The sequence below is a fragment of the Convolutriloba macropyga genome, chromosome 1, assembly GCF_964194025.1.
Source record: "Convolutriloba macropyga chromosome 1, txConMacr16.3, whole genome shotgun sequence".
Lineage (NCBI taxonomy): Eukaryota > Metazoa > Xenacoelomorpha > Acoela > Convolutidae > Convolutriloba > Convolutriloba macropyga.
The window spans coordinates 41,133,282-41,205,370 of record NC_134468.1 but is presented as its reverse complement, the minus strand read 5'-3'; the positions used below and the strand labels follow the sequence as shown (position 1 = coordinate 41,205,370).

At 34.1% G+C, this 72,089-nt stretch overlaps 2 protein-coding genes across 2 annotated transcripts; one reads left to right on the top strand and one right to left on the bottom strand.

Annotated features, from left to right (window-relative positions):
• Positions 1–14,030: 14,030 nt before the first annotated feature.
• Positions 14,031–50,957, top strand: LOC142339083 (uncharacterized). Its single transcript, XM_075388790.1, has 13 exons — positions 14,031–15,165; positions 25,675–25,840; positions 35,363–35,540; positions 35,974–36,098; positions 42,615–42,656; positions 43,065–43,285; positions 43,731–43,836; positions 45,021–45,164; positions 45,681–45,725; positions 48,197–48,448; positions 48,675–48,762; positions 50,246–50,481; positions 50,752–50,957. The coding sequence occupies exons 1-13, from the start codon at positions 15,046–15,048 to the stop codon at positions 50,775–50,777; spliced, it is 1,749 nt and encodes a 582-aa protein (XP_075244905.1). The 5' UTR covers positions 14,031–15,045; the 3' UTR covers positions 50,778–50,957.
• LOC142339086 (B9 domain-containing protein 1-like) lies at positions 50,947–71,225 on the bottom strand. The gene is made up of 8 exons (XM_075388804.1): positions 71,152–71,225; positions 67,889–67,957; positions 61,843–61,954; positions 61,124–61,220; positions 60,804–60,866; positions 60,384–60,451; positions 54,073–54,209; positions 50,947–51,238 (listed from the first exon to the last, which is right to left on the bottom strand). The coding sequence occupies exons 1-8, from the start codon at positions 71,206–71,208 to the stop codon at positions 51,197–51,199; spliced, it is 645 nt and encodes a 214-aa protein (XP_075244919.1). The 5' UTR covers positions 71,209–71,225; the 3' UTR covers positions 50,947–51,196.
• Positions 71,226–72,089: the final 864 nt, after the last annotated feature.

Here is a 72,089-nt window from a genome sequence, read left to right as displayed (position 1 = left end):
ATGGCTAAAAATGTTGCCGCAGTGAAAAGTAATCGAGCCCGATTGTTTATAAGAATTCTTCTTAAAATTTATAATTTTTTGACTTTGATTGATGATTACTCTGGTTTATTCGAAAAGACAATAGAATGCATTACGCATTTCCTATAGTAATTCTGGTCTAATCTGCTCAATTAAGAACTATTGTTTGAGCGGTTGTAGGACGTAGTTAATCTTACATAATCAGTTTCCTGGTGCTTTTTTTTTGTTGCTGGTGCGCATAATATGTGTACAACCATTACTTGCAATGTTTTAATTTTTTTACTACAGTATATGCTACTACTTTTTTATACTATAGAACTGTTATCTTGTAAGAACTTTTAAGTTTTGAACGAGAAACTCCTATAAACATTCACAAGATGGAAGGATATCGTGAAGAAGCATTTTGAAACGACTGTTTAATTTGAAGAAACCTTGTCATTGGTATACCTTGTATGTCTAATTGTTAACTTGTAAGTTAAATGGTTAACTGGAAAAGCATGCAAGGTTTTGGAAGAGAAACTTGCAAGCAGATGCATCGCCTTCTAGGGATTACAAGTTAAACAATTGAATTAGAATCGGGAAGAACTTAGAGAAAGCTTTAGGAAACGCAATGAACTTGTCTATAATTTAATTTCATATCAGACCTAATTTCAATCCATTTCTGGTTCTTTTTTCCATTTGTAGTTCTGACTCTATTTTTTCACTATTTTTTGAGAGAACAGGGGAACATTGCATATTGCTCTAGAAATAAAATCTCTCGCCATATATAAGACTCCTGGGTTTCCCCTTCTAAAAATGATCAAGTATAAAACTTTCTGCAAACTTAAGGAAAACAATCAATTCGATCGAAGGAAAAAAAATTTGCGGAATGTAGTCAAAATGCAACAAATTGGTCAAAATTCAGTGCATTCAAGATGTTCAGCGAAAAATTGCCCACTAAGCTCTTGTTCTTGTTTCATGCAGTAGTTTTTATTGACTATAATAAAAATTTACGTTCTGAAATGTTTCGTGCCATATCAACCGGGTTGGATACGGATGGTAAAATTGTAACAACTTGCAAGTTTCCTAAAGCCATGCATTGCCTTACAATCTTTTCTGCCAAAAATATTCAAGTTCGCAAAAGTTTAACTCAACTTGCTGTAACAAGTTAACCATCCGACTTAGAAGTTCTGACAACTTGACCGTCCAACTTGAAATTTTTTATGAGCTTACCATTTGCATTATAAAGAAGTTGAACACGATATCCAATCATTATGTAGGTTTTTATCCATTGAAAGTCTTCAAGTCTCCGATAAGCATTGCAGGTTTAAATAGTTTAAAAGTTCTGCCAAAATTTATCTATAATATTAGAGAATTAATGCCATTTTCTAAAGTGCAAGCGGAATCTAATAAGTGATAAGCAAAATTGATCTTTAAATCTGCTGTTTGCAATAAAAATTTCAACAAATGAAACCAAAAATTGTCAGCCGCTGAAAAAAGGCGAATACCAATTAAATCAAACAGGAAAAAAAATTGATTTCATTTGATTTCTTTTCTAACTTGGTGTTACGCTGATAAGAAACATTGAACATGGTTAACTTAGCTGAAGTAATCATAAAACCTAAATCAGAGTATCAATTTTTGTTTTTAAAAAAGTGAATGAATTGATTGCTCCAGACATTCAACTTTTTCTTGTATATATTTGGCAATAAATAAAGGACATGCTCTAAAAAGAGTCAATGGGCACAAAACTCAACCAAATTAAAATTTCGATGATCTTACATCTTTACTATCCGATTTGGCAAAATCATATACTCTCAAAGGTTAAGCATTCAACTTGCAGGTTCCTTTAATTTTACCTTTCAACTTGTAAATCCCTAACGATTAACCATTGTTTCTACGAATGATTTTTTGAGATAACCATCTATTCTCGACCCGGGAAAGCAAAGAGAGAAATATAAATCAAATATAAAATTTGTGAAAAAGAATAATTTGCAAACTTCATCAGAATCAAATGAAGGATTTGTCTCAGTTGATTAGTACGAGGCTACTGGTCGATAAGTACATGATTGCACATGTTCACGAGGCATTAAAAAAGAATGCAAAATTGGGCTTGGGTGCTTGGGGTTGAACACAAAATGAATCCGCCATCCATGTTGTGAAGCACAAAATGGTTTATTGAGCTTGTAATTTCAAAATGTTTTTTCTGTAAAACAATCCTCTATATTAATTTCGGATTCTTAGTCTGTTTTCTCACTGAAATGTTACCTTTTGAGCAAGCTGGTTGCTAGAAGTTATATTCATGATATTCACAATTTTTTCCTAATCATGTTTTGGTGCATTCTTTGATCTCACAATCTTTTAAGATGTAGTCCTTAAAAACAAATACAAACGGTTTTAAGAACTATTAAACATCAAAATTTTCTGTTTTTTTGCTCTGTTAAGTTAAAAAAAATCAAGTTTGTCCTTCACATATATTTTTTATTTACACGAAGGAAAAATGAGCCAATGATGTTTCAATTTTGCATGTGTTTTGTTTCCAGATTGATAACAAGGTAACTGTTAACTCTTAAATGTAACTGATTTTGTTATCTTCTCATATATACAGCTATTGGAATGGATACCATCTGAAAAAAATAATTGCTTAATTCATTGTTTTCAAGGGAAGTCACTCAATTGTAATTTTAACTAAAAAACGATCAAAAAGTTTTGTATTTAGCTTATAAAATCCCAGTAGTATCCAACTGTTTAGACAGTTTACAAACAAAATTGTTTTTCTAGAGGAATTTTTGCTGCCTAAAAAATGGCACAGAATTTGTTGGTGTTTTGAAAATTGCTCTTGGTTTTTTAGGGAAAACTACATGCTCCTATTTTTTCCATAGAATCTTTCGGCTCCTCAGATTTGGGCAATTAAAGTAGAATTTTCTCTTTTAATTTTTTTTTCACGTTACTAACATTTTGATTTGAAAAATGAAAAAGATAGATTGACAAAAGTTACTTGAAAAAGTACTTGAAAAATTGATGAAATTGTTTGGTTTTATTGTTTGATTTTAGCATTATTTTTTTGATTTTTGAACAAATTTGTAACATATATCGCAAAAACAGAACCCAATTTTCTTTTTTTTTCGTAGCAAATGCTTTGAAATATGTGACACAAAATGTGATATAATTTTTACAAAAGTCTCAAAAACCTGTTTTCTGCCTGAAACGGGAATATTATTTCAGGACAAAAACATTTTTTGGAAGTTATTTATTCTTTGATGATTCTGCCTTTCATCTCTCACTTTGCTCAACGATGATCGGACCTTTTCTTTCTTTATGATCGGAACTTTTAATTTGACAACAAAACAGTTTTTCGGTGCACAAAAATGAGAGAAACAAGATTTGTTTGATGCACCGGGAGAGAAACTTCCGATTTTGAAATCTTTCGATTGTTCTGACCGTGATTTAAAATAGTAGAGAAAATCGAGCAGCAAGAAGTAAATTAAACAATTCATAGGAAGTGAAAGTATAATGCTCTAAAGTTGTTCTGCCTAAATCTGAAGGCATCATTCTTCTATCCACTGAATTTAGCTCCTCTGTTTAAGTACAGAAAATTGGTTGTTTGAGTTGAGATTTGAAGTTCAAACACATCGAACTACAAGTTGAGAGCAGCAACGTATGTTTCCGGTACCAGTAATTGTTTTTCAATTAGTGTAACCGCAAAAATTTTCGCACAATTCTCATCTCTTCTTATTCAGAATTTAGAATCCGATCTTGTCAAATTTTTATTGAATAAGATACTATAATATCTTGTTCAATAATAAGATCTTATAAGATAGGAACTGCTGAGATCCCACGAGAATTCACCACACAAACACGCGGCCTTGAAAAAAAAATTAACTGGCGGCTAAACAATTAAATAATATGGCAACTTATTGTAAGAATATGACCCTGTACAAAAACTATGCACGCGGTCAATCATTATGTTGAAACCCGTAATGACTTGCAATCGAACATTGATTCCAAAGAAAAAAATTGAGTGCTATAATTGAAATCTTAAACTTCGAGATTGAAAAATTTATTGTTCCGACCCAGTTTAGTGGGAGACGAGCTACATGCTCAACTGTTTTTTTTTGGTTCAGCCAAACTTCGCCGATCAATAAATTCATCGAACAGGGTTGTGAGGGGTATTATTAGAAAACTTATCTTTGGAGACATTTTCATTTTTCAATATCAATTTGGAAAGACTTTTTTGAATTTCGCTTTTTCCGAGGAGATAGGGTGGTTTTTTTGTGAACATTAGCCTCACATCCATTGTTTTGCTCACATTCTTTGTAGTTTAAGCAAAACCTTTGATCAGATTTGCTAAAAAGTATGGTAAAATAAAAAAATTTTAAATTGTTTAAACCAATCTTTTTTCCAAAACTTTGGCTGACTTTTCAAAAATTAATTCCGAATTTTCATTTTTCCTGGAAAATGGCATCGTATAGGTTTTTTTAGCCCTCTTTGTACAATTTGACCAGTAGTGCAAACACAAAATCTGCTCAAACGACCTTCGTTTACTCAGACGAGGGCTATTTTTACCTCCGGTTTCTAAGAAAGCGTTCCGGAACTAACAGTTTGCTCCCTTTGGCTGACTTAAGCAGAAAACTATGAAAAATTTCTAATCTGAAGACGATATATTGCGCAAATATATGAAATGACATTTCATCAACAGCCGCGCAGCCATAGCATGGAAAAATTTAGTCTCATCGTTATTAATTGAAATGAAAAAGGATTCCAATTGTATTTTCGCTCTGTCGTTTTTAAAAAAATTTCTCTTCTTTTTTAGTCAACTCAATTGCAGACAAGTGTTTTTAATTACAATTTCGATAAATGAGAGGTCCCATTGGTGCTTAAGAGAAGCTCAGTAATTAAATAGTTTGTCTTCTGAGCAAACTTCCTGGTTTATATTGCGCGACAAAATAAATTCGTAATTTTATAATGAATTCTTGTGCTTTGGCAGCATTTGTTGTTACCTTTGTATTCTTTTTAAACATTCTAATTGATAATAAATCTCATTCTTTTTCTAAAGAGATTTTAAAGAGATTATTGAAAGCTTTTAGTTCCTACCTCAGGGTTATGCGCTAATATAACTCTTGAATTATATAAAGTTTATTGTTTTTTTTGACATATTGACCTTCTGTAATGTTACCTCTTCTAGTAATATTTGGAACATCTATTTATTTTAGAGCAGAAAAAGCAAACTGTGCAAATATACAAATCAAAATATCGAACGGATTGTAATTGGGCGAGGTTTTTTTAAAAGTATTTTTTGCCTTCCCTGTTCTCTATGGTAATTACAGAACCTGGTAATTTCAATTCCGAAAGGAAATTTTGTCAGGTCAATATTACGTGTAACTGATGGCCAATAATCCTACATAATAATTCTAGCGAAAAACTTATGGTTCCTTTTAGCTTCAGCACTGTGTTTGAGTAAAAATATTCGTGAAGTAGTTCTGTCTGTATCAGATGTTACATTGTTTTCTTCCTGATAAGACTCATGAAGGACAGTATTTATTGGTTTCCTAAGTAAAAAAAATTAATCCAGTTTTAATTTTTTTTGAAAACTTAGGGTCGTTTTGACTTAGTTTCTTTAATTTGTATTTAAAAATACTGGTTTTATAGCTTTGCTGCTTTTTATCTTGCTTTTTTCACCTTCTAACCCAAGCAAAAGAAGAGCTCGCATCCGGATTCAGGTGAACAATGAAATGTTCTTCAATGCTGTTTTTGTTTAAGTAATGGTTATTTGGTTTTGACGCTAAGAGTTCTGATAATATTTGTTTTTCTTATATTTTCATATTTTTGGGGTTCATTTTTGCTAACGTGTCCTACTAGCACATTAATGACAAGCCACATTAATGGAACTGAACATTGGGACAGCTGATTATATTCTATAAGTTTAATGTAAATAGAATATGATCTTAAAGTCTTAGACACCGTTTCCTCGCAAAATTTAATTTTTATTTTTGCTTGTATCTTTTCGTTTTGTCACAGTAATCACATGTCCTAATAGCTTCACTTGGAGGTATCTAAAAACCATCTAACTTTGAATTTAATTGGTTTTTTAAAACGCTTTTTTTGTCAACCTGTTAGTTATTCACAATAAAGACAGGTCCCATATATTATCTGGTAAATTGCCATTCAATTTGTTTAGTTTAGTTTTCATCTAATACTTTTTAAGAAAAAACTCTATTTTTAACCTTTGAACAAACAACTTGTTTAACTTAAATCAGATCAGAATTAAAAAATTGAAATGAATTTTTTTGTAAAACAATGTTTTATTGTATCAGATCTTTTCCGGCAGAAATTTTTTTAACGTATGTTGTCATTTTGTTACTGTTTTTGCCTGAAATAGCAGTTTTCATTGGTTTGCATCTATTTATGGCCTTTCTTCAAACTACAATTTCATCTGCAGCTCAAAAACTAAAGATAAAATTGCATACAGGCTTCAGAATTTTGCTGTTTCCTGAAAAATTAGTCTAACGAAAAAAAGTTAAAGAAAAATAAAAAAACGGCCAATCTTTAGAAACGACGATGATTTTGTACGAGCAAATAACAGGACACAATGTCGCTTTTCTACATGAAAAACTGAAGAAAAAACCCTTTGGCATTTTTGGTGTTGATGCAGGACTTTGTCTTCGGAAAATGGTGAGAAGTTGCGATTTTCTGGTAGATGAAAGACGTCAATCCTTAACGATGCTAAAAGTGATTTAAAATGGTTTGTGGTAACTTATTTTGGGACTTATAGTAAACCAGGTGTGCTATGATAGGTCGTGGAACAAGTTCAGGGCATTCAAAGAAAGAATAAAACAGCATCTCAGTACTTTGACAATTACAGCAGTTTTGAAAAAGTTTGTTTTCATGATTTTCGTTAAAAATGTTCATGAAATTTATAATAGTTGATTATAGATGACGCTTAGATAACCAAAATTTTCTCTACTCTGAACAGCTGAACAAATTTCATGAATGCTTTGTGTGCTGTATAAGAAGTTTAGTTTTAAATAAGCATCGTTTCAAGACTGTTTTGTTTCATGACCTAAGAGTTTTCGCCTGTAGTCAGCATTTACAATAACTGTTTCGCTTGCAACCGGTGATATGATTTTCCGACGAACAATTTCCGAACGGAGAAATAGTATAGTTAGTTGACTTCTACGTTATAACCAAATGAAATTTTCAAAACGTATTTTCAACAAAATCAACACTGCTAATATTGACAATTTTTGTCCTGCTGTGATTTCTTTCCACAAGAAACCAAACTGAATTAGGAAAAGAATCCTATTTCTCAGCTTTGATTCGCAGTAATGCTTCAAAATGTAAAATTATAACTTCAAAAAGGAGGCTCGGTAATGTGCGTACGCACATAATGTTCCGACCCCGCTCATCCACATTCTTGACTTAATGATTATGTGGCTACCAAATGATGAAGAGATAGAAAACTTTCGAAAACATACACATCGTTTAAAAAACAACCAATGAAATACAATAATGCCACGCTAGAGGACCGATGAATGTTGTTGATAATAGAACTACTAGAACGAACAATAAAAAATCAAACAACAAACATTATTTACCACCAAAATTTGATGTCTATAATAAAAAAATCATAACAAAAGCAAAGTCGCATTAGATAAAAACCTAAACAAAACTATTTAAACTATGCTTCAATGGAAAAGATATGTGACCTGTCCCCAATGCGACTGCTTAACAGGTCGACAAAAACGAGCAAATAGTTGCGAATTTCAAAAAAACTTGTCCATTTTTGAAAACAATTAACTTCACAGTTATTAATGTCATTAGATATCAACTGAAATCACTAAAATGTTCATTTATATCTACATAGGAAGCATTTCAGGCATAACATTATCCAATAATCGATTGCGCAAAAGTGCAAAGCCAATGGAATCAATGATTATTGTTATAACTTAAAAAGAAACCAAAAATCCTTTAAAATGTACAAATAAAAAAAATGTAGCATTTTAGGAAATTTCGTAGTAACAGTAGTAACAAAACCGAGAAACAAATTTTTGAAGCTAAAACTGTTATAAAGATTAAATTATAGCTCATTGTAAACGGGTTGTGACTTGTGTTTACAGAGACTGAGCTACAAATTGACCGAAAAACTATTTATTAAAGACGAAGCTCAAAAACCCAAATTTGTTTTTGAAAATAAAAATTTTGTAAATTCATAACAATTTTCGGATTTCAGCAAAAAACGATGGATTAGGTTAAAACACCTCAGCAAGCCAATTAGTTGTGTTAACAATCAGACTAAGTGTCGGCCCAAAAAAATAAAAAATACAAAGAAGCCAAAACTTCGACTAACTTTACGACATGACACTGTTCAAGGCACTCTAATTATAAGATGTTACGTGCAGGAACTGTAAATTGTCATTTCCCCTCATCTTAGCATCAGCGAGAATTCCTTAAAGCAGAACTTCTTAGACATGAAAACAAAAAGAAAAACCAAGAATTGAACACTATGGAAATCTCGAAAACTATTATGAAACTCAGTGGTCGAAGCAATCAGTCACAACGTATAAACAAGCGGAAAAACTGTGAGAATCAAAAAATAATGGAGACTTCTAGTGAGTGAGTTTGAGTTACGTGGTGACGAAAAAAAAGCAAAAGGAGACAGATGAAAAAAATTTTTTAAATTTAATTTGAACAACTGTAAACTGAAATCTTTAACTCGGATGAGTTATACGTCTTGTGAAAGCAATTATGATCTATCGCTATCGGGTATATGGCGTACAACAACAAAATTAAAGACAAACATAAGCAAAGAAAAAACAGAAAGTTTTGCGAGATAACTGTCTCAGTCAAAAAGCATATACTATTCAACAAAAAAATATTTCCAGATACTTTTTTCAACGTGGGGCAATACCATGCTTTTCCTTAATTTGTCAATAATGCGGTAGTTCGACAAGGAAACAAAATGAAGTCATAAAATATGCAATTAGGATCGAAAAATCGAAAACGCGTACTGCCAAAATAAAGAAACCTTTGATTGAATATATAAAACCGTTAACAACATTAATTTATAAATCACAGTAGTTTTTTTGTGTATACTGAGACTGCGCCCGAAGTTGAGAGAAGAAAGCTAAATTAGTGGCAAAGTACAAAAGTTCACCGTTATTGTTTGAAAATAAATATATGCAAAGTCTTAACAGACATTAGATAACAACTGAAAAAAGTTTTAGGATGATTTTAACCTTCTAAAAATCCAGCTGGATCTTTGATTGGTGAGACTAAGGCATTGAGCTACAAAAGGAATAAAAAATGAAAGCAAAACTCAAGAAGTCCATAAGTTTTCTACGAAAACAGCCGGACTAAAAGCAAGAGCATAACTCTGAAACCATTGAAAAATCCCATTGCGTCTCGTTTAATTAAAATAGTGTCTTTCATCAATTGAGCCCTGATTTGAAGTTTTTGTCAGTAATTTACATAAAAAACATTTACATAGCGGATGTATTTTGATTAAAATGTCGCGCCCCGTCAAAATCAAAAAACTTTTTATCGTAAGGATTCATGGTGAGATCACGATCAGCCCAGATTTTGCTGCGCGTCGAACAGAACACTCAATAATTGAAATGGTTGCAAAAGAGATCAATTCTACGAAAATTGTTTAGTTTGTCGAAATGAAATAATGCACTTTGTATAACTATCGAGTTCAGACTTGCAAAAAATTGGCAAAATTATAACTTCAGAAGACTCTTGAAGCCAGCGGGAGTACAACTAGCTCTTTTTGAGCTCAAGAAGATTATGACCGCAGTTTTAAGGTGTCTATTTCCAGCAAACTTAAAGCAACTTGGCTAAAAAAACTTTTTTTAGATGAAAAAATTCTGATTTTTGAAAAATTTAGCGTAAATTCTAGCCAAAAAACTCGGATCGAAAAATTCAGCAACCCTCCTCTATCTTTAGAGATAAAGTCAATAACACTACAGTTAACAATTTTACAATATTTTAGCAAAATTGACTAAAATTTGGTCAAAAATGACGAAAATTTCGTCAAACATTTGGATAAAAAACAGCTGAATTACGCGTAATATTCACAAAATATTAAATTTCAAAAACTCGCTATAAAAAGCCAAAACTGAAAATTTTTTAAATTCTATATTCTACGCTGGACGGGCTTTCTAATGATACCACTCACAACTCACAGTTTCTACACCCTCAAGAGAGCATGGAACAATGAGACCACTGAGGTTCAGTACCAGGGTGTGGAGAGTAAGTATGTTCAAAAGTAGCAAAATTCGTTTGTGCTCAAATTTTTTGGATCCTTGTTTTGTTATATTCCGAGTGAAATTGATAAAAGCTTACAAAAGAGTTTTGTACGAGTTTACACTTTGTTTATCCTCAATATTGACATATGTCTCGAAAAAAATATTTATCTCAAATATGTGCCAGTTCATTTATCATATGCTTAAAAGTTTTTGCATTAATGAACGGGAAAAAATTACATCTTTTCTACGTGGTTATTTGTTATGGGGTGACTATATTTTCCTTTAATTCGAGGCAATAAAATGCGCCAATTTTTATTTGATTCATCTCGTTCAAAAATTTAAAACTCTGCTGCCTTTACTTGATCATTTAAAGAACCCAACTAAATCTGATGTAAGACTTATGTCAAATGTGTTTTTTTAATTTTTAAAAAATTCAGTCGTTTTTTTCGCGTCTCTTTTGTAGTTTTTTAAAAAGTGATTGTTCTGGGTGATTTTTTACAGTCAGTAAAATAATTGTTTTGTTGATTTTTTCAGAAGTAACAAAGAGTAAATTTGAAATTTTTGGCAATGTTAGTATCTTCAAAGCTTTTGCATCATTGTTGTTTTTAAAAAAAGACATATTTGTTCCTGGTGTTTCGCTTTGAACAAAGCATTCGTTTTGTACCTTACTCATGCGACTTTTTTTGTTTTTTGTGATGGGGAAAATTACATGAATTTTATATTGAAAGCAAAATGTAAAATTTTGGTTTAGATTTTTTATCCATTATTGTACGTTGTTTTTCTTTGTGTTTCCAAGTAATGACAACCTCTTAAACTAATATAGGCAAACATTTGCATATCTCTGCTTCAACTTGCAGTAATGGTATGATCTCTAAAACGAAATTTCAACTTATCTGTTGTGAAGTTTAAATTCAACAGTTTGAAAAATTTTTCAAAGACTGCTGACTATTTTTTGGTTTAGTTTGTGATTGTTTTTATTTTTCGGTTGTATATCAAGCTTAAGAGACTTTACCAGTTTATTTAAAGCTTTGGTCTAACCAGTTAATTTGGTTTTGCTGCATTTCCAGAACAATGAGTTTTTGAGTGAAAAACTAAAGTTTTTTGCGCGTGCTCGTTTTTCTCTAATTTGGAAAGAAATAAACTAAACATAGTGAACAAAATCAAACTTTTTGAGCCAATTTATATGATATCGGTTGACTCTCCGAGTTTTCTTGAATTATTTTGAAGAGACAGGACCTGCATATTTTGAGTTTTCACTGCTTTTTGCAAATGATTTTATCATTAAAATTATGTTTGCCAGAAAATCAAGATAAATTTGGAAACCTTTTAAAGATTTTTTTTTTAAAAATCCTCATAATTCAAACGCCTAATACGGTTGAAAAGTCACTTGTTATTCTTTTTCGGAAATTGCTTAAACTTTTGTTGGAATGCATAATAGTTCAAAAACGATTTTTGATTTCTCGATATAAAATGTACTAACAGAAATCAGCAAGAATTCTCATATGAAAATTGTGTTTTTTGAAGCAAATTTGATTCTGTCATGAATCTCACATCATTTTCACCGAATCCTACTGAGGCGGAAAAAACATAAAATTATAAAATTTAAGTATATTTGATGGCCTTAAAAGCAGAATCTCCGTATTTCTGTGAGAAAACAAAAACTAATCTACTTTTTTTTCTATTCTTTTGTTTAACTCTCTATGCTAAGACTATACTTTTGCAGAAAGAATTTGTCGACTCATGTTTTCTTGGCATTTATTTCATGAACGTTGTTAACATCGAGTTCTATCCATTTTGAGTAGATAAACGTATTCATTTAGCATGAAAAACTTGAAAAGAGGCATGTGACCATAATTTGGAGACAAATTGGAGAAAAAAGATCATTTTAACCAACTTTTTCTTGACACTGGGAAATTTTTTGGGTCTGTGAGGCCCATTTTTCTGGGTTCGTTAGCAAATTACAGGAGCCCAGATTGCCTGCGCTGCATGAGATGAACTGGCACTTTGTGATTGACTGAGCTGATTACATTACTATATTATTTCCTATGATCATGATAAGTGACTTAATTGTCGATTCATCTGACCACAGTGGGGTCCACCAAGGTGGTCCTGGTCACGCTTGGTTGAATTCAGTATTATTGTTGTTATTGTTTAGTGAAATGCTGCCTCCAATCCTAAGATTGTTACAATTACAATTGTTTTGTAAATTCGTTTTGATAATTTCATAGAACATCAATTAATATCTCAACTGGTTCCTATTATACCATTGAGGAGTAAAATGTATAGCACCAAAGATCTGTATGCATTTTCGTACATGTTTGTTAGCACAGGTTTATACACTTAGTTTTGGCTATGCGTGTAATGTTATTAAAAAGGAGGTAAGGGGCCTTGTGTAAACTACAGGCGCAGACACCCCGTAATAAAGTTGGGCTAATCCACTATGGTCAAAGATAGACTCAACGTGTCATTTCATGGGGGATTATAGGGATTTAATCGGCGTCTCACTCGATCCCCACTTCCTGGTCTCTCCTGGCCGAATCTGATCTCAAAACCGACACCTGATGACGTCAGCTTTGAAGCGCACTTAGATGTTCTTTCTTCCAAATTGTCGAGAGACCGAAAATTTTGAAATGATGTATATCCGTCGCATGGATAAGTTTGTATGCAATATATTATGATTCTTAGGAAAATTGGAGCCTTCAAAGTTAATTGTACATAAGATAACTCATGGAACCTTTAAGTTTTCTTATTTTAGGGATCAGAAAATAGTATTTGTAAATATACACCTGTTTTTACCGGCAGAATTCAGTGTTTTAGAGTTAAAATTACCTGTTCATGAAACAATGCGATCGAAGTATTTTAACTAGTATGCAGTAGATGTTCATGCTTGTTTGGTGATTGTGTGATTAGTTTGACAAGTTTTTAGGTTAAGTAATCGTTTCTTCTGAGTGACCGCGTTGTTAGATGCTATCGATGTACACTTCCTTATAAAGACCCTTTCGCTTATAGAGTCTCCATTGCTCTTTCTCAGTTGTTCTTCTGTGTTCTCTCTCTTCTTCTTGTGTTGTTGTCGTGTCGCGTGTTGGGATACCGCCTCGCGTTATCTAATTTCGATCACAGCTTCCTTTTTCAGCAGAGTGCCCCTACTACAAGAGACGTCTGGTCTCATGTTAATAAAATTAACACACCAAATCAGGTAACGAGTAGTCCCGCTCCCTCTACCCCCTCCCCCTCTCTCTCCCTTTCTAACTAACCCTTTACTCATTCTACCTTATTGCCTACTGCTGTGCACTCATTAACTCCGTCTCATTTTCACCCAATTAGCCCCTGTCGCGAGTGACAGAAACGTCGGTTCCATCAGACCATATACTAAAAACTCGTGTTTTACAAGTTTTTGTTTAATTACGAGCTCTGCTATTATTGCACGAAACAATTGAACAATTGAGTCACCGATGACCTCAAACTACGATTAATTGCTTAATTTTGTAGGAATAAAAGGAATGGTTAATTATCTTGCGTGATCACACAGATTTTTATGGACAGCGGTTAACAAATTGTTAAATGAAAAAAAAAATTGAAGTTCTAATCGGGAATTATTGCCTTTCATTAAAATCTCAGATACTGAGAGTGACGTTGCCGTGATAAAAACCAAACTTTGTATCGTTTCCATGTGCTAAATTAGGCCCTCAATTGTATCATATGACGTCAAACTCATTTTTCTAATAAATTCATAACGTCTGAGTTTCCACGGAATTATGGCGAAGCAGTATACGAAGCCTGTAATGCCCCAGTGCGTTTTCGAACGCAAGTTTATTTGATAAAAATTCCTTAAAATGACGCATTTTGTAGCTGATTATGCAAACGTGAATGAATTCTGTGTGTCGGTCTGGTGGTAATTAGGCTAAACAGAGACTTGAGGCATTATTTATAGTCACGACATAGCCAAGCCTCTCAAAATATCCGGCCATGGTTAGGTGTCAAAAATTGTTATTACGCTTCAACAAGTTACAAGTTCGAGTCTTAAAGGCAAAATATAAATTATCAACAACTTTACCCTTTCTATCATAATCTCAAACAAAACATTTTATCTTAACTTTAATATTTCCTCCCTGGCCCACCAAATTCTTTATTTTACCCTGTTTTAATCATTCCCCCATTCTCCGCCTTTTTAGCCCGGGCTTTATTCCCATATTTCACTCCATATTTTGCAAAACGCCCAACAAAAAACTGAAAAAAATTTTCCCTTATTTTTCAGGGAGAGGTAAACCCGTGATAAAAAAGACCCTTGATTCGATTAAATAAAGCCATCTTTACCCATTATTTACCCTCCCCTTAAGGGCAAAAACCTGCTGGTCCGTTTTCCATAATACTCAATCTTTTCATACTTGTATTTTTGGCTGCTGCGGGTTCATTTCCATGTAAATCTAAGCTGTGTTTTGCTTCACATACTAATTCAAATTCCGAACGGGACGCAAAAAAAAGACCTACAGCATCAATGTAGAAGCTATAATAGATATCTTGCAGCGATTGCTTTGAGTGTAATTTAGCTTCAAGGTTATCGCTCCGACCCTTATTATCCTACCTGTAGCGTATGCATTTGATCGATCACTTCTTAATATTGTCTCCGCAACTATATCGCATTCAACTTACCCCCCTAAGGATTTCAGCCCCTGATTTGACTTAATACAAGTGATTATATATTTCGACCGCATAGCCTGAAAATTGACTTTGGCAAGACAGCTTTCAGAAGAAGAGACTAAGTTGCCATACAGATTGTAAATACTGATTCATTGTTGTAAAAATGAGCGTTCTTTCTATTTTGTTTTACACTTCGCAAAATTCCGGTACATTATGCTACCTGTGTAAGGTTTTGTTAATTATTTTTATTACTTTCCATTTAAGTTCAGCAGCCGCCACAAAGGTAAGTTTGACTTATGAAATCAATTGCAGTCACTTGATTGTAAGCTTAGAGGCCATGCAAACAGTTGATAGATGTTAAATGTCTCAAAACTGGTAGTATTTAAAACATAAACTAAATAATCTGACTTGTTCGAAAAAAGTGGCTCGTTGAAGTGCCATACTTTGGCTGTATACCATAGTGAGACTCGATTCATGTAAAATAATCCTAGTTAAAGTGGTAAAGAAAAAAATCGCCATGTCAGTAAGCCCCAAGAGAAATTAATTTTAATTTTTAGTTCCTACACTGCACACATATGGTGTTATGAAAACATTTTTCTACTTCTATTCAGAAGCAAAAAACAAGATTTCGGATATAAAAAGTTCTTGTGCAAAAATTAACAACACCAAACAGAAAAAAAGGAAAAATCTGATAAAAAGGGACAAAGGACCGGGCACTGTGCATAACTATGAAAGTTCCAACATTATTCTTTGGAAGAGATAGAAGCCACCAGCTTCCAACTCTTGAGACATAAAGCCATGTGATTTCAGCTATACAAACGACATCAGTCCGCAATCTAAGCTCAAGACAAGAGTAGTTAAGCATGACGCCTTAAACAGAGTTAAATTTTCTCAAATGTTTTTTCAGACAATTTAGAACTGAGACGAGAACTACAACAATTTTGGGAGCTTTTCCGAGATGACTTATGAAGCTGGAGTCTAAGGCAGAATTAATAATTATAGCTGCCAAAGTCTTACCCAGTTTTGAGTTTTTCATCGCAGAGAAAAACCAACACCGTCCAAGAAATAGCGAGTTTTGTTTAGATTCAGTTACCAGAACTTAACCGGAGAGAGTAGCTAAATCTAGTCAAAATCCTAGTATTTTTTCGAAATAACGGGACTTCGTTTCCCCGAAAAATGCAATAAATCTCCAGCAATTCAAAAAAATGAAAGAAATAAGCAAAATTTGATCAAAGTGTGATTAGAAGGGAAATGTCAGCGCATGTTCGGATTTTTCACTGAAGGCAATTTTTTGACAATGATGCTTTTTTCAATAAAACGCCGTTATATACATGAACAGAACATCAGCTTTCACTAAGCAGTGTTAAAATCATACAGCATAAGAGCAAGAAAAACAGGCTCTTTTTCATTGTGCTAAGTTTACCACCATGTTTTTCGGAACATAATACTGAAAAACGAGTATTAGAAAAAGCCATTTACTTCTATTTGTATCGTATTTTGGAATTTTTTTCTACATTTTCTGTCGATGCAATGTTTTTCAATTGTTAATTTTTATGAAAGTTAATTCATCAAAACTAGACACCCAGAAACTGAAATTCTGTTTTTTCATGCCTTTTCCTTTCATTTTGCGCAGTTTTGATTTACTTGAAATTTTCTGTTATTCCTTGAACATTTTTTCTTGAGCATAATTTGGTCATTTTTCATTTTTGAGTTCCTATTTCTCCTAACTTATTTGCTCCTTTTAATCGTTACATCCTTCCATCTTTACATGATTTTGTTTAATAAATTTTATTAAGTTTCGGCGGCCTCCATAAGTTTAAGTTAATTGTAATTGACAGTAATTTGATGAAGCCTCGACATTTAAAGTAGTTGAAAGCTTTTGTGCCTCAAAACCGGAAGTAATTAAAAGAAAGATATAATAAAATGAAAAAGGTGACTTGAAAAAGATATATTGCTTGAAAAAGTGACTTTTAGTTGTAAGAAAGACCATACTGCTTGTTGCATACTGCTAGCTCCAGTTCCTACATTGCGACACAAAACAGCTAAAAATTTGTATCATGAAAAAAATTGTTTTCTTTTTCATTTCAGAATCAGATTAAGTTTATAATCTGAAAAAAAATTTCGTTGCAAAAACTTAATTATCAAAAAAAACTTGTGTTCTCCTCATACTGTGCGTAGCACAAAAACTACCCTGAGGCCCCTTGAGACAATACTTAGAGGCCCCTCTGGGCAAAAAGACTATTTTTATAAACAAAGAGCAGGGATTTAAATTTAGGTGATTAATTATTTTGGTTTTTTGGGAAAGCATTTGGTATAGGACAGAGACAAGATCAACCCCTCGTATCCATATCAATATTCTTGGAGATAAAGTAGTTTAGAAACATAAAGTTATCTGGACTAACTCAGTTTGATGAGACGTTTTGCATGTATCGAATTTATTACTCTGAGATGTGGAAAGAGTATTAGCTTGGTTTGTAGCGAAAAAATCGACCGGCCTTGTCTAAATATTTCGCCATTTTCAAAGAAATGTCAGAATAAGTACGGTTACTTATATGTATAACTTGCAGTTGAGATAACCGCGGTCAACAAATGACCAGAAAGAAACGCATTAAGACCCGGTCAAACAAAATTCCATGACAGGATTAGAACGTAACCGGAGAGAGTAGCAAAGTCTAGTGAAAATCCTAGTAGTTTTTTGAAATAACGGGATTTCGTTTCCCCGAAAAATGCAATAAATATCCAGCAATTTAAAAAAAAATGAAAGGAATAAGTAAAATTTGATCAAAGTGTGATTAGAAGGGGAATTTCACCGCATGTTCGGATTTTTCACTGAAGGCAATTTCTTCCAATGATGTTTTTTTTCAATAAAACGCCGTTAAGTACATGCATAGAACATCAGCTTGCGCTAAGCAGGGTTAAAATCATACAACATAAGAGCAAGAAAAGCAGGCTATTTTTCATTGTGCTAAGTTTACCACCATATTTTTCGGATCATTATACTGAAAAATGAATATTAGAAAAACAGCCATTTACTTCTATTTGTATCGTATTTTGGAGTTTTTTTCTATATTTTCTGTCGAAGCAATATTCCTCAAATGTTAATTTTTATGAAAGTTAATTCATCAAAACAATACACTCAAAAACTGAAATTCTGTTCTTTTATGCTTTTTCCTTTCATTTTCCGCAGTTTTAATTTATTTGAAATTTCTTGAACATTTCTGTTTTATTTCTGTTATTACTTGAACATTTTTTGTTGTGCATAATCTGGTCATTTTTCATTTTGGAGTTCCTTTTTCACCAAAATTATTTGCTCCTTTCAAAAGATTTCACTCAGAGCTCTCAATGCATAAGTTGTACTAGTAAAGTCATGCATAAGTTGTACTTATTTTTATAAACATCGAAGAGCCAGTATTATATGTTAAATTTTTTACATTCAACTTTCAGATATCTTTCCAACATTTTGTTCTTACGTTTTGCTGTCCAGCAGAAGAATAGATAATCTGCGACAGGATCCCAGCAAAAACATTCTCAATCAACTCGATTGATTTATTTTAAATGAAGTGACAAAAAAGGTTCACTCGATGAGACAATTCTCTTAACTTTTGATTAGAATCAAAACAATTTTCAACATAACCGTTGCTTAAAAAATTGAGTTTTCAAGATAGATAAAGCTCATATAAGTATGTAAAATTTGATTGAAGCTTTTGAAACAAGAAATAATACAAAATTATAGGCGGTTCTTTTTTCAGCTGAAATTCGAACTATCGAAATTGATTTCGTTGAGTTTATTTATTTCTTCGCGTTTAAAAAATGTGCCACAAAATTTGTCGATACAAAAAAAATATAAAACCTAACTAGTTCAGTGACCGTTTTTGGTTTCTTTCCCTTTTTTGCATGTATTCGATGAATGAATTGATAAAAGAATCTTAAAAGATAGAGATTTGTCTTACAGGACCGTACAAGTTATACAGTGAATACAGATTATGGTGTTGGGAATGGGATCTTTTTAGCTACCAGTTGTTTCTGATTGGTTTTGAACATTTGGCCTTCAATATAATTTTTTTCAGCAATTATTGAAAGTACAACCAACATCAAATAATTGAGTTGCTCCTCCTCTATTAATAGTGTTGGCTAATTTTTCCTCTAAATATATCAGTTGGCCAGGTTAAAGTGGAAATATTATGAAAATCAATAGCTAAAATTAGTTATCTCCGTGTAATTGAAATTTTGTTGTTCTTGCAATATTTTTTGCCGCAAACCTTGAGTAAATCCATCAAGTTTCCATTCAATAGGAAACAAAATTGATTTAAAGTGCTCAAAACTTTGAAATTTCTAACGTTGATTTTTCAATTTTCTAACTTCTTGAGACATGCTATTTGGGTTCAAAATCCATTTGCTTAGCTGAACAGCTGGGCAGTGGAACAGCTTTACTGATTTTCTACAATTTATTTTGCATTTTCGAAAAAAAAATTGCAGTTCCTAATTGCAGGTTTTCTAGAAAGGGAAATTGTGGAACGAGGCGCTTATGCCAGACCATTATTTCTTATTTGATATATTCAAGCATCCAAATATCTTAGAAAAATGTAGGATACATATTTATGATAACGTTGTTTACGAACTGATTTCGAAGAAATGTGCAAACAATTGGAAGTCAACAAAAAATTAGTTTGTAACTTATGTCGTGATTCTAGTCTATTTTTTTCAAAAGTTGTACTGGAAAAAAGTTTTTGTACATACTTGATCATTTGACAGTTTTCATTTAGAAGTTGAAAACAAAGTGTTCAATGATTTAACAAATACATGAAAGTCATTAGAATCTACTCTGACGAATTGTATTAACATCTTGCTGAAGCGCTTGAGATGTCAAGAATACTGTGTTATCAAATACGTGGGAAACCCTCAGCAAAATATCTAATTTTGCTGATAAAAATAAGTTATGAAGGTTTTTTTGCTTATCGTTTTGGTGGATCTCAGATCTTTTTTGAGCCACACGACAAAACTTTATCCAAAAAGAGATATCGCATAAAACCAATCAATCTCATTGACTCAGTTTTTTCCTAGCAGTCAGCTCAAACGTAGGCATTAAGCTCGTTATTCTTCCAAGCAGCTAGTTTAATCCGTCTGTAAAACTTGGGCTCATTTCTTCGTTGTCAAGCTCTTGCATTTGAATTACCCAACAAAAACTTTTCCTTTTTGTCTGATTCGTTGTTATTTCTCAAACCTTTCATAAAATGGGTTGTTATGAACTTTTTCGTACACAGTATTGGCTAATAGATATCATTTTGGGAAAAAGTAGCATCCTTTAAAAAGATCTAAAACATCTGAAAACTGAGTCGTTCGCTGAAAAAGTTTCATTTCTTTAGTTAAATATTGACGATTTTGTGAAATGTTAGCGTCAAATTCCGTTTATGAAATATTATTAAGGTGTTCAAAAAATTTTCCCTTTTTTCAGGTTTTAAAAAGAACGCATAAGTAGTGAAAGACATGAATCTAAAATTTGTCGTGAGAAAACTCAGATTTCGAACAAATAGTTATCCAAAAAGCCAAAATAGCATCTTTTACTATTTGTTACATTATACTTAGCATGACCGATTCAATAAGTATAACATGGAATAACATTTAAACAAATTCAAATTCTAAATAAGTTGAATTTCAAAGAAAACATATTCATCTAAATGTATATGCACTTTGCTTGTGCTAATTAGTGGCTGTAAAAAATTTTGGTAAATAATTAAGAAAATGATTATCAAAACGTTAAAAGTCAGATATTAACTACTATAAGTTTACCATACGCACATTTTTTTTGAAAACTTTATTTTTTATGTTTTTCAAACAGAATTTGTGCAATTGATTAAATTCCCGGCACAATTAATCTTTAGAGTAAAGTACTTTTACCCTGAAATCCAATCGCCTCGAAAAAAGTACAAAAGTCTTTTCTTCATCGGAAAAAATTAATTGCTTCCGCTTTCGAAGATACTTTTCTGCGTACTGGCGTTTCGTCTCTCAGAAAAGAATGGTTTTTGGCATTGGTTTTGGTAAGCTTGATAATAAATTGGGTTACGACTATGTTTGAATACATCAACTGAAATGAATAAACATTTTGCTAAATTTTTGATTGTTGTAGAAGACAAACACGATCTCCTCTTGATATTATATGTCAATCAAAGTTTGCTCTTTGTCCCGTTTCAAGTTAATCCCTTTCGTCTTTTCAATTTGTTTTCGCCCATACCTATAGAAATAGAAATGCCTAATTGAGCATTGGGCTCATTTTCTCAAGCCAACAGAATAGAGTCACCTGATCACATCAGCTTGCGCAATTTCTTTGAAAATTTCAGCTTTCAAAATATCAAAGTTTAGAAAACTTGTTAATATTTGAATCATATTTGAAGCGATGTACACCCCAACCCCAGACCAGAACAAAATTATGAAATTTTTTAAACGGAAAACAGCAAACATACAAATTCTCTCTCCTTTGTCCACATAAATTGTCAAAGCATTAATAAAAAATGAGAACAATTGAAAAAGCTCTTGAGAAAAGTTTCGGACAACACAATTATTGGCCTAACTGAAACATGGCTTACAAGTGGTAAGGACCACAAACTCTGGGAATTTGACAGTGCGAAGTATACTGCCTTCCGCTATGATAGAGAGCACAATAAGAACATTATGAAAGGAGAAGGGCTATTGCTTTGTATACCAAATCATTTAAATCCACAGAAAGTAAACAGTTTTCCCGAAACTGACAAACACACAGAATCAATTTGGGTTGAATTACAGTACAACACTACACACGGACTTCAAAAGCTTCTCATAAACCTCAGTTACAACCCCAATAGAAAACCACAATGAATTTTTGGATTCTTTTGGTGCTCCAAATTGATGCCGCTGTGAGCAAAAAAAGAGAGTGATTCTGATGGTTGATTAAAATATAAACTATCTGAACAATAAAGAGCGAAATAATATAGATAGAGTTTTGATCCCGTATGATCTGAAAGTGGTAAACACTGAACCAACACGAGGAAAAAACCTCATCGAATTTATCATAACGGAGGGTAATTACCAAATACAAAGTGCTCACACATTCATTTCGGAAATTGAAACAGACTACCAAGCTGTAGGTATAATAACACAAGTGCGCATCACAAAAAAACGGAAACCAATAATTAAAACGTTTTTTGACAAATTGAATTACTCAATTAAAGATTTTGAATCGGAGCTAAAAGCTTGTGATTGGAATTCTGTTTACGAAATGGAAAGTGCAGAAGAAATGTATTCACAATTCCATTCAATCTTGTCTTATATCATTCAAAAACATGCACCTTTAGTGAAAAAAATTGTACGAAATGATAAAATCAAAATATCCTTTCCAAATAAAAAATCTATCAGAGATCCCTTCACGAACAGTGAATCGACAAAAAAAAACGGCGTGTCATTAATGATACTGGAAACACAACAGTCTCTAACAACAACATTTTCAGCCTAAATTTTTGTTTGGCGAAATTCTGTCTGACAACAAATAAATAGTAAATTTATTAAACTATCGTTTCTCAAAGTTAGGTGGCTACTTCGGCAAAGCCAGACCTTATGAAAAGTCAACTCGAACAAATAACACAAAAACCTTTAGTTTTCAATTTGTCACATCGAAAGACGTTTGCATCATCTAAAAACACTGAAAACTCTTCAAAGCCGCTTGGACCCACAGAGATACCCGCATGGGCTCTCAAAGATGGCAAAGATGTTTTAATGCACCCCCTCACCTAATTGCTCAATGATTTTGTTAAAGAAGAAAAATTTCCCAGTGACTTTAAAGAAGCCAATATTACACCAGTTTTTAAAAGAGGTGATGGAACTCACCCTGAGAACTACAGACCCATATCAATAACCAGTTAACTTTCCAAAATTTTTGAAAGACTACTTAGAGATCAAATAGTTGAATTTCTGTTGGAAGAAAATGTTCATTCCAGAACGCAATTTGGTTTTCGATCCAAAATATCAACAATGGATGCCCATGTTTATAGCACTGAAATTTTGAGATATCTAATTGAACAAAGTAAATATGTTACAACAGCACTACTAGATCTATCTAAAGCATTTGATTAAATCAATCACAACTATTTGATATTGAAACTAGAGGAATCAGGATTCAGCAAAAGTGCTCGAATGTTGATACTTGACTATTTTTTTATTATTACTACTTGACTATTTGTCTAATAGTCTTCAGAAAACAAAAGCTAACGGCATTGAATCAGATTGGATTCATCTTTATCATGGTGTGCCCCAAGGAACGATACTCGGGCCACTACTATTCAATCTTTACATAAACGACCTAAGATTGGAAATACCAAATGATTGTGAACTAGTACAATATGCTGATGACACACTGATTTTTACGTTCAATCATGTATTGCTAAATGCCAAAAACGACTTATAAAAAGCCTGAACTTTAATTATTGATAATTACGAAATGCATAGTCTAACGCTGAATGCATCAAAAACAGAATTCATTATTTTTTGTCAAAAAGTTTAGAGCTCTCCATACAACTGATAAAAAAAATTGAAATAGGAAACTGTTGCTTTCGTAAATCTGAATGAATCAAATACTTGGGGATATTTATAGATTCAGCGTTAAAATATCAAGATGAAGTGAAAAGTATACTACGTAAAATGGCATGTGGTATAAAAACCCTATATTCCTTACGAGAGCTAATATCAGATAACTATAAAGTTTTGATTCTGAATGCACTTGTCATTAGCCACCTTCATTACTCTGAGGTTTTCTTGAATGGAATTAATAACAACCTAATAAGATCACTCGAAAAACAGTTAAGCTGGGGCGTGAAAGCTTGTTTCCATAGAAAGAAATTTGATAGTTCTCTAGATCTCAAAATTAAAAACAAAATTTTACCGATCAAGCATTTTTTAGATCAAAAACTACTTTTCCATTTTTGGAAAATAGTTTCGAAGAAACTTCCAGCTTATCAAATGATAGAATATCCTACACTAAAATTAACAAAACACGAACGGTCCAAAAATTTTTTGTCAATATCAAAACTCAATCCAGCTATTTAGAGAACTGCGTAATCAAGCGAGGTACAATAATTTATAACAAAATTGTAATGAATGAAAAATACTCTCAATATCTCAAAAATGTTCATAAATGCGATAAAGCGAAACAAATTCTAAAACAATACTTTTTTGAATTAATTTTAAAGAACCCAATTGTAGCATCAATATCTTCTTTATCTTGGAAAGACTTTAAATTTGAAAAAAAATGTTTTCTGTTTATACATAGCTTCCACAATGCCTCTGATATTTGATCGTTATTTGATTAAAACCAGATGGAAAATCAGTGCTCTTTTTTTTAAATTGTAGAGTCTGACGCATGTTGCTTGAGAGTTTTCGTCCAATGTTAACTGGTTATGTTCTCTCTAGCTTGCTACTTATAATGTGCAGTATAAGTCTCAAAGAGAATTTTTTCTGAAAATGGAATGGGCATCCTTGGTGTTGATTCTCATGATCTGCATACGAAATTCATGAAAAAATACGAACATTTCAGAAAAAATGAAACTTTGGACGATGCACTTTTTGGGCATGACGATGCTTTACAATCTTAAAATGTTGCAAGAAACTCATTAACATTAGAAAAGATACCCGAGAAAACCAGTAAGTGCAAGCCAAGAGCAGGTACCGGTAGAATGCCTGGAACCTGGCAATTTATCAACATTGGGGCTAAATTTGCAGATTTTTATGGTTTTATTTCGGATTGTGATGAAATTTTGTATGAATGTCTTAGTTTTAGCTCTACAAAAACATAGTAGTCTCCTCAGCGAATACTCTAAAGCTATGGTTTTTACCCTCAGAGCTGTCTCCATTCTCTTGGTCTTTAGGAGACTTTGGTATACTTCTCTGCCTTTAAATTTTTTGAGATCAAATTTTACCCAGACAGAAAGGATTGACCGTTGATCAAAAACAATTAATTTTAGTTGTCTTCAGTTTTAATTATTTTATATGTGAATGCCATTCTTAAAAACACATTCTTGTGAGTGAAAATTGAAAAATGCCGTTAAATTAAGAAGAAAATTGTTCATTTAGGTATCTGTAATTTCCGTCTCTTCAAACCTGTGTAGTGTTTTGGTGGCAGAATGGTGTGAACATTAATTGTGAACGAGCAATGTCAATCCTTTTGGTTTAGGATCTAAACCCTAAAAGGATGTCTGGGGAAATTCAAGAAATTTTCAAAAACAATTAATTGAGAAAAGGTATCAAATATTTATTTAAAAAGTTTATTCGACGTTGGATGAGCGAGATTGATTTCTTTGTCTATACCATAATTTTTGTCTATACCACAGTATAGTCAATGGAGTGGCTCTAATATGGCCCTCGTAGCAAATATTATTTGTTAGCCAAATCTGTGCTCAAAAATTTTAATGAATTTTCTCTATTTTATAATTTTAATGAAATTTTGTCTGCATAATTGCGGCCAAAATGCAGTCATCCCAATAATATCCTATAATTTTGATCAAATATCCACAAAATCCAATTTTTTGCCGCTTAATTTTGATCCACTTTTTTATCATCTTCCAACAAATCTTTCTTCAATCCTTTTGATTTTAGTTTGTTCACACTTCTAGTCCTGGGCAAAACATTGGGTTAATTGCCAAGTAAGAATCTTACAGATTTCAATAGCATGCAGAATAACAGAACGAGTTCTGCTAAGGTCGTCTAATAACTGTTGTCCAATTAATTAGGGAGCTGCTTAGTGCTTTTGATATGAGTTTGTTTATGATTTCAGAAGCCTCTTCCATATGAGAAGTGGTGTGAGCGTGACTGTGGGGACTACCCCGAAAGGGCCATCTGTGCCACCAACAACCGCACCTTCAACAACAGATGCCAAATGTACCACTACTCCTGCCTCACCAAAAATAGTGTCGAAATCGCATACAAGGGAACATGCAAAGGTTGGTGAAACTATCACGACTGAACAAGTGGTTAAATTTGCTAGATATGTGTTATACTCAATTGCGATGAGTGAATCCAATTGAGTTGCGAATGCTTTATTACAAATCAAAGTGGGCAATTGCGCCGCAAATGGCAAGCCAATTTCTTATATCTGATTTTTTTAATATCTAGAATGGTCAATCGCGGTGCGATTGGCACTTGTCGAAATTACTGAGCTTAATTGAAAAGCGTTTTGCAAGATTTAAATTAAACTGAGTTCTAGCGCTGCAAATGGGAGACTGAAATTAAAATGATTACAATTTAAGAAATAAGGCTTGTTCAACTCGATCACGAACAAGGAAGTAACTTTAGGATTTGTTTATAGTATGAACAAATGAATTTCCTGCATAGACAGTATGAACAGACATTACATTACTAAAAATGGGAGGAAGTAAAGTTAACTGAAATAAGAGTAGCACTTGCCCTTCAAATGGAACTAAATAATGAAATTGAACTAAATACAGACATGGATATGTGAAGGGTATCCATTGCCGTATTACATTTCCCCCTCTTTGAGAGAAAAATAAAATTACTAATTAAAATCAGAAAATTAATAATTATTCACCGGTTAGTAAATAATAAAATGTTAAATAATAAATAAAATATTAGAGTTTATGAAGTTTGACGATGTTTATTCTGTATCAGAATTTTCCTCATTCTCTGAGGACAGTCATCTCCCTGGGCAAATTTTGAGGGTCCTCTGTCCATTCAGTTGAACTTCTTGTGGAAGTTTCTCCAATATCCTGATGTACATTCTCAGAGTAACCTTCAGTATTCTTGACTTTTGCTACGTTAGTTTGAGACGTCTTCTTTTTCAGAGTTCGCTTACTCTTTCGTACCGAAGAGGTGTCCGAGTCCGAAGTATCGGTAATCGTGAGCTGTCTCTTGCTTGACTTTCTCAGAATAGGCGTTGGTGGTTTTGATGAAGCCATTTGCGTCGCAGATGGTCCAGGTGCATCAGGTGTGGCGCGATTGGAGCAATTGGGCTTAATTGAAAAATTTGGGTTAAATCTGGCCGGTTAATGAAAGCTTCATCATGTTTTGGGTTTCTCTTCGGGATTCTCATTTTGAGGGATCTGGCTACATTACTCGCGGAGGATAAACACGATCTGCCGGAAGAGACTACACTAACATCGTCAGCCTGCTTTCGGTTTCGCTTAATTTTCTTATCTCCCGTTTTTTTTTCTAATCAGGTCCCGCTTATGTTTATGAATCTTCTGTTCAATAGTTTTCACGCTTATCTTTTTCGGTCGTCTTTCGATATACTGCGTTAGATCAGTGTCCCTTTCCGCACGCGTACCGAATTTTGCAATGTCAGAATTTCCGACTCGCACCTCCTGTCTGTTCGGCTCCTTGATTACACTTGTCGTAGGGCTCACTTTGCAAACTGTGCTCCCAGGTGCCAGTACTTCGTATAAACCATTAAGCTTTTTCTTTTGCCTTTGGTTCTCACGGAGCTTTCTAGCCAGTTTCACTCGGACACTGCGTTCTGAGCAGGGAATTGATCGGAAAATTCCCTCCGATCTAATTAGGCGTTGTTCGCCGTCGTTCCTCTTCTCTTGCTCAGCTCTGGCTAGCAAACTCGCGGCACAAATGACGCGTTCAATTTCTGTATCCAAACAGAGGGCCGTGTCTGCCCATTGCTCCTCTGACAGATATGATCGACCCGGAATCGTATCTTCGTCTAAATAATATTTAATTATTGCATCATAATTAAGATTTTTAATATTAGATTTAGTGGTGATATTCGATATAGGTGTGTTACATTTCCTACCAAAGTGTGCCTCAAATAGTGTGGTGTTTATTGTTCTTTGTTTTGATATTCTTAGTCGTTGTTTTATTGCTTTATATGAATTTTCTAATTTAAATTTTTTATTTAATTGTGATTTCATGCAAGATAATTGTCGTTTAATTGTTTGAATAATACGTTCTACTAATCCAATTGCTCTGTGATCATTTGCTGATGCATAAATAAGTGTAATATTATTTTCTGTACAGAATGTTTCAAACTTTTTTCCTGTAAAACGTCTAGCTTGATCTAATCTAATAGCTCTAGGTACTCCGTGGTGATATATGTATTTATTTAAGAATTTGATTACATTTGGGCCTGAAGCGATATTTACTATTTCTGCTGTGGGGTATTTTGAATATCTATCTATACTTGTAATAAAATATTGTTCTATGCCTTTTTTCGTTCAAAATTGGTCCGCCAAAGTCTATTTGTATTTCGTCATTTGGTTCAATACGTTTTGGTAGAGGTGCCCATTTGCGGTGCGAAATCACTGATTTAAGGTTCTTACCAATCTCCGTGCAGACTTTGCACTCACTGGCTTTTGCCAGTATATCTCTGTGTATGTATGGCCACCAAATGTTTTGTGCGAGAGATAGCATGGCGAAACTTCCGGGATGTGTAGAATGGATATCCTCCAATACTGCATCTTTGATCGACTTTGGAATGGCTATAAGCTCATCCAAACACACACAGCCATGCTTTACACAGCCATGCTTTACTATTGTCCCGCCAATAGGAAAAGAGATAAGGACTTATCTCTTGAAGCCTGTCTGGGTCATTCCGAATGACACAATCCATCACCTCCTTGAGGATTGCATCTTTATCTGTCAAGATGGCTAGGAATTTCTTGCTGAATACTTTGTTGAGAGTCTCGGTGAACAACATATCATCTGTCTCCTCAATCATGCTGCCAGTAGGTGTTTCAGTGTTTGCGGTAGTGTTGGTTCCGGGCGTAGATGGGGTGGTGTCCGAAAATGTCACCCTTGCTTTTGTTGGTGTTGATTTGGATCGTGGAGCTTTGGCCTTCAACATTTTGATAATTTAGTTGACTGAATTATTCGAGTTGATGAATTTATTTTTTTTATTTACTGTGGAGTGAGTTGTAGGTTGAATTTGGGCGAAAAGTGAGTGATTTTTGTGCAAGTGGTTTTTATACTTTGGAATTTTTGCTTTCGCGCTAAATTTAGCGTTATTAGGTGGATTATTTGACTTAATACCATTAATGGTCTTTATTGGAGATAATTGTTCAGAGTGTTCACATTCTTTACTGCCTGACATTTGCAACTCTTTTGCAGCAAATTTGTTAATGGAATGTGAATTATTAACTTTACAGTTATTTGGTGCAAATTGTGATTTTGTAACTTTAAGTGGCATTTGCGATGCAAATGGATGTTTAAAATGCTGATTAATTTTAGAATTAGTAAGTGTTAATTGCGTCGCAAATGGTGCTTTCGGTGGTAAAGGTAGTGATTGTGATGCAAATGCTTTATTGCGGATATGTGAATTAGTATTAAGTAATGTAGGTAATTGCGGCGCGAATGGCCGTTTTAACTTGTGTGAAGGCAAAGGTGACTTTAATATGCTATTAAATTTTTTAGTTGCGTTTTGTTTGTTTGAAATCAGGTGTTTCATGGAATCACGGGTTTTTGATGTTGGTGCTACAACAAAGTGTTCGTCATATGTAGATATCTCTTTATCTCTCGCATATGGATTCCTTGAGATATAGTCAACGAGACCCATTTTTGCACCCGGCATATGGTTGATTGTGAAATTGTACGGAAGGAGTCTGTCTATCCATCGTGATAGTTGGCTGTTATACGATTTGTTTGATCTATGCTCCCTGAGTATGGACAGTAGGGCTCTATGATCTGTCACTACTGTAAAATGTTTCTCGTACAAATAGTATTTAAAATAGTCAATTGACCAAACTATTCCCAATAACTCCAATTCATTAACACTGTAGCGTTCCTCAGTTGAATTGAGAAATCGTGATGCAAATGCTATTGGTTTCCAACCGTCTGATGTATTTTGCTCCAATGCTGCCCCCAATCCGGAACGGGAGGCATCACATTTGACTCGAACATCAAGTTTTGGATTATAATGGCTATTTTCTGTGCTATTGGCAATTTTTTCTTTGATCAAATTAAAATGTTTTGTGTGTTCTGCTGTCCAGATAAAATTTGCTGATTTTTTTAGAAGTGGTTTAAGTAGGTGACATAATTGTGCAAGATGTGGTATGAATTTACCAATATAGTGTACTGACCCTAAGAATGATCTAAGGAGTTTTAGTGTTGTTGGTGGTGGTATTGTTAAAATTGCTGCAGTTTTAATTTCTAGGGGTGAAATTCCAGTTTTTGTAAACTTATAGCCTAGCCATTCAATTTTTGGTTTTTGCGAAATGACATTTCTGAAGATTAATTCTTAGATTATCTTCATCTAGTTTTTTTTAACATTTGAAAACATATGCCAAATGGTCTGCTTCAGTGCCGGTACTGACGATTATGATATCTTCCAAAAAACAATTCGTGTTTTGTAGACCTATAAGTGTATAGTCCATAGCTTTCTGGAATTTTTCCGGCATATCTGTAAGACCATAAAAACCAGTTTTGAATCTATATGTACCAGTAGATTCTCCACAGATGATGTTAAAATTACAGTGTTTTGCTGTGTCGTGGTGTAATTTTAATTGGCTATATGCATACCTTAAGTGAAATGTGGTGAAATATGCTTGTTGACCGCTTTGTGTGTTGGTAAGGTGCTGTGATATTGTATCATTTAGCATGTCAATTTTGGGCATTTTATATTTATTTTTATGTATTGCTTTATTTAGTACTTTGGAATCTAATGCGAGTTTTATTGATTGATCTTTCCTTACTGTGATGACGATCGGGGAGATGAATTGTTTGTCAGAGCAACTAGATAGTTTTTCGATATGACCTTCGGTTTGTAATCTCTCTAATTCCCCCGATACTCTAGGTTGTAGGTTTATCGGAACACGTCGACTTTTTTGATGCTTTGCTGTAATTTTTTGATGAAACTTTGATTTTGCTACATGTGTTTTGGACAAACCAATTCTTGATACTAAATGAGGAAATTGCATCGCGATTGTCTCTTTAATTTTACATGTAGAAGTATTAATGTTATTAACGCATTTACCATTTTCTGGTTGTTGTTGTTGTACCACCGCAAGTCCCAGGGTTGTGAAAAGATCCCTCCCGATTATATTTTTGTGCCCATCTTCTACCACAGTCAACATTGCTGCTCTATCTTTCCACTGACTGTAGGTTACTTTGGTTTCCAAATGTCCAAGAACTTTTATGGGTTCGTTTGAAAAAGTTTTCAAGTTCCTTCTTTCTTTCGTGTCCGTCCACTTAGCAGATTTTGTGGTTCGGATGATTTGGTCTGCCAAAGTTTCCGTTATGATGTTAACTGCACTTCCAGAGTCGATCATTGCGAGTGCTCTAATTTCTCCCAGTTGTACCTCTACACTTAGTGGTTCCAGTTGATGTGCCAAGTCAGACGAAATCACCGCCACGTAATCGTCCGAATCGCTGTCGTAGTTTGAGTCATACACCTGTTCATACAGTTGTTGGTAGCTTGTTATGTAATTGACGGATTCTTCATCATCACTCTTTTCGGCAAACTGGTCAATTTGATTGACGTTCGTTTGTTGGGCGTTCTTTGTTTGTCCCTGTGACTTTTTCGGTTTGCGCCATTTTCTTGCGAAATGTCCAATAATGCCACAATTATTGCATTTCTTACCAATCGCGGGGCAAATCTGCTTATGGTTATGACTCCAACGAAGGCCACAATTCATACAAGTGCTTGTGTACTGGTAATTCAGGGGTACAGTTGCGTATCGCGTGAAATATCGCTTGGTTTGTTGAGCATTCGCGTTCCGATGGCGTATTTGGTTACTGTTGATTGAATTCTCAGAGTTTGTGCCCGACATCAAATTCTGGTTTATCTTTTGTTGATTCTGCGCTCCCATCTCCATTTGTATAGCTATCTCTAATGCTTTGGATGGCTGGACTGTTTCTTTCAACAGTTCATTTTGAGTCTCATGATCAATCATATTCAATATGAATGCATTGCGAATCAAGGTAGTTTCTTCACTACCTAGGATACAATTTTCCGCTAGTTCTATGAGACGACCATAGAAACTTTCAATAGACTCTCCTTTTTGCTGCTTACAGGAATAGAAAACAAAACGATCGTAAGTTATGTTACGAACTTTCGTGAAAGAATCCTCCATTGCCTGCCACAATTCTTTGAAAGGTTGTTTCTCTATTTGGAAGTGGTGGTGTTTACTTTTGAAAATTCGTCGTCCCTCCGTTCAAATACTCAAATACAACAAAGATATCGTTTTTTGCTCGCAAATTCCCCACGGCTCATCTCCACACAAAATTCCAATTTCCTCAACCTTTTTACAGCGATTTTGCCAGTTTACCTTCAATTGTTGATTGCGGACTTTCCGATCTCTTTCCGTTGCTTGTGTATGGTTTTCTACTGGTTCTTCATAGGTTGGTTCAGGTGGGTAAGTTACTGTTGATGGAGGATCGTTTAACAGATTGTCTAATGGGATTCCCTCTTTAGCTAGTAGAGCCAGTTTCCACTGTTGTGTCCGTTTGTCCCACGTCAGAGAAGGTGTTGCTCTCGGCTTTTCCCAAAATGCCTCTATGTGAAGTGGTGTCTTCTTAGAGTCCGCTGCTGACTGCGCCATGTTATACTCAATTGCGATGAGTGGATGCAATTGAGTTGCGAATGCTTTATTACAAATCAAAGTGGGCAATTGCGCCGCAATTGGCAAGCCAATTTCTTATATCTGATTTGTTAATATCTAGAATGGTCAATCACGGTACCATTGGCACTTGTCGAAATTACTGAGCTTAATTGAAAAGCGTTTTGCAAGATTTAAATTAAACTGAGTTCTAGCGCTGCAAATGGGAGACTGAAATTAAAATGATTACAATATAAGAAATAAGGTTTGTTCAACTCGATCACGAACAAGGAAGTAACTTTAAGATTTGTTTATAGTATGAACACATGAGTTTCCTGCATAGACAGTATGAACAGACATTACATTACTAAAAATGGGAGGAAGTAAAGTTAACTGAAATAAGAGTAGCACTTGCCCTTCAAATGGAACTAAATAGTGAAATTGAACTAAATACGGACATGGATATGTAAAGGGTATCCATTGCCGTATGACAATATGTATGATAAAAACACGCTTGTAATGAAGAGAGCTGCTACCGGGGCCGAAGAATTTTGTCAAAATTATTTAAGATAAGCGGTAACTAGCGTTGACGAGTCAGAAAATTCACCGCGTTTTTCTTACATAATTTTGAGGTGAATGCGTTAGGTTGTGCGTTTTTAAGCGTAGATCTCACATAAATTTGTGTTCCCAAGCCTAGATCTTACATGATTTAGCGTTGTATTTAGCGTAGATCTTTTAAAAAAGCAACGCTTAAAGCTGTGGTTGTGACTCAAAACTCTGACCTACTGCTTTCTTTTCGCCCCTTTTACAACTGTGTCTCCGTACCTTCGTACCTTTTTTCCCTTAGGAACCACATTCCTTATGTGGAATCAACGCAAAACTCAACGCAAAATTATGTAAGATCTACGCTTAAAAACATTTAAAAAAATTGTAAGATCAATAATCAAGCGTAGATCAGGCATAAATTTGACGCATTCACCCCCAATCTTATATAGTTTTGCGTTTTCTTAGTGGTTACACTTCGTTTCGGGTAGTTTGTAAAGTGATTGTTGAACGTGAGCATCTAAGTGAATTAAATGGATACAATGTGACACAGGATAAACTTAAACCACATTCCTGATTCTAGATTCCTGAAAGAAACGACAGAAGCCTTAAAATATTATGAAACAGTTGTGTGATTTCCAGAAAGTCTTGCAAGATTAAAACTGAATAGATCATTCAGATGCCGCTAAGTTAGAGGGAATCATCAGGAAACCATCAAAATCTATTGAACGCACAAAAGTCTGGGCATAAGACATATCCGTCTGGGATTGTATGGTCATAGACACTTTGGTCTTGGACTGTCTGGACATATTTGCTTCTGTCTGCGTCCTCAGCCTGAGAATTTTAATGTTTATTTAATAGAAACCACGAAAATAAAATAGTGGCCGATCAAAGGGAAAGAAAAGAGAATTTAAATATCAGACAACGGTAATATATCTCTTCTTGTTTGCTAGAGGGCTGCGTTTTTAGCGTATTTGACCGGGAATTCACGGGTACGCTTAAGCGGGAGGTGGGGTTTGATTTGAAATTATCACAACCGAACAAATTTTCACGACTGAACACGTGGATAGTAGGGGTGAGTAATTGGTGGGGATATTTTCCTGGATGTACTTAATTAACGTATAGGGCCAATTCTTTCTTGAAGTCCAATTTATGCTGTATGTATTTCAGTTGGTGTTTGTCTTCTTTCAACAAAACTTTCCTGAATATCTTTGTTTCATAATTTTGGACTTCAAAAAAGAATTAGCCCGTTCATGAAGGTTGTGATAATTCATGGGCCGCTAAAGCGTGCCCATTAATAGCAATTTCTTGTCAAATACGCTAAATGCGGAACTCTATAGCAATCAAGAAGAGGTACGTTTCCGTGAATTTTTTTCCTATTATTCACCCCCCATAAAATTCCGGATCTATTCTGTTTCCCCCCCCCCCCCCCCACAGTGTTTTTTATGACCCCCAGTTACAAATTATATGTTGTTATATAGCACGTTACTATGTAAGAAAATAGCACGTGCGCCTGGGGGTCATAAAAAATTTAAGCTCACCAAGCTGGGGGGGGGGGGGGGATAGATCCAAATTTCCTTTTCAGGTTTTTTATTCAAATTGTATAGAAGCTGGGGTGAAATTTTGAGAAAAAATGATACATCCCTCAAAAGCACTAAAAAATAGCCCAAAGAAGCCATTGATAAGAGAATATATTACACCAGTTTTTGCTTATGATTTTGTACCCACATTCTTCCCCTCAGATAATTGCTTATGCTATCTATACTATCTATACTAAAGGCAGTTACAGCTGTGAAAGCAAAACTGCATTCCTAACCAAATTGAAGGTAGAAACTCATTACAAGGTTGTTGTTACCAAAATTGATTGCTGATTGCTTGAAGATATGGCGTCAAGAAAACTCATCAGAAAAAGTTAGAAGATGATTACAAAATTGTCAACAATCCATTTTTATGTTAAATTAATTGAGTTTTTCCAAATGAAATTCAACGCTCGTGCAATTTTAGTAAGGATAATTTTTAAGGATAATTTCAAATTGATAATTTGAAATCTTGAACTTACTGAAAGTATTGACTATCCTTTCTTAATTGTGATGAAAATTGTATAAACTGCATCCGCTGTGAGATCTCTGGCATTTGGTTTCTAATCATGTTATCTGCAAAAATAATTATAAAGTTGTAATTCTGTATCTTCAATAAACTTACTCAAAACAAATAGAGCCACATTTCAGTTAGTTTTGTTTTTTTTTCATGGTAGAGATAGGTATTTGCAGTCCCTGCCAGATGAAAAAATTACAGATTTTTATTAAAAAACTACTTATACAGAAAAATTTATACAGCTTAAGTAAAAAAAATATACATGAAGCGACCAGAACTCGTTCGGAAGTCTCTTAATTGGTTTGTTATGAAAACATTCCATTTTGTGTGTAGACCTGACGGAATGTCAAGTGCTGCAGATGGTGCGAAAACAGCAGTTGAAGATGAACAAGAAAAAGACAGCCTCCTCCTCCTCTTCCTCCTCTTCCTCTTCCAACCACCCCTCCTTCCCAGCTGACTCATCCCCCACTGACAATGTACACATACCCAAGTGCTACAAAAAGAGTGGAAGGTACTCTTCATTTATATACTGTCCGCATATGGACCATGGATTTATTGTTTCATTCCCAGTTTGGTGCACACAGAACTTTTACGCCCACAAGGGAATGTGGGCTTATGTTTACATTGTAACGTGCTAGTAACAATCACACATTAATTGTACTTGGGTGGTATAAATGACACTGCGGTCGGAAACAGAACTCATTTCTGTTTTAATAATCTTAGCGACGCAAATTTAGCCTTTTGTTAATGAGATGAAGTTTCAAATATTAAAAAATTTGAAAACAAAATCAGTCGCTGTTAATTTTTGTAAAATGTCCTGTTTGTCTGCTGCATGATACAATTTGTTTAACTATACTTATCAACTATCGTCAAAGTTCAGAATTAAAATGTTCAATTCAGTCTAAGGACATCGTTTTACCCATCCATTAATTATGTTTGCATAGGTTCTTCGCGAAGCAATGTTTGAACAAGTACTGCTGGTGTGTTAAGCCAGAGACTGGAAAGTTCGTAGTTGGAACAAGTCAAGAAGAGAAGTCATTCTCACACAATTGTCAGGACTACTCTGATGGTAAAGAATCTGTCAAAGCTCTACGAATCTGTTTAATTTTCCTCCTTGTTGTAGCATATGATCATGTAGTGAAAATCAAACTCTACTAAACTTGATTAATATGTGATACTGTGATGACTCATTACAATCTGATATTAGTCGGGTTTAAGTGGAGATGATAGATTTCTTACTACACATGTTGAGATGCTTATTGTTGTTTTTGTGTCTGTAGGACAGTTATATTTTATAAACTTCCCCAGTCAGTCGAACGGTTATCTTGGAAGATCTTGCAAAATTCTTGCAAGATCTAGCTAGATAACCATCCGATTGTAGAGAGTCTTGCAAGAGTCGTGCCTTAGCTCCTGAATGGGCCTCTTTGGCTGCAATGAAGATTAGAGAACAGGATTCGATCTATTCTCTAGCCAAAGTAAAAGAAAAGAGAGACCCTAAAATTGCTAAGGCTAACACATATGAATGGGAACATCATCAAAATGCACAAAAATTGATCTAAGGCAAAGAATTTATGACCCCAATTTTTGCTTGTCAGACATGCGTTACCAGCAGTATGAGTATCTTTCTGCTATGGGAAACATTTTAAAAGGATTGGGAGCCTAACAAAAATGACCATCTATGATTTTCCCCATGTACACAATTAATCAGTAAAAAACGTTTATTCATCGCTACACAAAACGTAAGATCAACCTTTCTGCTTCCCTAAGGTGTAAAATCCAGCTCAACTTACTACTGTTAATTAGTTTTTATTGTAATATGAACGCTGATTATTATTCAATGTGACTGGAGTTGGTGAAATAACACATTTCATGATAGAAAAAGCGAATAAAACCTTGCAAACAACAAGCTGGAAGACTCTGGGGGCTTTAATACTACGTTTTTTGGCTGCCACTGACCTAGCCACACTTGTTGTAGTCAATAATATATCAAAAAACCTTTATTGAAATATTTTTCTAAAAATCAGTCTTTCATAGACGTTATCATGAGTAAAGTACAGTAGAATCTTTCTGTTCAGACCCGAGAGAAAAATAATTTTCGGCAAAAAAATTATGGCCCCAATTATTTTATTATAGCTATGAGCTACCAACAGTGTGAGTGTCGTTCTGCTATATAACGCTTTTTTTAAATTTCTGAAGGGCTAACAAAAGTGACCATTTGAATTTTTCGCCATTTTTACATTTAATCAACAAAAAACGTTAGATTATCACTATACAAAATGAAAAAACAATATTTCTGAACGTCTTCAAGTGTAAAACCGCGTTTTAAACAAAATATTGTGATGGTTGTTTTGCAAGGTGATGCAACTGTCTTGCAAGATGCTTGCAAGATAAACGTCCGGATCTTGCAAAATAAAAAGTTGTTTGCAAGATTCTTACAAGATCTTGCAAGATAAACAAACGTGGTTTTCCAGAATCTTGCAAAGTTTTACAAGATAACCGTTGGAGTTCATAGGGGATTTTTTACTTCTGTTTTCAAAAATTTAAAATTTGTTTAAGGCGATGAGTTTTTGATAATACATATTTTTGTCTTTGAGAACTACGTGCCTTAACACTTTGTTTAAATTTGATTTTTTGAGTCTTTCAGGTTTTCATATTTTTGTTGACATCCTATACCAATGTATGGTTTTATTATAAAGTTATTAAGCTCGGAACACATTTGCAAAAAAAGTTCTGGAATTTCAATGTAGCAGAAAATAATTAGCACACTTTTAACACTTCCCGTTCACTTGATTGGTTTTAACAGAATTAGACGGAAAAAAGCAGAAAATTTGGCCAAAGGGGCAAGCCCATTTTAAAAATAATGTATCTCATGACTTTGAAATTAATTCAACCAAAAAACTCTTTTATAGACAGAAAAAATAGCGTTGCAATATACTTTGAAACCTAATTCAACAACGAAACTCTTTTAAAACAGAAAAGACGGCAAGCAGCCAGCAACCACCAAAAACTTTACTGTGAATCAAAATACAGAGGGAAGAGTAATTGAATAGTTTTCAAACTGGTTTGAATCGCCTTTTATTGGCTAGGTGAAGTTTTTCCACTTATTTTTTTACGGAATCATCTTTTAATGTCTTTTTTTTCATTTTTAATTGATTTGGATCAATTGCTTCAGGCCAGTACTTCTGATCGTAAATGCTGGTCCATAAGAAATCAAAAAAAGACATGACGTTTTGAGCTATTTTTGTTCAAAATATTTCAAATATCAGCTGTACGTAGCATTTTGTACCATACTGTAGCAAATATCTGGTAAAAATGGAACATTGCAAAAACGAGGAGGCGCGGTAATGTGCCTTTGCACATAATTTTCCGCCCCAGGCTTGAATGACTACCAAACCAAGCCAAGTGAGGAAACACTGAAAACAATAAACAGAGATTAAGCTTTGTAGAACAAAACTCGATGTATTCTCAAATTAAGAGATATATTTACCCGTGAGGTTCATGGTCTGGTTTTGTTTGCTTCCAAAACAGAGAAATTATTGAAGTGAGTATTATATTTCAGATCTCATCGAAAAAGAAACCAAAATGGTTACCTTTGTATATCTCTATAGCATAAAAATTTTTTAAAACAAAAAGTATAGGATTCCGATTTCGGCTTCCATTCAAATTTTAACTCAAAAATCAACTACAAAATTTATTCAAGAAACGAAGCTTTATGATGGCCCAACTTGCAACTATAAAAATATGTATTTAACCATTTCACACTTTTATCTATATTTTCATTCTCAACTAAAATTCATTGGGTTTGTTCAAGTAGTTTATGAACTGACCATAGAGCGTACTGTAATAAATGACGTCTAGAGTTGCTCGTTGACTTCCCGAAGCTCAATCTGATGCCTGTAAAAGAACCGAGAGAAAGCCAATAATAAGATATATTCGACTATTGCGGCAATGTCAGCCTATGATAGTGGGAAAAACTATGGGGCAAAATTAATCTTATTAATCAACATTTTCTTCGAAAGAAAACTATCATAAAATCTCCCAAACAAAATATAATATTTTTATCAAATCCACACTATTAATTGTCAGAAAAGATAAGTTCCGGTCAAACAATCGAATAAAAACAAGAGTGAGGATTTTGAAACTATTTGGTTTCAAAATCCTCACTCTTGTTCCTCACTCGTCCAAATCAGTGATGTCGAAGATTAAAAAACACGTAAACTCATATTGATGCTAGTAACCATCGCTTAAAGTTAGTAACAACCTCTTAGTATGCAGCAATTTTAAGCATTCGATATCGTTTTTTAACTGAAGTTAACAACAAAATGACAAAACCAAAAACAAGGCAAATTTTTATCCACAAGCACATTATTATTAGCGAAATGAAATAAGTTAGCCACTAAGGTTGAATTAGAAGTCTAATGAGACCTGTCATTGCGAAATGATCGTCTGGAAACTTAAGTATTAAACAGATTCTCCTTTTCAGTCTGATTCAGACAAGAATACAATTAGAAGAGAAAAAAAAGAAAGAAACGGGAGTCAACAATCATTAAACGTTTTTCGGAGACAAACCAATTTAAAACTAAAAAAGAATAAATTGTTGGTCTCAATCGACGTGAAAGTTCATTGGTGGCACACTACAAAGCCCACTGGTACCTGTCATTAATGAGATCTCATAATAAAATACAAAAAGAATTACATTTAGAAGAAAAATTCAAAAGCTTTACTTATTGTTCTCAAAAACAAATAAGTTTACCTACACCTACTCAATTTGCTGACATGAATCAACTTTAGTGACCACACCTCAATAATAAAGAAATTACAGTTTAAACTCGAAACTTTAGACTGTAATTAGCGGAACGATTTGGAAAAGTTTCCCAATACCGAAAAGTCAAACTCATCAAAAGAAAAGTGTTCAAAGACAACGAACGTTGTATAAGTTCACTACCACTTTCTAAATTCAACAAGGGCTGCAAGAAACTACAAAAAAGTGAGTAAAACTAAAAATTGGAGATTTTTTTCTTGGAAACACAGTATGGTACAAAATGCTACGTACAGCTGATATTATTTTTCTTTCGAAGAAGATTAGAAACACCGAATGGAGTATTTTTTTATTTTCAGATCTATTTCCCTAAAACATGTCATAATAGGTTTAGTGTTTTTAACGTCCAGCTGTCAGTTTATAATTTTCAAAGAGCATCTGTGTCATTTTCGTTCCTAATTTCTGACTTTGCCCAAATTTTTGTTTTAAAACGTTCTTTTTTGGAATTGCTGCTACAAAATTACCCACAAAATTTTTCAACCTAATTTAGATCCAGACTGAATGCTGGCAAATCCAGCACTCACACTTTTCAAGGAAAAAATTGCCAATATTCTAAGTTTTATGCATAGGAGCGTTATCATGCTATAGGACAAGATCCTTGGAACCTCTTTCTTCTTTGTCGTTAGTTTAAGTTTCCAAATAACCGACAGAGATCAACTTGCTTTCAAAAAAAATTTTTGCCGGTTTGATTGTATTGCACCAAAACGATGTGAGTCATCATTTGTCCGAACTCTTGTTTCATATTTTCAAAGAACTCAAATAAAATTGTCCCTGGGGATATGCGCCTTGGTTTCATAGCTAGAGAAATCGCTTTTCTTAGAAAAGGAGGAGCTTCTTGAGCTTGCTGGTACATAATTTCGACCGCAAACGATTGTTTTTATCTTAAAATTTAATCCTTGTGGCATTATTTAAATTTTGGTGGTATTCAGCTGAAAATTCTGGGCTCAAAACCGCGTCTCTCAGGTAACGTTTGTATGCATTCTCCGCAATGGATCTTCTGTTCAAGTTAATTTGTTTTTGTGCTTTTCAATATGAAAAATCGACACTTTATAGCGGAACGATTTGGAAAAGTTTCCCAATACCGTAAAGTCAAAGTCATCAAAAGAAAAGTGTTCAAAGACAACGAACGTTGTATAAGTTCACTACCACTTTCTAAATTCAACAAGGGCTGCAAGAAACTACAAAAAAGTGAGTAAAACTAAAAATTGGAGATTTTTTTCTTGGAAACACAGTTTGGTACAAAATGCTACGTACAGCTGATATTATTTTTCTTTCGAAGAAGATTAGAAACACCGAATGGAGTATTTTTTTATTTTCAGATCTATTTCCCTAAAACATGTCATAATAGGTTTAGTGTTTTTAACGTCCAGCTGTCAGTTTATAATTTTCAAAGAGCATCTGTGTCATTTTCGTTCCTAATTTCTGACTTTGCCCAAATTTTTGTTTTAAAACGTTCTTTTTTGGAATTGCTGCTACAAAATTACCCACAAAATTTTTCAACTTAATTTAGATCCAGACTGAATGCTGGCAAATCCAGCACTCACACTTTTCAAGGAAAAAATTGCCAATATTCTAAGTTTTATGCATAGGAGCGTTATCATGCTATAGGACAAGATCCTTGGAACCTCTTTCTTCTTTGTCGTTAGTTTAAGTTTCCAAATAACCGACAGAGATCAACTTGCTTTCAAAAAAATTTTTTGCCGGTTTGATTGTATTGCACCAAAACGATGTGAGTCATCATTTGTCCGAACTCTTGTTTCATATTTTCAAAGAACTCAAATAAAATTGTCCCTGGGGATATTTGCCTTGGTTTTATAGCTAGAGAAATCGCTTTTCTTAGAAAAGGAGGAGCTTCTTGAGCTTGCTGGTACATAATTTCGACCGAAAACGATTGTTTTTATCTTAAAATTTAATCCTTGTGGCATTATTTAAATTTTGGTGGTATTCAGCTGGAAATTCTGGGCTCAAAACCGCGTCTCTCAGGTAACGTTTGTATGCATTCTCCGCAATGGATCTTCTGTTCAAGTTAATTTGTTTTTGTGCTTTTCAATATGAAAAATCGACACTTTATAGCGGAACGATTTGGAAAATAGTGAAGGAAGTGTAAGAGATTTAAACATGCCAATTCTCTTAAAACTTTAAAATTTTACACATTTTTACGCCTGATCGCAAATATGCACAAAAAGCAAGAAAATTTGCTGGAAAAGTTTAAAACTCGATCGCGTATTTTTTTGGTACCATATTGTATATAGATCCAATTCCATAAACATGTTTTGCTTTCCATTGATCGATTCAATCGATAGCCTCCATGTACAATCAAAACCCATTTATCAGCTTCAAAACGGTTGCAGAAAATTTAAAAAATTGAAAACAACATTCAATTTGCAGCACAAAATTTTTTTCTAAAATTAAAGAATTCGAATTTTTCTCTCAATTTATTAAATTTATTAAACATTTTGAAAAAATACGCTTCCAAATTACTCATTATTTTGATTGTTTTACTATTATAGCACCACTGAAGATACTTCATCAATTTGAATTTACTCATTGACGTTAAAATATAGTCTCAAATTTGACTAAACAAAAAAACCAGATGGCCAGTTCCTCCTCCTTACCCCCACTAATTGGGTAGGAACATTTGTGGAGAATATTTGTTAAGCACTGAGAAGCTCAACTTCAAACTTGGGCACGAGTTAATTTAAAAGGGCCATTTTAAAATCAGTCCTAATCTTTTCTTCTGAAATTCCTACCATTTTTTTGTTTCAGATTCCGCAAGTATTGAAGACGATGAGAGAGAAGAAGAACTGGGTTAGTACGCAAACATATAGAAAGAAACACTTGCTTCTCCATTTGTCAAAGAGCACATAATTTTATCATCGCCTAATATGTAAGCAGTCACAGACGAATTGAATTGAGGAATGCGTGGTGCCGTAAAAGTAAAAAAAAACCACATAGATACTGAGTTATGAATCCCAATTTGATGGCCTCTGACTAGATTTTGACCAGACTATTGCCCAGACGTTCGTGCTTTCCAGCTGATTTCTAGACCTTGTATTTTTGGTTCTGCACGGTTTGGGTCTGAATTGGGTCTTGTCAGATGTCAATTTTGAAATGGGTTTCAGAACTCAGAGACAAAAAAAAATATTCAAACCATCATAAAGCATTCAAAAATAAAAAGAAAATCTTTTTTCCTCATCCATACTCATTTGATTACAGATGCCAGCCTACCAGAGTGTCGAGGAGACGAGAAGAAGAGGTTTGCGAGATCCATCTACGATTTGATCCTGAGGACAGAGTCATACAAGCCATCTACCCTCAATGGTTCAGCCAGTGTCCGAGTGGGTCCAGTCCGCACACTCTTCATGGAGCTGGATGTGGACGCAGATGGAGTCCTTAAGAAGAAGGAACTTCACGAATATCGCAGATATGCCAAACTTGTAAGTCTATTTTCAACGAGAGCTAATCAAGTCTTTCAAAGATGAATCGAATTTCTTCAGAAATGTAATTTTTCATTTATTTTTCCAACGATTTTCCCGCCATTTGCGAAAGAAAAATTCCGCAAATGGCGTTTTTATTCGCACCTCAAAGTATTAATTACGCCAAAGTATTAGTTAAAAGTTAATTAGGATTAATAATCGTAATCAAAGATTCAAAGGATTTGGGGAAAGGGTGTTGAGATTATAAGTTCAACTATAATTGTTCATACGTTATTTTCGTATAATGAAATTCCTCTAAATTACTCCATTACAAGAATCAACAACTCAACCAAAATATTAGAAAACCGTGTCTGCTCCCTGGAAACCGTAACTCACAAAAATAGTCGAATTATGGATCCAGATGTGTTCACTTGTTTTTCATATGTGTTTGTAACGTGTGTTGCAGATGGTGCCAGAGAAAGTGTGTGCTAGGACGATGCAGATCCACTGTGACCTCAATGACAACAAACAGATTGAGCTGAGTGAGTGGCTCATGTGTGTCGACCCCAAAGGTACCACATATTCCAACACCATTCCAACACATGCAAGACCCTGGCTTTCATGACAAAAACTTTTACAATCATCATGTTTGTTTTGCAGAATTCAGAAACAATCCTGACGTTTTTAGTCTAAGATCATGGTAAGTTATCTTAATTTTGGAACCACGTGCAAACCTGGTACATATCTGGACTTTTTCTTATAAAGTATCTTAGCAAGATGATTCAAGTTTCGTAACACTAGGCATGTAATGAAAAATGATGCTTGTGTTTCGTCATCTCAACTGACGCATCAATGACATCGAACTAATAAATTCAACAATGAATATTACCACACGACTGTTATCGCCATCGAGAAAGTATCAAACTACAAGGTGAAGCTGAGCTGTTGAATATAACATCGAGAAGGCGATAAAAACCGTGTGGTATTGTTTTAATCAACTCTCGTTGCTATTACAACAATTGTAAGATCTTACAAGAATCTCGCAAAAAATGTTTATCTTGTAAGATCCTGTAAGACGAATGTTTATCTTGCAAGATTCTTGTAAGACGAATGTTTATCTTGCAAGATTCTTATAAGACGAATGTTTATCTTGTAAGATCCTGTAAGACGAATGTTTATCTTGCAAGATTCTTGTAAGACGAATGTTTATCTTGTAAGATTCTTGCAAGCTCAGAGGACTGAGAAATTACTGTTTTTTGGCATCTAATAAGGGCAACAATACCCTCAGCGTAGGACGGCACACACGCACCAACAGTGACGGAAACCAAAATCATTACTCACTGATGTTACGGACAGTCATGAAAAGGCCGTTTTGCTACGGAAACCGAAATTCAAATACCAATCTTTGTTTTTTTTTGCTGTTCCAAGAAATTTTTTCATTGAATTAGAAACAAGCAAGCACAATTGAGTTCTTTCGGGAAAATATTGAATTTATAGTAATGTTCTATGCGTTACAAGAAAAGATAATTAGATTTTCGCGCACAAAATTTGCTAAGCCTTGAGGTTAGCTCCTTCCAAGCTTTCGTAGTGTTAAATTGTCGTTAACGTGTTATTTCACCGGTAAGTGATGTAACTGGCTATATCACAATGGGAGTTGATTAAAAACAGGTTACCTATAAAATTTTTTTAAGTATTTTGAGAGGGGACACAGAATGGATCCTGGAATTGTGAAGATTAGCGTGAAACTCTGTTTCAGAGATGACAGATACATTCAGAAATTTGGATGCGGATGACAACAACAACAATAATAAAGACTTTGGCTACCCATCTTCAAGAGAAGACAATAACCCAACTCAGCACAATCTAGACTACAAATTATTCCCCCCACAAAACTCCAATGGTAACTTATATTGATTTTCTGATCAGACCTCTGATAAGAAGCTGTCTTCTGATTAAACCCGCGGCCGCAGCCCAATTTCATGCGTACATATTCTGATTTCAGACCATTTGTTTTTGATGGCCCTTTATCCACGCGTGTGCAATCCAAGATGATCTGCGATTTTCAGAAATCAAAGACTGAAAAGAAATCGCATTACAAATGTGAAAGCTATTAATGAATTTTTTACGTGCACTCCTAGATGTTCAAGTAGCCTATCAAAATTACGTAGCAGATACCGGTAAAATAAGTAGTGTTTCATACTTCCGGTTTCAGCATTCGTGAACTGGAAAGACGCGGTATTAAAACTTTGAAATCACAAGTTTGGCCCCAATTTGCCGTATTTTTTTTCCTAACAGATTTATCTAGAACATAATATTGAAAACAAAAATTATTAATTTGGAATCTTTTCTTTTGGTTTAAGATTAGTCTGCTTCAATATCTGTAAGTCATGTTATTGCTAATTTTGCTGTGTTATAGATGACAACGCAATGTACGACCCAGGATACGTCACTATCAATCCTGGTAAGAACCGCAAATTTTTACAATCAGAATGCCTACCCGGGTTGACCAAATTTACATACCATGAAGCGGACCATACATGATACCTTACCAACTATAGAAGGGTACATATATGGCTCATCAATGTCATAAAAACTGTTGGTGTTCTTGTTATCGTTAGTAAGGCATCATATACGATCCGTTTTAGAGGAAGAAGTTTCCCTAAAAAGCTCTGAAAATGTTTTCATCAATACAAATTCTTGGACATAAACTGTATTTTTATGGCTCTGACGGACCATTTGGTTACCAAAGTTATCCATGGGGCCATTAGTAACTCGAAACTTCATGTAACACGTAAAAATGTAGGAAAATTGCTATTTGTATTTTGATCTGACTATCAGCCAAACTCAAATTTTTAGGCCGATGAGTTGTTAGTAAGTCTTCATAAAGCATTACATAAAGATCTATGATTAACAAGTTTCCTTTTGACGATCAACCGGAGGATGCTATTTTTCCTATAATATTTTTCTTGAAAAAGTTTAGAATATAGAATAACAATGATCAATGATAGGTATCTGATTTTAACAATTTGGTACCGTTAAAGGGATCAGCTACTCCATCATATTGAGGTATTGTTTATAAAAATTTCCGATAACCAACTTTTTAAAGGCATTGGGATCAAAAATTTGCAGATCCTGGTATTTATACAAATTTGCTGTGCAAAATATACAGAGAAAGGCAGTTAAGCTGACTCCAATTTTTGTATATATTTTGTTGCCTGAATTTTTCAATAAAATTCAAGATGTACAACTCCGTTTTTAAGATAATTTTTGACAAAGCAGAGAACTAGTTCGAACGTGAGACTTGTTAGGGGGTCTAAGCAGGCGCAACTAATATGAGAATTACTTGCAAGCCTGGTGCGCTAACCAAGACACCAAGTGGTCTTAAGCTCTCAAACCTCAGCAGCTCTTATCACTCATTCTCAGGTTTGTTCTGGCTCCTCAAGGCTTCTGCCGAGTATACACTGAACAAAAAGAGCTTCTTGCGAAGCTATGTCAAGCTTATCTTATGCGCAATTTACATTAGGTGGTTTTCTCTCAACATTCTAAAAATCCCCTTAAATTGTGCATCACCACTTTGACAGATTCAAACTGTCTTGTCTCTCTTTTGCGGTTAAGCTTAGAACCTAGGATCTGGGCCCATAACCTGTTAGGGCGTCTATGCAGTTGCAACTACTGTGAAAATGGACCTGTCATGGATTAGAACCAACATCTCTTATTTGCAACCCTAGTGTGCTAACCATTACACCAAGTGGCTTTAAGCTCTCAAACGTGGGCATCTTTTATAAACAGTTTTTTCACGTTCGTTCTTGTTCCTCGAGGTTTCATGTCTCTAGCCAAGTTTACGTTGAGCAAGTAGCAACTTCTTGTCAAGCTTAACTTAGCCGCAATTTACATTAGGTTAATCTCTCTCGATATTGACCAACAAAGATAATAAACCCCCCTGCAACAAAAGTAGAACTGAATTAAATGTTGTGCAATATTTAACAATGTTTTGCCGTTACGATTACGTTACGATGTGTTTTGCTTTTAGAAACATTAACATTATAATTTTCATTTTTTCATGCTTTGTTAAAAATCATATGTTTCTTGCTTTGTTTTTATGCTTCGGAATAGTTTTCAGATGTAACCTCTGCTGCTTAATGTTCAGTTTATACAATTTGTAATAATTTTTCAAACAAGTCAAATTTTCGCTGGTTAATGAAAATCTTTGGAGAAACACAATCGGTTCGCATTATTTTTTCTTTTTCTAAAATTTCCAACATTAAGTCTTCTGTGGACGTATTTCTACGGTAGGTCAAACGATAATTAATCTTCATATTTTACCAATGAAACAATGACAGGGTATCAAATACCAGTGGAAAATGGAGTGTTATCAAAGATATCCTGGAGGTCAATATTTTGAAAATTAAAAAATTCCGTCGAAAATTCTGACACATTAAGAAATTCTTGCGAACTTCAAGCTATGCAATATTCTGTATGAGTGTTTTAATCAGAGCTGAAATTCAACTGCAGCGTCTGAAAATTTTTCCGCCGCAGCGTCTGAAATATTCACATGGAATACGTAGTTCTGATTGTTTAAAAAAAATTAGGACATATTTATTGTTTCATTTTTTCTTGTTTCAATGCTTTTTAAAACAGTGTTGTATATTCGCGTCTCATTTTCCAAAAATGAATTCTTTCACCTGGATTTTGTTTAAACAATGACGTTAATAGCTGGCTATTTGCCTGGTTTAGCAATACAGTGTTTTTTCTTAGTTTTTTCAAGATTACAATTCCTGGCTGCTTATTTGAGCGTTTCATTTTGTTTTTGTATCAATATAGTCTTCTCGGTCTTTTTCCAGATTAAAGAACAGGGTTTCTCAGATAGATATAGCTAAGGAAATACTTATTTTACGGTAATAGTCAATCTAAATTTTAAATGATTTTTTGCAGATGAAGATTGCTTCGAGCGCAAAGAAAGCCAGATCCGCATGCAACTGTTCCCACTGCCAGAATGTCAACCAAATGGATCATTCAAACCTGTTCAGTGCAGTCGAGTGCTTGATACACGCATTTGCTGGTGCGTGGACGAAAAGACTGGGTTGGCGATCAAGAATCGGGTCTCGGGCCGGATTGTCAGAGGCAAAAACCCGGCTGCTCTGAATTGCAATACACTGAGTCGCCGTTTTTCTTCAACATCTGAAGGTCAGTGAAAAATAAACAGTCGCAGTTACGAAACTCTCCAAAAATAATAAAACTCTAAAATAGTTAATTTAATTAACCCCCAAAACCATCAAAAAACTTCACAATATTTGATTTTATGCAACTTTGACATGAGCAGGTGTTCAAACCTGATTGAAAGGTAAAAACTAGGCGTATATGATCAAAAGTGGCTGCTTAAATAACAATCAATCATTTTCTTGTGTTTTAGAATGCGTGGGTGACGTGAAAGCCAATTTTGACAAGCAATTTCTGAGAGCCCTCAACAATCATTTGAAAGACATACAAGCCGAATTAAAGTCAGTAGAAAATCGTAAAATTAAAAAATTTTCAACTAAAATTTTGTGGAAATTAGGCGAATACGAATTAAAACACTTAAAAGCGGTACTTCAAAATTCATTTGACGCTATAAAGTGCTCAAAAGTTCCTAGCAACTGCCTATTCATCCAAATGACTAAACAAAGCACATGTAAAGTGTACCATTTTTGCAAACTGTTTTTGCCCCTCGCTAAAATTCGGTAAAGGGTATTTGGCAAAAAAATACGGAGGTAAGGATGAAAAATTTGATTGCGAAGATACCTCATCCTAAAGAGTTCTCGGGCGCACGAGAAAATTTTTGCCATAAGTGCTGGATGAACAAAAACAGAAATGATACATATGCTAAGATATTTTAACAAACTGTGTTAACAACTGTATTAACAAACCGTTTTTGTAAGCTATTATCGTATATAAAAATTTTGTTTGGGACACTTTTGAGTTTTATCCCATCTCCCATTTTTGGTGGCAACGTTTCTTGGGGTGTTAGTTATGAAATTATTTTCGGCGCAAAATTTCAAGCGAATACAATAATTGGTTGCAGGAAACTAAACAAAGTTCCAATTAGGCAAATGGAATTTTGTAGACATTAGGAAAAAATTTTCGACTTTGTTTAACGGGGCTAGGGGTATTAGCCGACACACAAATTAGAGGACACGCCAATTGGCCGACTGATTTCATCAGACGGTGCAAAAATGACAGAAATCAGAACAGTATAATTCAAATAGTGTTGTCAGAAGTTTCGACTTAACTATTTTCGGTCATAATAATTTGTTTGGTTGTGATAGATTCACATCAAGTCCCATGGGCCGCTGAGGCATGACCAATTTAGCTAATAATTATAGCCAAATAACGTTTGTTTTTTAAGGACGCTACGTTACCCGCTTAATGCACAGGTAATTATCATGAACTGTGGTTTTCGCGTGTCGGCTAATTTGTATGTCGGCTAATTGACCGGCTACGTTTTGCTTAACATAGACGAACAGCGAATAAAATGCACATGGCAACTTCAGATTGTCTAGTGTCCACATGTCGCCTTATGCAAATATGCTAACAACTTAGCCTACCCGTAAATTGTAGCAAATTGACCTAAGAACCGCCCTTTACACCATAAAATTGTCTCCTCAAAACAGTTTTGGTGAATCGCATTCCTAGATTATAGGAAAGCTTAGGGCTCTAAGAGAACTTAATTCCCTTCGAGCGCTATATGTTTATCCCGTTTTGAGGACGAAAATTTGTCAAATGGGTCAGATGAAACATCGGTCAAGCAAAAAATCGCATAAAAAAGACCCCGGGACTAATATAATTGCTAAGAACTCGGTTTAAGAGCAATTAAACAGGAGACACAAGTTATTATAAGAGCAATATATTTTGTGTGTGAAAAATAGCGCCAACGAAAGGCGGCGGACATATTGCAATTCAAATTTAATTAATATTGGATCAACTGATGTCTTTTTCACATTGCAGCCAACCGGTGAACTTTCCCACAATCAACCAGACATTCTGGAACAAGTCGTTTGAGATGTTTGACAACAACGTGACCGACTCCTTCCTGGAGAAGCAGGAGACAAAGTGGATAGTGTCGGTGGCAGAGACAACTCTCAACCTGGGAAAGGTCTGTGCCGACACTCTGATTGAGAGGTGCGACTTGAACGGAGACAACAAACTCTCACAATACGAGTGGAATGCATGCTTCAATAACGGTCAGTAGTTGCATATGGGTTACATAACTATGATAAAGTCAGTAACAGTTCGAGAGGCTAGACAAAAAATTCAAGTCGCACTTCTGAAGAGACGTGGCAACTTCAGCATCTTTCAGTTTTTGCTGCCCCCCTCCCGTTCTGTAGCACATGCAATCACATGATGCATTATAGCATACTATCCACCGGGCTGCTTTTCTACATAAAAAAAAGATTTCAACTAAGTTTAGCTTTGCATGATCTGAATAAACTAAAACCCTTCGTGTGTTTCAGGTGATCCAATCTTACCAATAGCATAGCAGCAATATGGAGAGCGTGAACATGCTATCTAGATAGACAGACAAGAAGACATTATACTTATTTTTGTTGTGTTTGTAAACAATTAGAGAGAACAGAATGACTGTTAGTACGCTCACACCCACTGACTCCTACCCAGCAGTCATGAAGCGGAACTGAGGCAAAAACACCTGAGAGCAATGTCCATTTTAATAATTTTGAATTTGTTTGCATATTTTTTATATATATCACAATTTACAATGTACCAAGTGGAAATTTACAAACAAACAGATATACACAAACAATAAACAGACACAGCTGTAACTATCACTTGAATTATTAGACATTGATCAATTCCGCGGTAAGAATCAAGAAAGTACAAAAATGAAGGTCGAGTTTGCCTAAACGTTGAAATAAATTGAAGAGAACAGGTTAAACTCAGTTATAAAGGATCTGAATGCACGTTTTTGCTGACTTCGTGAATCTGAAATATAAAGATCAAGAAATTTATTTTTCAGATTTAAAAAACCAACCTGTCATTTGTTCAGAAAAGACGCTTTTCATAAGTAAAAACTTCATTTTCAATTAAAAACTTTGAATTGTTCAAGCTATCAAAAATGAAATTCAGTTTTTAGTATTTTATGATCCACCAATATTTCTTTCTACTTGGTAGCAGAATATCTAGCAAGTATGTATTGATCTTTTCTGTTATAAAACTCAAGCTCAATCTTTGCTCCCTTATTCATACGTTTAACATATTGGTAAATAAAAAGTTACCTTGAATAAATACTATGAGCTTGGATATCAGTTTAAAGTGAAAAGGATTGCTTAACACCAATTTAGAAGTTTGGGCAACATGAAGGGATCTATCAGATTAATTTTTTGCAAAAATATTGTACATTTCTTTTGCAAAGTCTTTTGATTTTGTATTTTAGGAAATTCGTTTTTTTTTTTTTTTTGGGGGGGGGGGGGGGTCATTATATTGAAATGATTTTACTATTATTTTTCCCATTTTACTTCATAACAGCTAAACAGCTTTTAAAAATCTTGCAAGTTCCTGGTCAAAAAACAAAGAAGATAGTGAAAGGTGTATAGAAATTTATCAAAGTTCTATGTCAAAGTTCTATAAATATCAGAATTTCTCAGAATTAACCATTAGTAACTCTAAAAGTTCTCTAAAATGAAGTAAATAGCAGGGAACACTTACACTAAAATGGAAAACTATTGTCCATAACCAAACAGAAAACTAAACGACTGGTAATGGATTTTGACAACCATTAAAAAACATAAAAAGTCGAAAAAAGTAAAAATTCCTCGTGTGAACCTAAAAATGACTATTGGGAAAATGAAAATATGTTCAAACACCGCATTCTCGCCCAAAATCAAAATCAGAATAAACTGTCGCGCCTCAAAACCACACGCCTTTTCAGCTCCACTACCTGTTTCGGCGTGATCAAAATCACCACTCAAAATTTGACATCAAAAATCATCCTAATGTCATCAACGAAATGTTTTGCCAAGAACTTCTAATCAAAGAATTGACTATTATTTACTAGCATAGCTCAATAAAGGCAATCTATACCCCAGTGATTTTGGAATTTTTATCGTGCAAGATCTGATAAGATGCTGACTAAGAATTTTTATCGTGTAAGATCTGCTCAGATCTTACACGATAAAAATTCCTCTTATCAGAACTTACACGATAAAAATTCTGTTAGGAGGAATTTTTATCGTGTAAGATTTGATAAAACATCTTATAAGATAAACATTCCTCTTATCAGAAGTTTTATCGTGTAAGATCTGATAAGACATCTTATAAGATAAACAATCCTCTAATCAGAACTTTTATCGTGTAAGATCTGATAAGACATCTTATAAGATAAACATTCCTCTTATCAGAACTTTTATCGTGTAAGATCTGATAAGACAGACGCAATTCTCATCGTGTAAGATCTGATAAGACGGAATTTTTATCGTGTAAGATCTGATATGACAAAATTTAATGATTTCAATATAACCGTATAACGTAGTCAAGATCCTATGAAAGTAAAAAATAATCGGTCAGCTAACCAATTATGATACAAAAAAAATGCTTGTTGATTCTGTTTTGGCAGCAGTTTTATTGTGAGTCATAACTGGGCACTATGGCTAAACTTAGCAGGGGAATTTTTATCGTGTAAGATCTTATAAGAGGAATTTTCATCGCGTAAGATCTGATAAACGTCTTATCAGATCTGATAAGAAGATACATCCCCTTACAGGCTATTAGCAAGATGGTTTTGTCAGAAATTTGTCAAATCTTAAACCATTAAAATTCCAGAATCACTGGGGCACTCAGATAATATTTGATAAAAATTTCAAAAAACCGGTTCAAACTAAAAACATTAGATAAATCCATTTTTCTTCTGATAATAAAAGCACAAAAAAATAAAAAAGCATTCTCTCATAGAATTGAGAGTTTTAAACTACTCACAACACTTTAGGTAATCAAAAAAGCTCAGGAAATTTTCCATTCTAGCGAAAAATGAGCGTAATTGACAAAACAGTTATTCCTAAGTTTTGCCCAATTTTTCAGCAAACGGCTGCGTGATAAAAACAAAACTGTAACCCATTGCTAATATAAAAATTCATATAAACAATCAACATCTATTCAATACAATAAACAAAAAAGTGGGCCAATGATGGCTAAAATAACCTAAAAATCTGCAAAAAAACTTATTTCTAATTACCAAAATATTCAAAAGCTTTCAAAACCACTTTTGTATTACCTCTACAGTTATCAAACTTTCACAGCAAAAACTTTCCATCTGCCCCCAATGTTGTTTATGACCACCACTTGCTAATTGTGTTTTTATAAAGCACATTACTATGTAAAAAATAGCACGTGCACCTGGGGGCGTAAAAGTTATGCGCCCATTAGGCCAGGGGGTGGGGCGAAACAATAGATCCAATTATTGTCTAACGAAAGGCACACCTCCAATACTTAACTCGTAATAAAAGACAGCGCCCCCAAAACAATTAAAATTTGATTTGCAATAAAGGTGAATGACGGGTTTCAACGAACTGTAACCCTTAAAAAATTATAAAAATATGATTTTCAGTACCAACACCAACAGCAATGCTTACAAAACAATGACATTATAGAAAAATGTCGGTTTGATGAACTCATTGGTGACGGAAGCAAAAACACAACATCATTATTAAATTACCAGTCAACTTTGCCGTCATCAAGCAAAAAATCTACGCATTTTGATCATTTCTCAATCGCAACAAAGTAATTATATGCATTCAAAACCAGCAACGATAAGCTTGAAATACCTGTGATATAGCGGAAGCTGTTACTGCAGAGTGTGTGGACACCTCAGAGGGTATAGTGTCAAAGCCCAACTTCTTCATGTCACGCGTGATCACATTGAAACTTACACTGATGTAGCCTTGTGACCTCACACGAGTCACTGTAAAATGAAGGAATGGTCGAATGAATAAGTATACGTCAAGTATCAGTTTCTAACTCACATAACAACGCATGTTGATAATAGCACAACCATCGATTCTCATTAGATGGAGCGCGAAATGGTAAGCAAAATCAGGCGCTTTCTGGTCATACTCAAGGCAATTTAAGTTTTTTTATTTACTAATTTTGAAACATAACTGACTAGTGTCGGACAAATTGCTGGCGAATAAATCAATTCAATTGTAACCTACTTCGGATTTTTTTGGGTGGGGGCTTCAGAAGGGAGGCAATACGTTTACTACGAGGTTTCAAATAAAGCAATTGGAGGCTTTTATATACCACTATTAGGATTTTAAAAATTATTTAAAAGATAAGGGGAACTCATTACCGCGAATTTTTCATGTGATATTTAGTAGTAAACTGATGCCAAATGAGTTCAACTGAATAAAAAAAGACACAGACACCTACAAAGACAAAAAAATTCTAGCCAAATATCGGACAAGCATTAAAGTTAATTTGAACTGTGAAAATATCCATCCCGTTAACGCTGAATACAAAGTAAAAACATAATGCTCGCAAAAGCCGAAACAATAAAATTTGAGAAAGAATCTTTCCGAATAGAGGCTTAAACTGAACTTATAATACCATCATCATAAACTGGACATTAATACGTATATCAAGAAGCCTGAAAACTTATTAATTTTTTTTTCGGAAAAAAATTCAAATTGCTCATTATATTTTGGCCTCCACTCTATATATGAAGAGCATTCATAATACAAGAGTCCTATTTTGACTTTAAATGAGCTTAAACTCAACATTCATGTTAAAAAGCCATTGAGAGTGAGCTCAGTAATTTAAAAGCAAAATTTTGCAACTCCTCTTTAAACTCAATGCCAACCAGGTTTATAAATGACAACAAGCAAATACAAGCAGTAAAAGTGCAACGATAGTTTAAAAATTGCATCCCAATACAAATCCTAAAAAACAATCAAAATTTTTTCAAACTCACATGCCTGGATATTAGGAGAGCCATTAATTAGAATAGGAACTCGATATTAGGAAATAGCCAATAAACTCTGTGGCAGCTCCACTTCACATCTAGAAAATCAATTGAAGGCCAAATTAAACAGTGAAGTTAAAATACCATGAGAAGCAAAACTTAATGCTACATTCTAGTGACGCCAAATTGACTAGTTCACTTCTGTCAACATTTATATTTAGTAACTCTTATTAGTACGTGATCACCATATATGAACTTAAACTGAAAATCAAACTCAAACTAGCTCAAAATCAGCGAAAAAATAACTTGGAGAGATTGCATCAGATTCTTTACGATAGGTTTGCGAATCAACCTGATGTTGATACAGAATATTCGACATAGCTTGTATATGGTTAACAAATTCCATGTGACATCAACTTTACACTGAAAAAGTGACGTTATGGAAAACTGTTTATATTCTGTCGACATCTTTATCTACAGCCAATCGGAGATGAAAATTTGACAAGTAAAACCACGCATCTAGCAGCATCAAAGGAGCGTGAAAAATTACCAAAAATCAGTTGAAATTCGTTAATTTTGTCTTATCAAACTGACATACAGTGCACATTGAAGCACGATTCTTGAGCGGTAAATTACTAATTATATTGTCCTGGTTCTGTGGATCATCTTAGTGATTGCACAGTTTAACTTTGACTTGCTGAAAAGAACAAAGTTCCTAAGTAGGAAAAACTTGTGCATAGCATAAAGTCAGTTTCTCTCACTGGCTTCTCGACATTGGTGTTATTGAACCCAAGAGAGACTTCCTAACATTAAAGTTCGAGAAGGTGTTATTATTGTTTAGATGTAGTTACATTAAAGGTGACTTTTTCTAGAATCTTTGTACTAGAAAGCTGAAGCTTTGCACAGCTATAGCCAATTTATAGGGCTTCAATTTGTTAATATTAGACGTTTCGTAACTTGAGTTAACAAAAACTCAAGCATAAAATTGATTTTTTCCTTTTTGAATTATTTTGTATTCTGAACGAAGCAAATTGTTTAACAGCAAAGCTGAACGATTAGTTGTTTGGACTAATGGAGTATCAGGCAATGCAATGGTAATCTACAGTATAGCGGCAATCACTGTCATATTTATCAAAGCACGTTCCGAATGGCGATTCAGGCTGCTGCCTCAATTGCGAAAGAAGGTGACTCGGTCACAGAGTCACAGCCACTTAGAATAGAGGATCAATGACTGTCACCAGCAGCTTCGCGTGAAAACACGAGAAGGCTTTAACATTATAAAGAACGAAGACCTTCCCAGCAAACTGAAAGTAATCTTTTAACAGATACGTGAGATCGATAATCGCATCGAGCAACCCATTGACAAACGAGGCGACATTATTCACGATTTGGAATCATTTCGCCGCCATAAAAAAAGGCAAAGAAGATTCATCAACGTAATAAACGCAAGTTCGTTACCATACATCAACGGACAAGCCAAAATGCTAGACCAAAAAAGCCAACCAAGTCTCCGAAACAAAAAAACGGACGCAACCGCATAACTTTCTCAGCCTCCAGAAAAACCTCTCTCTTTCAGCTGAGAATGGAAACGAAAATGAAGACAACGAGTCGAAAACCTCTTCAAACAAGAAGACTAGAAAAATGGAGAGACTTGCCGCTTCGGAGAAGGAGTTCTCGTCCAAGCTGCGGATGAAGAAGATAGAGTTCAAATTGAAGAGAAAGAGCTCAAGATGGAGATGCAAATATTCGAAGACAAGAGTACACTCAACTTGGAGTACCAAAAAAGGCCTTGAGGTAAAGGGCTCAGACTCAGATGACGATGGCGCTGGTCCAAGTATACGGAGTTGGAGGACAATGCCCTTCAGTTGGAGGAGGCAAGAAGCAAAGAGGTGTCGTCCTGGCTGGACTGATCAGATAAGTCTGATAGGGTACACGCCTTCAACGATTCTAGAATTGAGACGGACAACGTATACCCTAGGGTCACGTTTGATTGCGTCTGGATGCACAAGTCAAGATCACCAAGCAGAGAGCAACACAGTTTTATTTACGGTCAACACAAAACCTGCAGTCGCAGTCAACTGCCCATGATACAGCTTCTTTCAACAGCAAACCTCTGGAATGCACGGAATGGTCGTGCATGTTTGCTGCTTCTATGTATCGGCGCAAAAATACCCAGTTCAGAGATGAGCCATTTTAGGACGCTGTTGACCGGCAAAGCGAAATCAGCTATATCGGGAATGGGGCATTCTGGAGCAATCTATACGCAAGCTTGGGCACTCTTTGAGCGCAAGTTTGGCAATCAACATCTGATTGTCGATGCTCAACTCGAAACACTCCGCAAACAAGGTGATTTGCAATTAAGCGCAACACTTTGCCTCGCGATAGAAAAGTTGCCTCCAATCCTCTATTAAGCATCATACTGATGTCAGCTAGCAATCACTCAAATGAACTGTGATAACCTAATTCACTACGACTTAATGACCGGGCTGTATCGGTTTATCCTGTCTCTTTGCACCTTTCAGATTGGATTGACAGCATTCACAACATTGCGTGATTCAATGCGTGAACAATTACAAAACTTGATCAAAAGGTTGAAGCGTATTTTTTTCCAAAAAAACATAGCAGAAGTCGTGACAAAAAACTACACCTATAATGAAGAATGATTGTATTAGTAAAACCATTTATAAACAGTCAGATAAGAAATCGAAAAAAAGCATGTGAACAAAAAACCACTATCGAGAAAGCGAATTTTTGTTCGAACACTCTACCCTAATTGATTTTAACTCTACCTTAAAATAAGAGCAAAAAAATTCACGCATCAAAAGCACTCGCTTTTGCTCCACTTTCTGTTGCGGCGAGATCAAAATATTCACATCAAATTGACTTCAAAAATCATGAAAACTGTGAACAGATCATAAAACAACCGAAAGAAATCGAAGATACCTTTGCCACAAAATCAACCTGTCGCATTTCTAGTTTCAGAACTTAGTGAGCATCAAAAGAGAGAGAAAACTATCTTAATTGATTAAAAAAAAACAAAATAAACAAAAAACAAAAACTCAATCAATTTTTCAATTTGTACAATTACAAATACAAAAGGAAAACAACAGTTCAACTAATCGAGACAATTTAATTGCTCACACAAATTCGACCAAGCCGAAAAAAGCACAAAAACAACTCCAACTGTGAAAAAGCGAAAAACTGGGAAATTTAGAAAAAATTAACAATTTTCGCAATTTTTTGTCAAAATTCAAAGACATAAATTTTTTGGTAACAAAGAACCCGTATTTAATTTGTAATAGAAACTGCCTACAAGCATTAAGCTTACATTTAGTGACAAGTAAACGTAATACAATACAATAACAGATCAGAAATCGCTATAATAGCCTTAAAAATGGAGAATTCGTTGAAAAACATTCAAATTAGCGTAAAACGCCCTTTATTTCAAATTAGCGTAAAGTCCGATAAACTATCGAAAACCTACCAAAAATCTTCGAAACGTTATTGAAAAACAACCTTAAAACTATAACTTTAGTCATAAAAATCCTCTTAGACAACGCAGAAAGTTGAAAAAAAAAACAAAAAAAAACGCTTGAAAAAGCCGCATGAGAACAAAGAAATTGTTCGCTTAGCGAAGATTTTTTTACACCTTCATTCCTCGCTTTGTTTCAAAACAAGGCATTAACAAAAGAACCACTCTCTCTTTTCTCCGCTCTTCGAATTTGTTCACTGAGAGAGCTTTTACAAACCTTATTAACTCTTTGAACTTCAAGTTTTCTCCAAAAAAAGCAGTCTTCTCCAAAAAGCAGCCTGTCGAATTGCTAGTCTCTGGTGGCAGTGAGCATCAAAGGAGAGAAAAAACTGTCTTAATTGAAATGGAAAAGAAAAATTAACTAAGAAGTAATTTAAACCAAAAAAAAAACAAAAATTAAGTTAGATCTTGAATTTGTACAAGTACAAATACTAAGGGAAACCATTATTACAAGTAATGAAAACAACTTCATTTGTAACCCAATTTCGGAGAAGCCAAAATAAGCACAAAAACATTTCTAATTTTGAAATAAAGCAAAAAAACTACCAAATTAAGAACAATTTTAACAAATTATCGAATTTGTTCACTGGAACAACAAATTTTATTCACTCCCTGAACTTACGGTTTTCCTGCTCACTCACTTATATTAAGAAAGAAAATCATAAAGCCTCTTCGAGTTTTAACAGAAAACCATAAAGCCTCTTCGAGTCTTAAAAAAGACAGCGCCCCAATATAATTCAAATTCTTTGAATTGTAAAAAAGGAGAGCTCCTAAATCATGGTCGTTGAGAGGCTGACGGCGGCTATTAAAAATAAGAAAAACTAATTTAAACCAGAAAATAAAATAGAAAAACTCGTTCCCCTTCTTTCAAGCAAAATGCGAAAGAATCATCCGGCAAGAAGAGGCAGGTCATAATAGGCTCAGAAAATTCCCTAATTCTTAAACAAAATGAAGAAAACCGGGAGACATAAACAAAAATTGATGGATACTGCTAAAACTGTAATCATCTGGTTACTCCAAATGTCTGCGAGCGATAGCTGTCTTTTAATTTCCCAATAAATGCAAGAAAAAATTTGATAGGCAATCAAAAAAACTTAAATTTATTACTCTAGTCCACTAAAACATTTTAAGGAAAAATAAAAATTTCACACCTCAGAGATTTTTTTCTCTTCACCTTTTCGCGAAAAATAGCAGTATGAACAAAGTAATTGCTCTCTCTTAGTACCACTCTTCAATTTTCTTCGGCAGTCAGACCCCTACAATTTTAGCACGCGTTTTACTCCATGTTTCAAATTCAGTCCAACAAAATTATTGATTAAAACAAAATACAAAGACACTCCTCCAATACTCCACTTCGCGTGGTAAAAGACTTTAATTCCTCTTCGATTCGTACAAACTCGTCGAACACTCTTCTTCGAGTCGTCGTCAGAATACCGCGCCCCAATACATGTTTGATTTGTAAAAAAGAACCCAACAGCACCGTAATCTAGATTCGTTGTTGAATGCAACAATTTTAGTTGCATGCAAATTTTTTTAGAAAAAAAACGACGCGTCGATCAGAAACAATAAGTTGTTTGGTCATCGCTTTCTCCGAAGCCTTTCACGAAGCCTGGAGAATAAAGACAAAACAGTGATTGACTGACCTTCTCGGCCTTCTGAATGTGCGACTACTTTGGGATCAATGAACTCTGGTCTGCTCCCTAAGAACCACCTAAAAAACAAACAAACGCATCATAGCCTACAAGCCTGACTGAAAATTATACGCATAATTTTACATGTTAAAAATCCATTTTTAGCTTTATTCCTCCATTAATTTTAGCGATCACTAAATTATAAAACAAGCACAAACAAATACATCCCAAGATATACAGAAGCATTCAGCTCTGAAGATTTTATTAGTTGATGAATATCATTCTTAGATCTGTACCATATAACTGACCATATATGGAAAATTTCAAAAGCAGAGGGAAACTTTCACATCTGAGGGAAACTTTCGCATCTGAGGGAAATATTTGAACGGTAAAACTTATAAAGGAAACTACATATTTAAGAAGATATTTTACCCAATAAACTTCTGTAGAGATGACGATGACTGAGGCACAAACATTCCCAACTTCCTTCTGTGTCTAAACAAAATAAGTGGAATTCTTTTCGTGATTCTCCTCAAGACAACTCGAACGTGCAAAAACGTACAGACCAGTACTTGGAAAAAAATTGATCAAATAACATCAATAGATCTAAATCAATCTTCAAAGAACATTATCAGAGACCCGAACCAATATCTAAATTTCGAAGCAATCAAAAATGATATCTAAGATTTCACGAAGTAAAAACGCTGGCGAATAAAAAGAACTTAAGGTAGGATTTTTGAACATGAGCTGACCTTCCAGCTGTGATGGGAATGTGACATGAAGTGTATCCTCTGACCACTTCATTCCCAAACACATCTGTACCATAGCAACTCACAACCAGTTGAGGCCCTAAAGTAATAATTAATCTTTTAAACATTCTCAAAAGAACTCATTGAGAATGAAGAGCTATGGATGGATTTTCTATGACCCAGTAAAATCCCATCGATGGATTTGCTATGATCCAGTGAAAATCAAGATTTTTCCCATCGAGGGATTTTCTATGATCAGAGAAAAAGTGGTAATGAACCATCGATGACCCATCGACGGACTTTTTATGAAATTTCTATGATCTATCGATGGGATTCACTGGGAGCCCAACCCGGGAGGACCAATAACTTTTCTCATTAGCATATAAAATAGAGAAAAGAGTCATGATTGTAACACGTTAAGTTTGATGCACTTATTAGTTTATTAGACTAAAAACATATTAAAACTTTAATAATATTTGCACTTTATTAATAATAATATTAAAATTTGCACCTTGTACCATTCGCACTGTTTAAAGTTGCCAGGGTCTTTGTCAGCCATTTGATAGCTACCAAATTTGATTTAAAATCTGCTACTTTTATTTTTAGGAATACGCAGGACTTTAAGAGCTAGCAAGTTTTTATCGATATAGTTAAGTTTAACTGTCGATCAATAGTTATTTAAGATAATCAAAATATGACAAACAAGCAGCAGTAAATCATACATCCATGTGGGTTTGAGCTCTTGAAAGTAGCCTCAATGGGGAAATTCCACGTGAACAACCCCCGGTCGTCTATACTCTTACGTGACACTTGTGAAATTCCATCTTCTAAACCCTAAAACGTGTATATTTTTGGCGAGATTGAAAAACCTAACAAATAATGCTAAAAGTTCATGAAATTGAGATGTTTTGACAAAAACAATAAAAATGGGCCTGCTTGAAAAACTGATGAGAACCAACCCTTAGATTTCATCGATAGCAAAACTAGAAAATTTTTCTAAATCCTTCTCGAACTAATAACTTCAGAACACGTTAAACATCAAATTAATGCAGGCTTCTTTGAAAGAGGTCCAGAATTTTTTTCTAAAATTTCTTCCAAGTTCGAAGTCGACTCCATGGAATTTAAAGAAAATTCAATTGTGTGAAAGCATAAAACAGCAAAAAATTTAGTACTCATTCTCAGAAAAATTCGTTATCATGAGAGTGCCATTGAAACGGTAATTTAAATCCATTGAGGTGAGAAAAAAATGCATATTTCAAAACCTTTCCCAACATAAGTGCGCCAAAGTTAGTTTTAGACATCCACGATTCAGCGCCTCCACATTACAACATGCGATGTGAAGATGCTTTCAAAATTGACACAGAATAACATGAGTTAGTGGTGGCAAAAGAGCCACTAAAATGATCGAATTGCAAAAAATCAGATATCATTCGAACGAATCCCATTCGCTTGAACTTAATTTGAAAATGAAAACAGATAATTTGTATATAAAGATTGCATTAAATATGAACGTACACCTACAAAATCTAACCATATAAACTGTAGATCACAACACGATTTTCATATCGTCAGCCAAATGAACTTTCAATTAAGTACAATGATGCAAATAAATTGAACCAAATTGAAAACATTGAACAAAAACTTGAAAGGCACATGAAAACAACACCAGAATGAAACCAATCTTTTATCACAGCATGTGAATTAGTAGAGAGGATATTTTATTAATCGATCAAGACCTGAGGCCTTTGCTGTAAATCATTGAGGACAGGTCAATAAAAGGTGCAATTGTACACAAATATCGAAAAAAGAGAGCATGATTGATTATTTAGAAATCTGATGTGCTCCAACAAAAACGACTTTGCTAAAAAATTCAAAAGTGGCAACAAAGGTGTCAATCTTTTAAAATAGTGAAACAACTATATTTTAACCAAAAAATCATAACAAAAAAGACTGAAAAACATTAAAAATTGGGCTAATGTGCAATAATAAAACCAAATTGGAAAAAAAACTAACCTCAGATGTTGTTTGGTTACTTTTCTAGGATCAAACTGAGGCGGATTGGAAACAAGTCGACTGTGAGATTCCTTCTAATTCTTTACATCACACCAACGTTCTATTTTTAAGCAAAGTCTTTCATAATGCATATGAAGATATTTTGATACATTTTATCTTGTAAAAAAAATGAAATCACAAATCTAATTTTATCAAAACCCAAACATATTTACAGTAAAACATTTTGGTTGACAAAGTTATAGTTAAGAGAAAGCAATAACTAAAATACGTCGTCAGTTTTCACCCAAGTAATCTTTGAAGCGTTTTTAATTCCTTTTTTTAAATACTCTAAAAATTTGTATAAACTAGACGTGGTATTTAGGAGAAAAAACATTTTCAACTTACTATGAAAACGATCGTCTTCATTAATGTAAAAAAGGGACCTGTCCTCAAGGCAACTGGGTAACAGGTCGATAAAAAGGTAAAAAGGTGCGAAGTTCAAAAATACAATTCCATAATACAGTTCAAAATACAATACAAGACAAATTCATTTATAGGAACCAAGTGAGACCTGTCTTTAACAAGTGTACGTCATACCAATACAAAAAAGAAGGAAAATACGGCAAACATAAGTTCAATTAAATTTTGAGCGAAAGTGGCAGTGAAACAGGCCATTAAAACCATAAGTTTGTCACTATGAGTATTTAAAATGTTCAGCTGCGCAATTTTGCAAAACCAACAAGTAATCTTATAAATTAAAAGGAAAATAACAAGTAATCTTATAAATTAAAATGAAAATAACAATCCTATAAAACGTACAATTATATAAAAAATCATAAAACTTTTATGAATTCTCGTAGTAAAAACTGAGAAAGAAATGGTTGAAACCAAAACCGTTTTTAAAAAAAATCAAATAATAGCTCACTAGAAACGGGTTGTGGCCTGTCGTTGTAGAGATTAGGCTGCACATCGACCAAAAATGATTTACGAAAATGGCGAAGTTCAATAATCTCAACAAAAGGAGATGCATTAATTTGCAACACCTCAGGACGCCAATTCTATCTGTTACAATAAGACTAAATGACAAGACTAAAAAATAACAACAAACATAGGCAGAAGCCATAACTTCACGAACAATTTTACGAAACCAGTATTAAAGGCACTATAATTATTATATATTTACTGCAAGAACTGTAAATCATCACTTGCTTTTTCATCTGAACATAAACGGGTCTTCCCTATACGAAAAGACTACGTAGAAAAAACAAAGGAACCCAAAATATGAACAGCTTCGAACAGCATTTCTTGTGAAATTAAATAGTCGAAGACTTGTTATTTCTGTTGTTGAGTTGGTTGATGACAAAAATGAGAGCAAAAAGCAGACTGTTGAAAAACTATTTTTTAAAAAGTTCAATTGAAAATTATTAAAACAATTAGCTTTGAACTAAAATCTCTAAATAGGTTCAAATCAACGTCATGGGGAAGCTATCCATATCAGTTATAATGTTGTACAACAAAACAAAAAAACCCAAGAAAACTGGGATGGAACAATTCAGCAATCCTTCTATATCTTTAAAGATAAAACCAATATTACTACCGCTAACATAGCAAAATTGGCAAAAATTGGGACCAAAATCACGGAAAGTTTAAACAAAAGCATCGTAATTCGGCCGACTGTTCACAAAAAATAAAATCTCGATAACTCCCTGTAAAAAATTAATTTTAAAAAGTCTCTCTAATTCAAAATTCTACGCTGGACGGGCTTTCTAATGATACCACTCACAACTCTCTAGGATGATTATATCGATCGGCCAAAATTGACTGAACAAAAAAAAACATTTGAGTATATAGTTCCTCTCCTCACTAAAGTGGATTGGAACACAAAACATAAAACGTATTTCGGAAAAATAAAAACATTACATATTAAACTCAAACCTATGTGTTACTTCCATTAATAAGACCCGAGTAGGACAGAGATTGCTTTACTAAGTGATTGCTTTACTGATATAACGATAGAAAAGAGGTGAAAAGTTTTACAAAAATTATACGCAAACTAATGAAGTGATTTCACATGGGAAAGTACATAAGCTAGAAAAAAACGAGGTCAGGTTTCGATTTGCAATCCATTATAATTTCAACTTAGAGTGCAGCAAAATTTGCAGTAAATAATGGAAACACTTTTTTAAGAAGAGAATTGTAAACCACATTATGTTGAAATGACACCCACGTGCTTTCGCCTTCAATAATATCGATAGGTAGGGTAGAAAGCATCAATTGATTTTTGATGATAAAACACAGTACAAAATCTGCCAAAGCAAACAAAAATTATTCAATAATAGCTGAATTTTAAACAACGATAGCGCAAAACAACCGAATAACTTGGAGTCCTATATCCAATTGATCATGGAAATCAAATATATTTTTTTCAGTTGTACATGAGGTCTAAAAGGATAGTGGTAGTTACTTGGCTAAAATAGCAATCTTTAGCGGAACATCCTGAAAACCAACGCATAACTTTCAAAGTGGCATCAGAAATTCGTAAAATTTCACATAAAACAATTAAAATCCACAGAGACTATTATACAAGACTTCCAAATTAAGTATTCAACGCTAAATGCAAGAGCCTGTAAAAAAAAGAAGGACAGAAAGGTTTTCTAAAAAAGTCATTTTTGTTCCGACCCCAACTTTAGTGGGGGGGGGGGGGGGGGGGGAGGAACTATATACTCAACTGGTTTTTTTTGTGCAGTCAATTTTGGCCGATCGATATATTCATCGTAGAGAATTGTGAGTGGTATCATTGAAAAGCCCGTCCAGCGTAGAAAACGGAGTAAAAAATTTTTTCGATTTTCGTTTTTTTACAGGGAGTTATCGAGGTTTAAAATTTGAACATTCGACTGCTTTTGTTCACATTTTCAGTAATTTTTGCTAAAATTTGGCACAATTTCGCCAATATAATTCAAAATAAGTTAACATTTTTAACGGCAGAGTATTTTTGTTACCGTTAGAGATAGAAGAGCGTTGCTGAATTGTTTGATTGAAGTTTATTTTGGCTAAAATTTTTGATCAAATTCATCAAAAATGGCAAAAAAATATGCATTTTTGGTCCACTTTGTTAAAGTTTGCAAGACTTAGCGACCTAGAAACCTTAAAACAGACTCCCTAAACTCAAAAAGAGCGCCAGTTTCAATAAGGCGCCGTATGAAAGTCGTCTGGAATTAAAAATTTGCCGTTTTTTGCGGATTTAACTCGATAATTATACAAAATGCATCGTTCTTTTTTTTTAATATTTGAAGAAGTTCGCGCAACAATTGGTCTAATTCGCAAACACTTGGAACACTTGGTCGGTTTGCTGGGCGCACGACAAAATCAGGGAGAGGTTCCACAATATCAGGGAATCTTAGAATCAGAGACTTTTTAGTTTTTTTTTGATGCTGCCTTTTTTCAAAATTTTGTGCTTTTGTTTTTTTAATGTTAATTACTGACAATGTTTTTTATTCACGACTCCGTTAATGACAGCTCCAATTTAAGTAAATTTGCGGTCGAAAGTAGAAACAGTTTGTTTTCAGAGAACCAAAGGGTTTTTATGGTTTTGAGGAAGAGTTTTAGTAAAATTTAACTGAATTCTTGTCTTTTGCCTTCAATTGTTATTCTTTTGGCAGTCTGATTTTTAAGCTTAACCACTAAAAGTTCTCAATTTCTTTCTCAAGAGGTGCAAGTGAACCTTTTCTATCCATTCGGTTGTTACCTAATGTCTCTTATGTTATTGAATGTATTTATTTTACAAAAATTTCTGTGATTTTTTGAACTTGTTAATTTTTTATATTATTTTAGTCAACATTTTGCTTATTCTCAGTAAGTACTGGTCAACCTTTCCTCCGGGTAGAATACAAACTAATTTTGTGGCCGATTGTTTTAACAGAAGGTTTTCTTGCTTTTGGTACTTAAAGTTTTTATACACAAATTTCTGATTTTTGTGCATAATTTCCCATTTTTGCTGTTGTCTTTGTTTCTTTTGTAAATTGTAACAAAATTTAACAATCTAACAGGTAAAAACTTTACATCATTTGATACTGAACATATTTTTTGTTTTCATAACTTGAGTTTTGAAAGGCTGCGGCACCGTTCTCTTGCAGAAATTGGTAGAGTTTTTTATTTTTGCCCTTTATTAGTTAATTTTTGTTGCCAGCAAACGAATATAGAATGTTTCGACAGACAAATACAATAGTTTATTTGTTAAAATTTTCTTAAAATATTGCGTAAAATTTGACAAAAATGTATCTGAAAAAATATATTATCACAACAACAATTGAGTGGCACTTGAAGTGGCACTTAAAAATGGCCTTTTCTTTGGTTTAAAAAGATGGTGCCAGCAGATTTATGGTCATTACAGTCGACAAAACTGCAAAAAAGGTTTTAAAAAAAGCTTATTTGTCATCTAAAATATTGACTCAACAAATAAACCCAGTTTAGCATATGTTCCCCCTTTTCTGGGTTGGAACAAAAAAGTTTACATCATGAATTATCGAGGGCCATGATCTACAGGAGCCGAAAAGGAAACAGTTCCCACAAATGAAACCAATCGCGGTGACAGAAGTTTTAATTGTTTTATAGAATGATCAGTCATATGTAAATCTATGTCTGGGTACTATGGATAGAATATCTGTTTTCGGAATGAAATAATTCTCATAAGTCAATCCTTCACACTTCTTCAGATTTTAGAACAAAGTGACTCAGTGTATACACAGTTGAAAACTCTAGTACAAATAGAGAACTTACTGATGTGATGATCCAGTCAGATCCATGAACAAATGAATACTTCAAGTAGAGATCGTTGAACTCTGGGAACTGAAATAGACAAGTAATCTTTTTCAGAGGAACAAACAATTTTTACGCCAGAATAGGGATTCAAAAATAAGGCGAAATAATTAAAAATTAAAAAATTATTCAAAAATATCGCTTTTCAGTCAGTAAAATAGGGTACAAATTGGAACAAATGTCCATGTCCAAAAAACTGGAAACCGTAGAGAATCTAAGAAATTAATGAGCTAGACCTACAGTATGCAGAAAAACGGTCAGGACTAAACGTTCTTGTTGTGGTTATAACTTTAAATTTACATTTTTGAAGATTAAAACAAAAAAAAATTGAATTACATTTTTGAAAAAATTAGTGTCAGTCATGAAACTATCAGCTATGAACTTAAATCGCCAACAAAGATCATTTATCGCACTATAGCAACCAATGAGACTTTTCACTACTCATACTTTGATAGAACTACGGAAAACAACAATTATCGTCAAAAACCTAAAAAATCGTTAAAAAAAATAGCGTTAAGTGTTTATTGAGAACATCTTACAGGTTCATTTAGAGCTTATTAGAAAATTAATGAGACATTGCCAGGCATGAGACTCAGTAACATTGCGACAAAAATAACAAAAAAAGGACCAAAATTCACTGAATTTTAATGAAAACGTTGTCGAAGTAAAAAAAATATCCTCAGTTGCCCACAGACCATTTCAAACAACAATATCTAGAAACAATTAAAAAAATGTATTTTAATTACTATATTTTGTCATAAACTAATGAGAAAAAAAGGAAAAAACAAAACATGGGAGCACGCGAAGAAATTGTTCTCAAAAACCGAAAAATCTTTAGGCAAATCGAGATCTATTTCATTCAAAACCAAAGCGCATTGATTACAAAAACACTGACAAGTTGAAAATAGTAACCTAATTGAGCCGAAATAAACAAAAACTCAAAAAAATGCCATATATGAGAAACAAAATCACTGAGAAAAGTCAAAGATTTACAAAAATTTTCAACCTCTATAAGTCTTCGTTAAAGATGAAATTTTTAACACTTATATTCAATGCTGCACTCTTGATGGGCTTTCTAGTAATCCGAACAACATGCTTCAGTAACACTGAGCGGAATAAGCTCTACAACTGCAATTTATTGACTGGCATTTCGGCGCGGGAAAAAAATCATCATTGACTAATTTGTGCAAAAAATAGCAAGTACATTATGTACCACTATTAAATAGCAAGTATATTATGTACTACTACTATGGATACATTTAGAGACAACAAGAGCTTTTCTATAAGGTTCACGCTCGATGAAGTGTTTAGATAGTTAGAGAAGACAATTTTGTTTTGCGTAACAATTCGTTCGTTTTCATTCAGAAAACGATTTAAAAACTGCATCGATACTAAAGAATCATTGAAGCAATTCAAAGTTTAAGATAATTTTTTTGAATCCTCTTTCATCAGGACTGTAAAGGAAATCATTGTTGTAGAAATATCTGATTGAAATTTACTTTTTACGATGATAAGTTTCCTTAGAGAAAACTCTTTAGTCTAGCCGTTTAAGTTCTTGGTTTCTCGTTAGTTATCCAACCTTTTTTAATATATAAAGACATGCTTCTATTAGCTCCACTCAAAAACATTCTTTAATGTCTCCTGTTTGTCGTCTCGCAATATCAGTGAGCAGAGGGAAATCGAAGGAGCCTTAATCAACCCTCGTTGCGAAAACAACAGTTGAAAGGTTTGTTTATCGATTAAATATCTTGTTATCGCCCGACAAAAACTGCAAAAATCTGAAACAGTGGTGAACCTCGCATTCGTATTAGACTATTTTTTCACCATTCTTGTCTAACCCATGTTGTGATAAGAATAGTGGTGAGAAAAAAACAGGCGGAAAAGTATTCTAATAAGCTACACGGCCGCGTAAACTAGCTCTCGTAATCGCGATGAGAGTTGATTAGAAATATTATCATTACAGGGTTGTTATGCTTTTTGAAAGGGATATAGATAGTTTATCAACCATTTCAGTTAGAAATTGTTGACAAAATATCATAAATGAGAAACAAAATCACTGTGAAAAATCAAAGATTTACAAAAATTTTCAACCTCTATAAGTCTTCGTTGAAGATGAAATTTTTAACACTTTTATTCTATGCTGCACTCTTGATGGGCTTTCTAGTAATCCGAACAACATGCTTCAGTAACACTGAGCGGAATAAGCTCTACATAACTGCAATTTATTGATTGGCATTTCGGCGCGGAAAAACTCTAATCATCATTGATTAATTTGTTCAAAAAATAGCAAATATATTATAAACTACTTTTAAATAGCAAGTATATTATGTAGTACTACTATGGATACATTTAGAGACAACACGAGTTTATCTATAAGGTTCACGCTCGATGAAACGTTTAGATAATAAGATGAGACTATTTTGTTTTGCGCAACAATTCGTTCGTTTTCATTTAGAAAATGATTTAAAAACTGAATCGATACTACAGAATCTTTGAAGCAATTCAAAGTTTAGGATAATTTTTCTGACACCCATTCAAATAATTTTCCCCTTTTATCAGGAGTGTAAAGGAAACTATTGTTGTAGAAATTTTGATTGAACTTTATTTTTTACGATGATAGGCTTCTTTAGAGAAAACTCTTTAGTCTAGCCGTTTACGTTCTTGGTTTCTAGTCAATTATTCAACATTTTTTAATATATAAAGACATGCTTCTATCAGCTCCACTCAAAAATATTCTTTAATGTCTCCTGTTTCTCGTCTCGCAATATCAGTGAGCAAAGAGGAATCGAAGACGCTTTAATCAACCCTCGTTGCGAAAACAACAGTTGAAAAGTTTGTTTATCGATGAAAAAACTTGTTATCGCCCGACAAAAACTGCAAAAATCTGAAACAGTGGTGAACCTCGCATTCGTATTAGACTATTTTTTCCGCCATTCTTGTCTAGCCTCTGTTGCAATAAGAATAGTGGTGAGAAAATACTAGCGGAAAAATATTCTAACGAGCTACACGGTCGCATAAGCTATGCAACTAGCTCTTGTAATCGCTACAAACATTATCATTAGAGGGTTCTTAAGCTTTTTGAATGGGATATACAGATAGTTCATCAACTATTTCTGTTAGAAATTGTCGAGGCCAGTTTTCAACTCCAATTCAATTCCCGATCGATCCTGCTATTTTTTAAAAATTATTCTTTATTATTTAATAAAAGAAGAAATGAGGCTTACCACGCCACTTTCGATTTGCCCATTCACCATCACCAAGAACACAGATTGTTGGGCCATTACTCATCTGCAAATTTAAACTACTACACGTCAACAGGTGTCAATGTTTTTATTAATTAAAATCACGAAATAAACGTTTTTCTGCATAAGAGATGATAAACAGAAAATGACATGGACTGTATGAACATTATTTGTGACGTTGGTTCCGAAAAAAACCCATCTGTTTCACAATTGTCTAGAATCTGTTATGTTCGCCCCCGTACTATATACGCCCACTAAACTTGGGGGCAGAGTCTATCGAATGAACAGAAAAAATCAAGGTTCGGAGATAACTCCGTGTGCGCACAATTAGTTCACAATTGAAATCAAAATTCAATTAATAGAAGATTATTTATCCTACTGATTTATCCTACTTTTTTAAACTACTTTTTAAAATCCTACCGTAATAAATCGACCATATAAGCAACAAGTCTCCTGCTCACCGTATTGAAAGTGAGAGATTAAAGTAAAGTAGCTTATTGTCTTTGAAAATAATCTGAAACAAGCTACTGGAGGAGCTACTGAAACTCATACTGGAGGAAAGAGGGTAAACCTTCAAAATATGCGAAACCTGGTTCCATAAGCATGTGACTCGTTCCAACACAAGTTTACAAAATGCGAAAGTGTACGTACGCAAAACTTATAGGATATGGAAAAAGTCTTTTTTTAAAAAAAAATCAGAGTCTGTCTCTCTAACTTATTTTTTCAGTTTTAGGGCAAACAAAAACAACATTACAAAGTCAGTTGATATCATTGGGCTAAAAACTCTTCGACAAAACGTATTGACACTAATCTTGAAACACTACTCATCAACAGAAAAACAAGATGACTCAGTGAACAAAATTTAATTAGGAAACCCCTTCAATTGACAAATTTCAATGACTTTAAGTTTCAAATTGAAT

Bases quoted from the DNA above. Each gene is read 5' to 3' on its own strand.
- LOC142339086 (XM_075388804.1), bottom strand. From the start codon at position 71,208: ATGGCCCAACAATCTGTGTTCTTGGTGATGGTGAATGGGCAAATCGAA. The intron at 67,958-71,151 runs GTAAGCCTCATT...TGTCTATTTCAG, and splicing joins GGCAAATCGAAAGTGGCGTG to TTCCCAGAGTTCAACGATCT. The intron at 61,955-67,888 runs GTAAGTTCTCTA...TACACGTTTTAG, and splicing joins CTGACTGGATCATCACATCA to GGTTTAGAAGATGGAATTTC.
- LOC142339083 (XM_075388790.1), top strand. From the start codon at position 15,046: ATGAGCGTTCTTTCTATTTTGTTTTACACTTCGCAAAATTCCGGTACA. The intron at 15,166-25,674 runs GTAAGTTTGACT...TTATGATTTCAG, and splicing joins GTTCAGCAGCCGCCACAAAG to AAGCCTCTTCCATATGAGAA. The intron at 50,482-50,751 runs GTCAGTAGTTGC...CGTGTGTTTCAG, and splicing joins GAATGCATGCTTCAATAACG to GTGATCCAATCTTACCAATA.